Source organism: Chenopodium album, chromosome 5 (assembly GCF_948465745.1).
Source record: "Chenopodium album chromosome 5, dcCheAlbu1.1, whole genome shotgun sequence".
Taxonomy (NCBI): Eukaryota; Viridiplantae; Streptophyta; class Magnoliopsida; order Caryophyllales; family Amaranthaceae; genus Chenopodium; species Chenopodium album.
This window is the reverse complement of record NC_137838.1, coordinates 11,745,983-11,814,860: the sequence shown is the minus strand read 5'-3', so window position 1 is coordinate 11,814,860 and position 68,878 is coordinate 11,745,983. Positions and strand designations below refer to the sequence as shown.

The following is a 68,878-nucleotide window of genomic DNA, read 5'->3' as shown; positions in this document are numbered from 1 at the left end:
AGTATAAGGACCTGCTTGATTCTTCTTTGCTTTCACGTACTCTAACATGAGTATCAGCTCCACAAGATCTGTCTAACTTTGTCACTACATCTGTAGTTCCTGACAACATACATAGACACTTGTGAAAAATAATGTAGAGAACATGAGGATCAACTTACCCCCACAATGGACAAACTTCCAGAGATTAATTTTTGCAACAATCACCTTCTTGACCATGTCATCCAATCTAATGAACCTTTGCTTCATAATGGATAGTGTACAACAATTTGTTTTGCAGTGCACTCGAAATAGGGCATCACCCTTCATCATGTAAAAACCATACACTGAAGAGGTTCAACTAACCATCGTTGTTCATTCAATCATTGTCTCTTAGAATTTACTGGATAGGTACTTGAGAAACTTTCTCACTTTAACCTCCATCCCTGTACTATTTGAAACTCAAACAATAATCGAGTAATATTCTCTTGACAAACAGAATGAACAATATAGTTTACAACAAAACCACTACACGTCAAGAATAGTTTGTTCATCATTTAGATTGCAAAACATTAGCACATTTGAATCAAACATCAAGGCCAAATCATGAAAAATAACTCTGGCTTAGAGATGATAAATATAATTTACCAAGCCACTTTCTCTACATCACAATAATGAGATTGATGTGTACCTTTATTAGTTCATTGGCATACTGCCTAGAACCATTCTGCTTATCACATTATCTTGTACTTGTCTCTTGGCTTAGAGACACACATACATCTTTATCTCAATTAACAACATGCATGTGAAGTTAACAACTTATGATCATTCTAGCAAATGAATTCTATCAATGCAAACCATAGTAACATCACACATGCATCAAGAAGTTCAACTCACATGCCAAGAAAAACTTAACATAACAAGTTCGAGTACTCAAATCTAACCCCCACTCATCATACATATCACAAAGGATATAACATCGTGAGCAAAAAATACCTCATCTTCTAAGTTGTCACATGTGCATGCATTTTAAAATACACACCCTTGATTTACAATCAATCATGCTAGAAAGCTTAAGCAACCTTACTGCAAATCAGACAAGCTTAGAACAAACCAGGTCAGTCATAAGAGTTGGTCAGCACCAAACTTATAGAGTAAATCCTAACAGCATAGTATCTTACCTTTAGCCCATTTCCAATCAACCACCTTTCAAATCCATTTGAAAGATACTTACAACAGATGGATTTCTAATAGCAAGGCAAGATATACTCTTCTCAAACATATCAGACTCAAAGAGAGTGCACAACTCGCGTTAACATGCTTCTTTTCACAACTAGTCAATCAGGTTTATCCATATGGTTCAGGAATTTTCCATTCACCACTACATGAATATATAAACCACACAACAAACATCTACATACAACTTTCGATCAAGAAAGTAAAACCAAGATGATACACAACTAGTTTAAGCTTTAATCCAATACACCTTAGATGATGAACTCATCAACTTTACTAGCAGAATAAAGCTTAGAAAGCAAGAACAAATCCTATGAACGAGCAAAACTAACATGTCATGTCATAGGAAAACATATACTTGAGACATTTCAAGGATTTAACATATCAAGCTCGTACATGATAAATGTAGCAGATATTAAGCATACATTTGATAAGTGTTTTATTTGTCCACTTATCATGGTATTTTTAGCACAATTTTGTTGTCATTTTCCCCTCTTTATCCCCCTTTCCGACTCCTTTTTGTGTATGATTACAACTTTTGGCTTCCCCGTTCCTTTTTATGTGTGTGTTCGTGTTTGTAGATGCAAGGAGAAATTGGTCACATAGCATGAACATGAAGAACTATATTGGAAGCAAAGCACAAGAGGAGAGGGCGTGCAGCCTGTTAGGAGCGGGCGCTCCTGCCTGAACTGCCACATTCTGCCTCCCCTGCACTTTTAGGAGCGGGCGTGCACCTATATAGGAGCGGGCGCTCCTCCCTGTTTTCCTACAAACTGCCTCAAATTGCTGCAGGAGGAGAGGGCGCGCAAGATCCAGGAGAGGGCGCTCCAGCCTGAGGAGCGGGCGCTCCTCTATGTAGGAGCGGGCGCTCCTACATGCAGACCCGACTTTTTGGGCGGATTTTACAATGTTATTTCGGGGTGTATAAATACGACCCTTGGCTTCAGTTTTCTGCATCTTCTTCCTTGGAGAAGATCACCTTCTTCCCTTTAGTCTTCTTAGGCCCTTAACTCTCTAAACTCTTATTAATTAGCTTAGTTTCTCTCAAACTCTATCATTGAAGTAGATTAATTGAAGTTTGTATTCTTCCTTTCAACATTTTCTCAACCTTGAAGCTTCATTAGTAATCTCTTTCCTCTATCCCTTACTCTTTAATTTCAGTTTTTATTTACTTTGAATTGTTAATTTCTCTCTTAATCTTGGTTAATTGTTGTTGCATGTTCAATCTACTTTGTTCTTACTACTCTCTTCAATTTGTTAGATTAATTTTGAATTTAGATATTGTTGTTAGAATGTTCTTCACCATGTTTAGTGAGTAGTTAATTAGCTAGGGGTTGGGTGAAGACCCAACCAAGCCATGGGTTGACATTTTGGTAGAGGGATATTCGGTCGTTGGACGATCACCCTCAAGCCAAACACTATTTCTACCTAAACTAACCTAAGACAAGTCTAGGGCAAGTAGAGGATCGTATCCACAGGGAATGGGTATGAGTACACCGAGAGTATGAAACGGTTGCAATCTAGTTCGGTCACAAATTGGAGGTTTGATTAAATAACTACTATATGGAGACAAACACTAGGGGGGAAATGGGAATAGACACCAACCAAACCAATGGATCAAAACAATAGGCAAGCATGTACACAAATTGGATGATAGAGAGGGCACTCAACATTGTCTTCTTTTGAAGTCACCACACTAAGCATTCTTAAACCAAACTCAACTAGCAAGATAGGCCAACCAAGTCTTAACAATAGGAAGTAGACTACTAACTCGGGTTTGTCTTTCGATCGGTTCGAGATAGTACTAAGGCACAAATAATTGGGATTTCTCACCTAATTACCGCAACTAAGACTACTACATCATCCAAACGAGGTACCGTAATCAAGATAGAAATTCGGTCTAATCATACAAGAAAAGGGTCACTTCTCTCGAAACTACAACACTAAGCATTCCTAAACTAAACTCGACTAACAAGATAGGCCAACCAAGTTTTAACGATGGGAAGTAGACTACTAACTCGGGTTTGTCTTTCGATCGGTTCGAGATAGCTTAGTACTAAGGCACAAATAATTGGGATTTCTCTCCTAATTACCGCAACTAAGACTATTACATCATCCAAACGAGGTACCGTAATCAAGAGGAATTTAGCATAATCATACAAGAAATGACTCACAACTAGACCTCATCTTTCAATGCAAGCATAGAAGTGAATACATGAGCAATAAGTGGCCATCCAATTACACATGCAATTAACCAATTCTTTAACAATCAATCATCAACCCAAAATGAACATGCAAACACAAACATCAATTAACCCATGGCTTGGTTGGGTCTTCACCCAACCCCTAGTTAAGAAACTAGTCACTAAACATGGTGAAGAACATTCTAACAACAATATCTAAGTTCAAAATTAATCTAACAAATTGAAGAGAGTAGTAAGAACAAAGTAGATTGAACATGCAACAACAATTAACCAAGATTAAGAGAGAAATTAACAATTCAAAGTAAATAAAAACTGAAATTAAAGAGTAAGGGATAGAGGAAAGAGATTACTAATGAAGCTTCAAGGTTGAGAAAATGTTGAAAGGAAGAATACAAACTTCAATTAATCTACTTCAATGATAGAGTTTGAGAGAAACTAAGCTAATTAATAAGAGTTTAGAGAGTTAAGGGCCTAAGAAGACTAAAGGGAAGAAGGTGATCTTCTCCAAGGAAGAAGATGCAGAAAACTGAAGCCAAGGGTCGTATTTATACACCCCGAAATAACATTGTAAAATCCGCCCAAAAAGTCGGGTCTGCATGTAGGAGCGCCCTCTCCTACATAGAGGAGCGCCCGCTCCTCAGGCTGGAGCGCCCTCTCCTGGATCTTGCGCGCCCTCTCCTCCTGCAGCAATTTGAGGCAGTTTGTAGGAAAACAGGGAGGAGCGCCCGCTCCTATATAGGTGCACGCCCGCTCCTAAAAGTGCAGGGGAGGCAGAATGTGGCAGTTCAGGCAGGAGCGCCCGCTCCTAACAGGCTGCACGCCCTCTCCTCTTGTGCTTTGCTTCCAATATAGTTCTTCATGTTCATGCTATGTGACCAATTTCTCCTTGCATCTACAAACACGAACACACACATAAAAAGGAACGGGGAAGCCAAAAGTTGTAATCATACACAAAAAGGAGTCGGAAAGGGGGATAAAGAGGGGAAAATGACAACAAAATTGTGCTAAAAATACCATGATAAGTGGACAAATAAAACACTTATCAAATTCCCCCAAACTAGCCAATTGCTTGTCCCTAAGCAATTCACTTGGCGCAAAAGAAACCAATAGATTAATCCGCTCAAAGAAAAGCACATGTAAAGATAAAAGAATCCTTAAGCAATAAAACTCGAGCATGAGGTATATGCCTAAGATCAACCACGGTCATGACTAGCCAAGGCCTAGCTAACCTTCCCGAATGTACTCAACTTTGGTCCATTCAACCAATCTTACCGCGTCCCCAACACAAAGTTCAAATTCCCCCTAATGGTAGTGTCTCATGACTCCTCGAAGGAGCCGGAAGAAAAATAGACAAAAGAAGGTTTAGAACACTCGACATCTCAATGATAAGTACCCTCTCCATATGCTTGTGAACCAACTCCCTCCACCGACTATGGCTTCAACTACTCTACTAACATTACAAAACTCAAGGATTACGACACAAGTTAAGGCATAGAGAAAACTAGAAGTGCTTTGCAATTAAAGTCAAGCTAAGGTATATAGCACTAAGAGAAAACCTAAAGAGGTTTCTAACTTTGACCCAAATTACAAAATATGAATAAACTTGAAATAAAAACGCACCCCCAAGCTTGTTTAATTGCTAGGGTGATGGCTATTCATCACTTCTTTTCTTTCCCTTCTTTTTTTTTTTTTTTTTTTTTTTTCTTTCTTTCTTTCTTTCTTTTTTTTTTTTTTTTTTTTTTTTTTTTTTTTCAAACTTGAACATTTACATCACTAACTACTAATTACAATAAATTAAAAATTGAACTAAGAAAACAAGAATGATATGCCTTAATTTTTTTGTGAATAAACAATACATAACAACCTTCATCAATCACTAAGAGTAGTTTAGGCTGCGATCTTGGGAGTTGGGACTCAAGTTGTCGATCTAGGTACTAAATCAAAGAGGATCCTTGCCACTCATTCAAAATGTAGTAGGCTTGAAAATATTACAACCTCACTTTTGGGAACAATATGGGATCAATTACTACCTTTCGGGGTTCAAATTCCTTCGATATGGGCGACACCTTCTTACCACAATCCTAGACTTTTGGTTTCGTACATTCGGTAAGGTTATTCTCACACTAGCCTAAACTAGCCAATTCTATGTTCAACCAAGGGCATCTAAACCATACTCGAAATTTTATTACCAAAAGAAAGCAAATATCCATCACATGCAATCCAATATCCTCATTGAGGACTATTCTAAAAGCAATTTTTTTTTTTTTTTTTTTTTTTTTAGAGGAAAAGCAAAAATACTCGGGTTGCCTCCCGGGAGCGCTTCTTTAACGTCACTAGCTTGACGAAAATTCGAAGATTGGTTTCTTCACTAACACCTACAACAAGAAGTTAGTCAAAGAAATCAAAGAAAAACAAATCTATACAAATGAACTAGTCTCACATGTTTCACAAGTAACTCAATGCTCAACGCCATTCCCCGGCAACGGCGCCATTTTGGTAGAGGGATAATCGGTCGTTGGACAATCACCCTCAAGCCAAACACTATTTCTACCTAAACCAACCTAAGACAAGTCTAGGGTAAGTAGAGGATCGTATCCACAGGGAATGGGTAAGTACACCGAGAGTATGAAACGGTTGCAATCTAGTTCGGTCACAAATTGGGGGTTTTGATTAGATAACTACTATGGAGACAAACACTAGGGGGGAATAGGGATCGACTCCAACCAAACCAACGGATCAAATCAATAGGCAAGCACGAACACAAATTGGGTGATAGAGGGGGCACTCAATGTTACCTTCTTTCGAAGCCACAACACTAAGCATTCCTAAGCCAAACTCAACTAACAAGATAGGCCAACCAAGTCTTAACAATGAGAAGTAGACTACTAACTCGGGTTTGTCTTTCGATCGGTCCAAGAAAGCATTAAAGCACAAGCAATTGAGATTTCTCACCTAATTGTTGCAACTAAGACTACTACATCATTCAAACAAGGAACCATAATCAAGAGGAGATTAGCATAACCATAATAAGAAAAGGCTCACAACTAGACTTCATCTCTCAATGCAAGCATAGAAGTGAATACATGAGCAATAAGTGGCCATCCAATTACACATGCAATTAACCATCTCTTTAACAATCAATCATCAATCCAAAATGAACATGCAAGCACAAACATCAATCAACCCATGGCTTGGTTGGGTCTTCACCCAACCCCTAGCTAATTAACTACTCACTAAACATGGTGAAGAACATTCTAACAACAATATCTAAATTCAAAATTAATCTAACAAATTGAAGAGAGTAGTAAGAACAAAGTAGATTGAACATGCAACAACAATTAACCAAGATTAAGAGAGAAATTAACAATTCAAAGTAAATAAAAACTGAAATTAAAGAGTAAGGGATAGAGGAAAGAGATTACTAATGAAGCTTCAAGGTTGAGAAAATGTTGAAAGGAAGAATACAAACTTCAATTAATCTACTTCAATGATAGAGTTTGAGAGAAACTAAGCTAATTAATAAGAGTTTAGAGAGTTAAGGGCCTAAGAAGACTAAAGGGAAGAAGGTGATCTTCTCCAAGGAAGAAGATGCAGAAAACTGAAGCCAAGGGTCGTATTTATACACCCCGAAATAACATTGTAAAATCCGCCCAAAAAGTCGGGTCTGCATGTAGGAGCGCCCGCTCCTACATAGAGGAGCGCCCGCTCCTCAGGCTGGAGCGCCCTCTCCTGGATCTTGCGCGCCCTCTCCTCCTGCAGCAATTTGAGGCAGTTTGTAGGAAAACAGGGAGGAGCGCCCGCTCCTATATAGGTGCACGCCCGCTCCTAAAAGTGCAGGGGAGGCAGAATGTGGCAGTTCAGGCAGGAGCGCCCGCTCCTAACAGGCTGCACGCCCTCTCCTCTTGTGCTTTGCTTCCAATATAGTTCTTCATGTTCATGCTATGTGACCAATTTCTCCTTGCATCTACAAACACGAACACACACATAAAAAGGAACGGGGAAGCCAAAAGTTGTAATCATACACAAAAAGGAGTCGGAAAGGGGGATAAAGAGGGGAAAATGACAACAAAATTGTGCTAAAAATACCATGATAAGTGGACAAATAAAACACTTATCAAATTCCCCCAAACTAGCCAATTGCTTGTCCCTAAGCAATTCACTTGGCGCAAAAGAAACCAATAGATTAATCCGCTCAAAGAAAAGCACATGTAAAGATAAAAGAATCCTTAAGCAATAAAACTCGAGCATGAGGTATATGCCTAAGATCAACCAAGGTCATGACTAGCCAAGGCCTAGCTAACCTTCCCGAATGTACTCAACTTTGGTCCATTCAACCAATCTTACCGCGTCCCCAACACAAAGTTCAAATTCCCCCTAATGGTAGTGTCTCATGACTCCTCGAAGGAGCCGGAAGAAAAATAGACAAAAGAAGGTTTAGAACACTCGACATCTCAATGATAAGTACCCTCTCCATATGCTTGTGAACCAACTCCCTCCACCGACTATGGCTTCAACTACTCTACTAACATTACAAGACTCAAGGATTACGGCACAAGTTAAGGCATAGAGAAAACTAGAAGTGCTTTGCAATTAAAGTCAAGCTAAGATATATAACACTAAGAGCAAACCTAAAGAGGTTTCTGACTTTGACCCGTTACAAACTATGAATAAACTTGAAACAAAAATGCACCCCCAAGCTTGTTTAATTGCTAGGGTGGTAGCTATTCATCACTTCTTTTTCTTTCTTTCTTTCTCTATATTTTTTTTTTCTTTTTCTTTTTTTTTTTTTTTTTTTTTTTTTTTTTTTTTTTTTTCAAACTTGGCATTTACATCACAAACTATTATTTATAACAACTTAAAGATTGAACTAATGAAACAAGAATGACATGCCTTAACTTTGTGCGAATGAACAATACATAACAATCTTCATGATCACTAAGAGTAGTTTAGGCCGCGATCTTGGGAGTTAAGACTCAAGTTCTCGATCTAGGTACTAAATCAAAGAGGATCCGTGCCACTCATTCAAAATGTAGTAGGCTTGAAAATATTACAACCTCACTTTTGGGAACAATGTGGGATCAATTACTACCTTTCGGGGTTCAAATTCCTTCGATATGGGCGACACCTTCTTACCACAATCCTAGACTTTTGGTTTCGTACATTCGGTAAGGTTATTCTCACACTAGCCTAAACTAGCCAATTCTATGTTCAACCAAGGGCATCTAAACCATACTCGAAATTTTATTACCAAAAGAAAGCAAATATCCATCACATGCAATCCAATATCATCATTGAGGATTATTCTAAAAGCAAAAATGTTTTTTTTTTTTTTTTTTTTTTTTTTTTATATAAAAAAAAAGGGTAAAGGGACTAAAAGGAAAATATAAACAAGAAAAGAAGGGAAGGAGTTACCATTGATCTTGATGTAGTAGTGTCTCTTATATACAAGGTGATAAAAGAGTAGTGATTAGTAGCAAAGCAAACAAGGACTATTATGAGTGGATCATACACATACGAGTTAAACAATCATTCCACAATTCATAAATAAACCGTCATTTGCAAAACTAGGACAATTATATCACAAGCTCACTCGAATTCATTTTACCATCAAAGACACTAGTCGAATCATCAAGCCAAATGACTACAAGCAAAGATAATATATACAAAGTCTAAACTAATTAAAGGAAACACAATTTTTTTTTTTTTTTTTTTTTTTTTTTTTTTTTTTTTTTTTTTTTTTTTAGAGGAGGGGAAAGAGGTACTAGCTAAAGAATTTGGATTAAGGGAGGAGGAACTAGCTAAAGAAGATTAGGAGAGGGAAGGAGAAGAGGAAGGAAGGAGAAACTAACTAAAGAATTTGGATTAAGGGCTTTGGATTTTTGGGTTTTGAATTTTAGGAGGCTCATCAACAAATATCATCATCGAAAATGAAGCACATAAACCAAACCAAGCTCATCAAAATGCAAAGATTCAACCATTAACTAACCTATCAAGACAAACGGAGCATAATCAAATTAAGCACAAAACTAGCAACATCAAATCCCAACTCTTTGCAAGGCCTAAATACTCCCCCAAGCTAGACATTTAGTCACCGTTTCAATGAAACAAAATAGGCAATGAAGTAACCTCCCCCAAGCTTGGGATTGGCACCGTCCTCGGTGTCCCAAGAAGTGAAAAGGGGCAATGAAACGGTGACTAGAATGCCTAGACCATCTAACTATGTCGGCGTCCCGGCGAATAGTGATAATTGTAGTTAATATCTACATCACTAGAAGTGGCCGAGGCGTCTACATAAGGAGGTAGATCATAGTTGGGGCAAGTGCGGTAATGGCCAAAGTCCGGCATACCTTGCTCACCCCAACCACCATCATAGCCGGGTGGAAACCCGTAATGCCCCCTTAGGGGGGGATCGAGCACCTCCGAAGATGAACTATCTCCACTAACCTCGGGGACATAGTAATAGCTAGGGTCGCCCCTATAATCACTTCCCCCGGGTTGTGTGTAGTCATAAGGGGGAAAGGAGCGAAGCTCCTCAATTGAACTACGCGGGCCTTGCCAAAAGGGGTAGGTGGGTTGGCCATTGTTCCAACCCGCTACCGGCCCTTCTTGAACGGGACGGTTGGGATAGTTGAGGTAAGGGAGAAAGTCTCCCCTCTCAACTTGATGTTGGTAGCTTCTCTCCGCTACAAAACTTTGGTACTCATTTTGTTCAAGAAGTCTTTGATTGGTTAGATTTAATTGGTTAAAAGCAATTTCCACATCAAAGAGAGAAGAGGAGGAAGAGGAACCATCTACCCTAGATTGGGGAATGGAGGATGTACTCATACGACGGGGTACGGGTACATTCTCGCCACCACCGGCCATACCTCGTGGGAGTTGATCTCTTGGCACTTGCCATGTGTCCCCCACCGAGTTATTAACCGCCGGATTTGGGAGAGTGCAATAATGCACCCCATTGACCTTCCAACTAAAGCGAAGATTTCGGCCCGGAATTTCACTAAGGAACTTCATATCACTAAGTGCCTTAAGATCAAGCATGTTAGAACTTTGGACCGGGGTCATTTGGTCTAGAAAAGACCCAAACCCTAACTTCCTCGCATTAATTGAAATCATTCCCCCGCATCTAATCTCTCCGCTCATCTCTCCACTTTCTCTTATTTCAATACATCTCTTGATGAACAAGTATCCCATGTTCACATTCCCTTCCACATTTCCTTCGAATCTTGAAGCTAGAAAGAGGCATTTGATCTCCTCTTTAGTTAGCTTCCCTAAGTCTTGTTTAGAAAAACAAGCATAGCTCATGATTCGCATGAAGATTCGAAGGACGGGGTGGATAATGTGGCTAGCATGGCTAGACCGGGTTGTGAAATTGGGATACCCCGCAATGGTATTCCACCACACTTGCTCCTCATAACTTGAGAAGTAAGTACCATTGGGGTCATAGACTTGGTTGAGGGCGGGCCATTCAAAAATTTCGTTCAATCTCGTCAAAGTTAAGGTTTTTTCGACATTGAACATTCTAAATTTTATTTCGCATTCCAATGGCTCATCCTCAAGGTTTATGCGCTTCATAGAAACCGATGAGAGGAATTCAAGAGTTAGGGAAGAAAAGGTTTCTTCCGCAAGGTCCAAGAAGTCTAGCCAACCGAAGTTTTCGGCTACTCTTCTAATTCCCTCATCGACCCCTAGAAGTCGCATTGAATGTTGATGATAGAATCGGGTTGGAATAATTTTTCGTTTGGAAAGGTCATCGAAAGGCTTTTTAAATCGTTTATCGATTTTTAAAGTTGGTGGTGGGTTAGGGTTTTCTCGTTGTGAAGGGGATGAGGATGTTTGAGGTTCACTTGTTTTTCTTTTCTTAATCCCTCCAATGAATTTCTTCATTTTTTTTTTCTTTTAGTTCGGAAAAAGGTAATTAGGAATAACACTCAACAACAAACAACTCCACACACACCCTTAACTTCAAACCCCCTTTAAAAATCCAAATGTACCTGTTCCACGACACAACCAACAATATATTCCAACACACAAATTCCCAACAACAATGTACTTCACTAATTTCACACAAATCACATTCACAAGATCACAATGTTTAAGCAATTTTCAATCACAATTTCAACTATTCTAAAAATCATTCACAATTTTCTCCAACAATTCTCCATAAACAACAATAATTGTTCAATTCCAACCAATCATGCAATCAACTACACAATTTATATGAAATAAACAATAATTATGAAAATTTGAAAAAGAAAGTTAAGTAGAGAAGTGGATTATACCAAATAGAGTATGAAAATACTCTAAAATCCTCCAAGGCTACCCAAATTTGCTCCTCCTTCTTCAAGCTTTCACCTTTTTGCTCTTGTTCTTCAATGGAGATTTTGTGGGTTTTCGAATTTTTGACCAAATTTGTGAATTTTTGTGATTTTTAGAAAGAGAATTGGAAGGAGAGTAAGAATTTGTAAATTTTGAGTGAAAAAAAATGAAGGATTGATGATGATTTTGATGAGAGAAGGTAGAGAAGATGGGGTTTTTAGAGTGAGAAAGAGGTGGGTAAAGAGGAGAGAGAAGATGAATGTGGTGAATGAGAGGTGGGAGATGAAAGTGGGTAAAAAGGGATAAGAGGGAAATCCCCTTTTTTTTTTTACACGGCAGGGGTGGAGCGCCCGCTCCGAAGAAGAGGAGCGCCCGCTCCTGCCTCTGGAGGAACTTAGTACCTCCTTTTCGTCAGTAGGAGCGGGCGTGCAGGGTGTTAGGAGCGCCCGCTCCTACAAATTCTGTAGTTCCTGCCCAATCCTTGATATAGAGGAGCGGGCGTGCACTCCTTCAGGAGCGCCCGCTCCTAAACTTGCTGGAGTTCCTGCCTTAATTGCTGCTACTAGGAGCGGGCGTGCACTCGGGTAGGAGCGCCCGCTCCTATCTGGAGTTTCCAAATCTGCCTCTTTTTCTTTTCTCCAAGCAAATTACCTATATCAAAACAAAACACTAAACAAAGCATTTAAAATGTTAAGTGTTAGTTTAAGCTCTTTCATCTCTCTCTCTCGTTTTTTTTTTTTTTTTTTTTTTTTTTTTTTTTTTTTTTTTGAGAAAAGCAAAAATACTCGGGTTGCCTCCCGGGAGCGCTTCTTTAACGTCACTAGCTTGACGCAAATTCGAAAAGTATCCTCAAGGTGGGATAAAGTTCGAAACCAAATTGTCACCATTGTTTTCATTGTTACAACTTGCCATCTTGGGCAAAACCAAATTGTTTCCTTGACTAACACCTACAACAAATTCATTTTCATCATCTTTCTTTGAATCCTTCTTCCTTTTTCTCTTTGACTTTCCTTTCCTCTTCTTCTTGGAAGCCTTGATGTCACCCTCTTCATCCTTGTGAGCGTCGGACTCACCATCTTCAAGCATAGTCTTGAGGCAAGCAAGCATGGAAATCACCTCATCAAACCTATCCAAACCTTGCTTTGACTCATGGACATTGAAAAGAGGGTTAGTATCACAAAGCATTCTCAACATATGCAAATCATTATCATTAATAGCATCTAAGGTCATGCAATCTTTCATGGGGGAAGGACATCCTCTCTTAGGGTCAATGGTAAGGCAAAATTCATCATCACCCACATTTAATGTGAGTTTTCCTTCCCTAACATCAATGATTGCACCACCCGTTGCTAAGAAAGGCCGACCTAGGATAATAGGGGTGAGGGCATCTTCCGTCATTCCTAGCACAATAAAATCAACGGGAATGGTGAAATTACCTACCTTGAGAGGGACATCCTCAACCTTACCCTTAGGGAATTTGGTGGATCCATCGGCAAGTTGAAGAGTGACATTAGTGGGTACCAAACCACCTATACCAAGCTTCTCATAAACCGAAAAAGGCATCAAACTCACACTAGCTCCTAGATCACATAGGGCATTCTCAAAGGAAATGTTCTTAATTGAGCAAGGAATAGAGAAACTTCCGGGGTCTTTTAGTTTAGTGGGAGAGTGGTTTTTGATAATTGCACTACAATTTTCGGTTAAGCTCACCGTGGTGGACTCACTCATGACAACCATCTCATCCTCACTTGACTTAGACACCTCACATTGTTTTTCTTCTCTAGCCTCCTCATTTTCACTCTCTTTTTGCAAGCTCATGGGTGGAGTTTCATCTATGCTAGTCCCACATCTAGTCATGATTGCCTTACAATGTTCTTCTTGACTAGGTGAAGAGATGCTAGGATTGTTGCTTTTAAGTGCATTAACTAGTTGAGTTAATTGAGTTTCTAGCATCTTATTGTGAACTTGCACTTGCTTGATGGACTCCTCTAAGTCATTGGTTTTCTTGGTTTGAGCATTAACAAATTTTTCCATTGTTGCTTCTAGACTTGACTTAGGAGGGGGAGCTTGAAGTTGGAGAGGAGGTTGAGGGATAGGAGCAAGGGTAGGTCTATTTCCTCCATTAAAACCGGGTGGGTTATGATTAGACGAATATTGACCTCTTTGGTGATACCTATTGTCATTTTGTTGATTAACTTGGTTGTTTGACACATAGTTACCATTACCTTGGTTCCTATAGTTTCCTTGATTATTTTGGACATTTCTTTGGCCACTATATTGACCTTGACCATTTCCTTGGGTTTGGCCCCCTTTCCAACCAAAGTTTGGGTGATGTTTCCATCCCTCATTATAGGTGTTGGAATAAGGGTCATACCTAGGATTGGTTTGACCATTGTTGATTGCATTTACTTGTTCCATGGAAGGGGAAGGGGAACATGCATCATTTAGCAAATAGCATTCCGAAGTCACATGATCATCACTTCCACAAGCATCACAAGACATCATTTGTATTGACATGTTTTCATTCAATGAACTAGACGCATGTGAATTATGACGTGGGGAAGGGGATAGAGAAGAGGATTGCAATTGATCAAACTTAGAAGATAAAGCATCTAATTTTGAATTAATCATGTTTATAGCATTTACCTCATACTTTCCTCCTTTCTTGGAAGTGCTTCTCTCATCGGGGCTCCAATCGGTGTAGTTTTGAACTACATCCTCAATGATCTTTAGTGCCTCCGTGGGTGGCTTGTTCATGATAGGTCCTCCCGATGCTCCATCCAAGAGTATGCGGTCCGATCTCAAGAGTCCTCTATAAAACCCATGGAGCAAGAGCCAATCTTCCATGCCATGGTGGGGGCATTGTTGTTGGTAGCTCTTGAATCTCTCCCAAGCATCATAGAGGGATTCGTCGGGCTCTTGTTGAAAGTTCGAAATCTTGGACCTTAACTCCGCCGTTTTCCCAAGAGGAATGAACCTCCCAAGGAATGCCGAAGTCACCTCATTCCAAGTATTCAATGAGTTTGGAGGCAATCTATCAAGCCAATCACTTGCCTTGCCCGTTAAAGAGAATTTGAACATGCTTAAGAGAATGTACTCCGGAGTCACCCCATTTGCCTTCACGGTGCTACAATACCGTGTGAATTGCTTGAGATGTGCAATGGGATCTTCATGCTTTGCCCCGGAGAATTGATGACCCTCAATCAAGGTGATAAGGGCGGGCCTTATCTCAAAGTTGTTTGCTTCAATAGCGGGAGTAGCAATCCCACTTGCTTCTTGATATGGAGGAGGAACACCAAACTCTCTTAAAGTCTTGTTCGGAGCGGCCATTTCAAATTGGTGAAGAGGTGGAGAAGTTGGAGAATTTGTCCTTGGTGACTCTAATGGAATGGTGTCTCCACTAGACTCACTAGAACTGGAATGATCGGACTCAACTACCACTTGTGCCTCACTTGATGTGGCACCCCTAGCTATCGCCCTCTTTTCTCTTCGATTTGCCCTTACTACTTTTTCAAGCTCAAGATTCAACGGCACAAGAGGAAGTGTCCTATTGCTGCGTTTGGGCATAAACAAAGAAGACTAGAAGGGAGATTAGTAGGTTAGTCAAAGAAAACAGAGAAAAATAAGCTATACAAGTGATTGATGAAGGTTGTTATGTATTGTTTATTCACAAAAAAATTAAGGCATATCATTCTTGTTTTCTTAGTTCAATTTTTAATTTATTGTAATTAATAGTTTGTGATGTAAATGTTCAAGTTTGAAAAAAAAAGAAAAAAAAAAGAAAAAAATAGAGAAAGAAAGAAAGAAAGAGAAGTGATGAATAGCCACCACCCTAGCAATTAAACAAGCTTGGGGGTGCATTTTTGTTTCAAGTTTATTCATAGTTTGTAATTTGGGTCAAAGTTAAAAAAACCTCTTTAGGTTTGCTCTTAGTGTTATATATCTTAGCTTGACTTTAATTGCAAAGCACTTCTAGTTTTCTCTATGCCTTAACTTTGTGTCGTAATCCTTGAGTCTTGTAATGTTAGTAGAGTAGTTGAAGCCATAGTCGGTGGAGGGAGTTGGTTCGCAAGCATATGGAGAGGGTACTTATCATTGAGATGTCGAGTGTTCTAAACCTTCTTTTGTTTATTTTTCTTCCGACTCCTTCGAGGAGTCATGAGACACTACCATTAGGAGGAATTTGAACTTTGTGTTGGGGACGCGGTAAGATTGGTTGAATGGACCAAAGTTGAGTACATTCGGGAAGGTTAGCTAGGCCTTGGCTAGTCATGACCGTGGTTGATCTTAGGCATATACCTCATACTCGAGTTTTTATTGCTTAAGGATTCTTTTATCTTTACATGTGCTTTTCTTTGAGCGGACTAATCTATTGGTTTCTTTTGCGCCAAGTGAATTGCTTAGGGACAAGCAATTGGCTAGTTTGGGGGAATTTGATAAGTGTTTTATTTGTCCACTTATCATGGTATTTTTAGCACAATTTTGTTGTCATTTTCCCCTCTTTATCCCCCTTTCCGACTCCTTTTTGTGTATGATTACAACTTTTGGCTTCCCCGTTCCTTTTTATGTGTGTGTTCGTGTTTGTAGATGCAAGGAGAAATTGGTCACATAGCATGAACATGAAGAACTATATTGGAAGCAAAGCACAAGAGGAGAGGGCGTGCAGCCTGTTAGGAGCGGGCGCTCCTGCCTGAACTGCCACATTCTGCCTCCCCTGCACTTTTAGGAGCGGGCGTGCACCTATATAGGAGCGGGCGCTCCTCCCTGTTTTCCTACAAACTGCCTCAAATTGCTGCAGGAGGAGAGGGCGCGCAAGATCCAGGAGAGGGCGCTCCAGCCTGAGGAGCGGGCGCTCCTCTATGTAGGAGCGGGCGCTCCTACATGCAGACCCGACTTTTTGGGCGGATTTTACAATGTTATTTCGGGGTGTATAAATACGACCCTTGGCTTCAGTTTTCTGCATCTTCTTCCTTGGAGAAGATCATCTTCTTCCCCTTTAGTTTTCTTAGGCTCTTAGTTCTTCTCAACCCTCATTAATTAGCTTAGATCTTCTCAAACTCAATCATTGTAGTAGATTAATTGAAGATTGTTCTCTTGAATTCAACAATTTCTCAACTTTGAAGCATTTTAAGTAATCTCTTTCCTCTATCTCTTACTCTTTAATTTCAGTTTTTATTTACTTTTAATTGTTAATTTCTCTCTTGATCTTGCTTAATTGTTGTTGCATGTCCAATCTACCTTATTCCTACTACTCCTCTTAACTTATTAACTTAATGCTTGGATTAGAACTTGTTGTTTTGATGTCCCTCACCATGTTTAGTGAGTAGTTAATTAGCTAGGGGTTGGGTGAAGACCCAACCAAGCCATGGGTTGATTGATGTTTGTGCTTGCATGTTCATTTTGGATTGATGATTGATTGTTAAAGAGATGGTTAATTGCATGTGTAATTGGATGGCCACTTATTGCTCATGTATTCACTTCTATGCTTGCATTGAGAGATGAAGTCTAGTTGTGAGCCTTTTCTTATTATGGTTATGCTAATCTCCTCTTGATTATGGTTCCTTGTTTGAATGATGTAGTAGTCTTAGTTGCAACAATTAGGTGAGAAATCTCAATTGCTTGTGCTTTAATGCTTTCTTGGACCGATCGAAAGACAAACCCGAGTTAGTAGTCTACTTCTCATTGTTAAGACTTGGTTGGCCTATCTTGTTAGTTGAGTTTGGCTTAGGAATGCTTAGTGTTGTGGCTTCGAAAGAAGGTAACATTGAGTGCCCCCTCTATCACCCAATTTGTGTTCGTGCTTGCCTATTGATTTGATCCGTTGGTTTGGTTGGAGTCGATCCCTATTCCCCCCTAGTGTTTGTCTCCATAGTAGTTATCTAATCAAAACCCCCAATTTGTGACCGAACTAGATTGCAACCGTTTCATACTCTCGGTGTACTTACCCATTCCCTGTGGATACGATCCTCTACTTACCCTAGACTTGTCTTAGGATGATGTAGTAGTCTTAGTTGCGGTAATTAGGTGAGAAATCCCAATTATTTGTGCCTTAGTACTATCTCGAACCGATCGAAAGACAAACCCGAGTTAGTAGTCTACTTCCTATTGTTAAGACTTGGTTGGCCTATCTTGCTAGTTGAGTTTGGTTTAAGAATGCTTAGTGTGGTGACTTCAAAAGAAGACAATGTTGAGTGCCCCCTCTATCATCCAATTTGTGTACATGCTTGCCTATTGTTTTGATCCATTGGTTTGGTTGGTGTCTATTCCCATTTCCCCCCTAGTGTTTGTCTCCATATAGTAGTTATTTAATCAAACCTCCAATTTGTGACCGAACTAGATTGCAACCGTTTCATACTCTCGGTGTACTCATACCCATTCCCTGTGGATACAATCCTCTACTTGCCCTAGACTTGTCTTAGGTTAGTTTAGGTAGAAATAGTGTTTGGCTTGAGGGTGATCGTCCAACGACCGAATATCCCTCTACCAAAATGGTTTCGTTGGACAATCACCCTCAAGCCAAACACTATTTCTACCTAAACCAACCTAAGACAAGTCTAGGGTAAGTAGAGGATCGTATCCACAGGGAATGGGTAAGTACACCGAGAGTATGAAACGGTTGCAATCTAGTTCGGTCACAAATTGGAGGTTTGATTAGATAACTACTATGGAGACAAACACTAGGGGGGAATAGGGATCGACTCCAACCAAACCAATGGATCAAAACAATAGGCAAGCATGTACACAAATTGGATGATAGAGAGGGCACTCAACATTGTCTTCTTTTGAAGTCACCACACTAAGCATTCTTAAACCAAACTCAACTAGCAAGATAGGCCAACCAAGTCTTAGGAAGTAGACTACTAACTCGGGTTTGTCTTTCGATCGGTTCGAGATAGTACTAAGGCACAAATAATTGGGATTTCTCACCTAATTACCGCAACTAAGACTACTACATCATCCAAACGAGGTACCGTAATCAAGATAGAAATTCGGTCTAATCATACAAGAAAAGGGTCACTTCTCTCGAAACTACAACACTAACCATTCCTAAACTAAACTCGACTAACAAGATAGGCCAACCAAGTTTTAACGATGGGAAGTAGACTACTAACTCGGGTTTGTCTTTCGATCGGTCAATTAATCTACTTCAATGATTGAGTTGAGAAGTTCTAAGCTAATAAATAAGGGTTGAGAAGAACTAAGGGCCTAAGAAAACTAGAAGGGGAAAGAAGATGATCTTCTCCAAGGAAGAAGATGCAGAAAACTGAAGCCAAGGGTCGTATTTATACACCCCGAAATAACATTGTAAAATCCGCCCAAAAAGTCGGGTCTGCATGTAGGAGCGCCCGCTCCTACATAGAGGAGCGCCCGCTCCTCAGGCTGGAGCGCCCTCTCCTGGATCTTGCGCGCCCTCTCCTCCTGCAGCAATTTGAGGCAGTTTGTAGGAAAACAGGGAGGAGCGCCTGCTCCTATATAGGTGCACGCCCGCTCCTAAAAGTGCAGGGGAGGCAGAATGTGGCAGTTCAGGCAGGAGCGCCCGCTCCTAACAGGCTGCACGCCCTCTCCTCTTGTGCTTTGCTTCCAATATAGTTCTTCATGTTCATGCTATGTGACCAATTTCTCCTTGCATCTACAAACACGAACACACACATAAAAAGGAACGGGGAAGCCAAAAGTTGTAATCATACACAAAAAGGAGTCGGAAAGGGGGATAAAGAGGGGAAAATGACAACAAAATTGTGCTAAAAATACCATGATAAGTGGACAAATAAAACACTTATCAACATTGCATATCACCCACAGTCCCACAAGCCTTCATGTTTTATGTGAAACATATATAGAAGTCAATTCTTCATTATTGGAAAACCCCACATCACATATACCACATGAAAATAATCATGAATCAGGTAACAAATTAGGGAGTATCAACCAAATTCTTGGGTGAAATACTTACTAAACAAATAAACAGCTGATACATATCTGCAACCCCCACAATACTAACATTCACAGAATATTAATAGTTTTTAAAGACATATAGAATGTTAATTCCCATCCTTACCTCATGTGGGGCACTTACACTTCAAACTTGCACGGCCATTCTAGCTTTGCTAAGTCAAGCCTTTTTAATTATGCTATTAAGCACGGAAAACAACCCGGTCTCATCTAGACCATCAACAAGAAAAATAATTGCTACACCTCTAGCCAATTACATACATTTCAAGTTCGTGAACAAAGCTGATTAAGATCACAAGAATTAAAAGACATAATAATTCTAAATCCCTTTTTAATCTAAAAAAAAAAAAGAGACACTTATAAGCTTATCACATACTCCGTGCTCAACAAAATATTGTCCATGATTAGGAAAAATAACAATAAAAACACTATCATAAGATAGAACATATTTATATATCATCCCTAATCTAATAGGACAAATCACATTAAAGTCCATGAACATAATAAATTACCATTGGACGAAACATACATTAGCAGAAATAAATTACTTGCAAACAACAAGCCAAAAGCTATAGATAAATGTCACTTTCGGAGACCTTATCTTCCTCCACAATACTACTCATCAACAAGAGTACAGACTAACTTACTAGTTAGTCACAAAAATCTAACTCATAACACCCCCACATTGCTAAACAATAGCTCATAATAATTAAATTATGCATATATAACAGGGGCACATAATACTAGACACAAATATTATGTAGAGTTAGAAATTACTTAAATAAATTAAGAAGGATAACTTATCTGATTACGAGCAATGGTCTGACCAACTATTGTTGCATATCTTGGCTCACTCGCTAGATAGATTTTATTGAGTTATAACTCGACAGTCGACACCATTGCTGTCCATCGATCCTCGCACTCCATAACCGATTGCATTACTTGCAAATCCTGTTGGAGTCTTCGCTAGAGAAGGAGCGACCTTTTGATAATCTACCACTTTAATTAATATTCCAAATTAAAGACTTCTCAATTGCACTGCTTCCACCGACATACTTCAATGGAGATTTCAGGATTTTCTTTTCTCTAAATTCGAGTTCATCCTTCCAACAATGTACACAGATATTGCACAATGACGGATAAAATAAATTTCCCCAAAAATTAGGGTTCTTGAACATTGAATAATAATGGACGTTGACTTAACGATCCCAAATCAATTTCGAAAAATATATATTGATCATCCGAATCGTAATTCTCATCCCGATCATACTAGTTATAATTGAATAATCCAGGAATCAACAGTATAATAAATTAATACTATTTCGCTTCTAAATTGTTGGTAAAATACCTGTTGATTCCAATACAAAATAGAGAAGATGAAAGGGAAAATACTTGATTGAAGATCTCAAACTCACAGACGCGCCGTGGAACAAAATCCACCGCCTTAGAAGCGAAATACGCCACCACCGGTACAAGTTTCCTAGTGACGCACGCCCCCCAAGTTTAACGCAACTCTCTCTGTAATCCGTGCACCCGAACTCGAAGAGTGGAATTGCTCAAGAACTGTTCAGATCTCAAAAGGTAGGTTTGTATTTTCGACTAGAAAAGTGAATAATGTCATGAAAAAGTAAAACTCGTATTTATATGAGTCCTGGAAAAAAGAAACACGTAAGCAAACCGACCTAGGAAAAAGGCGGGCCGGTGGTTGTATTTATACGAGTTAGGGGTTGGTGGTTGTGGCGGTGTCTGATGTTGGGTTTTTTGGTGGTTGGAGGTGGTGATACGCCGTGCCGGTGGTGGCGCGACGTATTTTTTTTTAAATTCAGAAAAGCAATTTTCGACGGAATTGAATCCGTCGGAATTTTCCGACGGATTGTTGCTGTACCTGAACAGAATTTTCCGGCTGAAAATTCCGTCGGAAATTCCGTCGAAATAGTGTTTCCGACGGAATTTTCGTCGGAAAAGTTCATTTTTCCTACAAATGCTTTTCCGACAACCGCTTCCGACGGAATTCCATCGGAAACCCTATTTCCGACGGATTTCAGGGTGTTTCCGACGGAATTTTTCCGTCGGAATTTAGCCTATTTCTAGTGGTGATTTACACACAATACCCTAATATATTACTAGGCTAATGTGTACAAATAATATATACATATTATTATGTCTGACAAATTCAATTGAGCAAACAACATTGTCACGCTTGTAATTTTTTATTATAAGGTAAGCAAAATAGTCATTAAGAAGCCCTCTTTACGAAGGGAATGAAATTAAAAGAGATAAAGTATTATAAAGTGATAACGTTGAATTGATTCCCACTTATATAATGGGTAATGAAGTGATCTCAACAATATTCTTCCAAAAAAAAAAAAAATCTCAACAATAGAAAAAACTAAGTATATAATAAATATATATATATATATATATATATATATATATATATATATATGTGTGTGTGTGTGTGTGTGTGTGTGTGTGTGTGTGTGTGTGTGAAACTTAGACTCCAATAAGGAATATGTTGTATGCATTACTAGCTTGTATTAAGGGCATGTTCACATTTACTGAACTAAACTGAACTGATTGGAGCTGAATTGAACTGAACTGAGCTGAAATGAATATTTTATGAGAGAGAGAAATTAGGAGCTGAAGTGAACTGAACTGAACTGAACTAATTGAAGTTGAACTGAACTAATTGAAGTTGAACTGAACTGAAATTAAGTAAATATGAACAGGCCTAAGACATGTGAGATCGTTTCCCACCTCATATTTATCATGTCTACACGTCTAGAATTAAACCTTATGAAAATTATTTGAGTTATTTGAGGAATTTCTCTTATCTGAGTTACCGTACATTGTACATGCTAGAGTTACTTTGACATATGTACCGCTTTATCCACTACTTTTTAATTAAGTTATTGTGCACTACTTAAATTCAATAAAAGCTAACCTAAACAATAAGCTTTAATTTAGTCAGTTGGATTTTATGTCCTTAATTAGACCTTTAAATTACTCCCTTTTGTTTTAGAATAATTGCTTTGTTTTAACTAGGGTACTAACCATTAGCCCATTACACAAATTTAGGCTATGTTTAATTCATCAGATTTTTTTTTCTAAAATTATGTTATCAAAACTTATACGAAGTACTTCATAGTGTTTTATCTGAATTTAGGCCATATTCTCTTCACCTTATGAGTGTTATTCATTAAAATTAATTAATCAAAGTTCAGTTTATTAATTTTAATTTAGTGAAAACAACTAAGTTAAGTGAAAATTAATATTAATAAGTTTTAATCAATAAATATCAAGAATAACATTAAATACAAATCTAACAAAGAATCGGTAAAAATAATATAATTTCAGTATAAATAGTTTTAGTTCTGCAAAGATACTTTAAAAAAAATCCATCAATTCCGTGAAAAGACGCAAATATAAGTGGAAGAGATAGAATGGACATAGCCTTATATTTTCAAATATGAACTTGTGTGAACCTATAATGTTTTGTTAGGTTTGTTTGAACTTATCTAAAATTATCTAAAATAATACGAAGTATACATTGTCTGAAATTTTCTGAAAGTTTTGCTTGAACTTCTTTTATTTAAACTTATTTTGTCATAGCTTATTTTTTTCTATTTATTTTGTTTGAACTTATCTTGTGTAAACTTATTTTGTTTGGAATAAGATACAATAAGATAAAATTAACATACCCTTAATCATTGATATATTTAACTAAAATATTAATTAACTTATATAAAGTCGATATTTATTATATGAAAATATATAAGCAATAATATTAATTAAAAATACTTTACATGATAAAATTTGACATTATACACTACCTCCGTTTCAAATTATTTGCAACGGTTTGACATAAAGTAGAGAGAAAAAAATGTCTAATCGTTGCAAATAATATGAAACAGAGGTAGTATTAGTAATAAACTACACATACAACAAAAGTCAAATTATTGCAATTAAACTAAAATCGTGGAAGTAGTCATCTATCGATACTAATATATTAAAAGGCGCTCCTAAAAACGTCTCTAATCCACGTGGACCCCCTCAGTATGCCATGTCGTCTTTCACTCAACTCCTTATTATGCCACGTCATTTACTCAATTCTTCAATATTCCACATCATTCGCACTAAGCTACCAACAATACTTAATGTTGTCTCAACTATATTAAAAAAATATATATGGACGAAATGGTTTGAACGCTTGACCTCTTTAAAGTAATGTTATTGTTTAACCATCTAGGCAAATAGTCGATTATGGTTTAATGTTGCTATCTAAATAATATTAAACTATAAAAGTATATATTAATATACATACTACATACACACTATTAAATGCTCTTAAAAATTAGCACTTGCAAAACTATAGAAGTAGTATCGAGGAACAGCGTCTGGGCAACTCATTAGTATATATATTAGAATTCAATGAAAAGATATGAGCCCGCCACATGTCATTATCACTAGGCAGATGATGGGGCACTATGTCATACAAATACTATAATTCATTAAAAAATGAATTATAAGCATTAATAATGTTCAAACCTATGACCTTATGTTTATTATACTTTAACTTCAACCACTACTCCAATGACATATCTCATATCTACAACGTTTTGTTAAAAAGAGATTATTAGATTCATAAACTTGCAGTCGAACAAAGCACATTAATAATTTTAAAAACTAGATATTGAATAATATATTTGGATGTTCAGTAATGATTGGAATAATATATTTAAATAGTACGAGTATTGAAGTAAATGTTGTTGGAGTTAAGTAAAGGAATTCAAGGCATCAAGTCCAGCCGCTCAATCAGACGTGTGTTAGCCCGTTGGACTCCAACGGTTTGATCTTTGGATTCCCTCACTCAATTTCTTGAGTTATTCTTATAACCCTTAATTTTAAGAACATGTTTAAGGTGATTAATCAACACCATTATTTTCTTAATAGGTAACTCTCATAACCCCCCATTTAAGAGATTTTTTAAGGTGATTATTCATTAGGATTCTTCTTCTATGCTCTTTAATTTCATGTTTCTCTATAAATAGAAGGGTTTTTTTTTTTCCCTTGATCTTTAGTAAAAGTAAATAAAATCAGTCTTAAAGCAAATGAAATTGCCTTAAAAGTTTAAAAAAACAAGGAAAAAAATTTAAAAACAACGAAATTACGAAAATGTCATTAATGAGAGCTGGCGCAATGTGAGCCTTTAGATGGAGTGCAATGTGAGCCATTAAGAAAAAAAAGTATTGTCAATTTTGAGCTTAATTTAGACCTATGGGCCAAAATGAGTCAAATGACTCCCTATACCGTAATTTGAACCTTTAAAAACAAATTAACCGAAAATTTTCAAAAAATTTGGCAGTTTAAAGATAGTAAAATAAAAATAAATAAATTTTTAAAAAAGTTTGTAAAGGTAATTAAAATCAAAATTGTGTTTTATAAAGGTATAGTAATTGAAAAATAAAAAGAAGTCTACTTTCAGAATTTGCACAAGTATCAAGTATGTACGTCACAAAATCTAAATTTACACTATTGCTCGTATTTAACTTGAATTACGATCTTTATAAATAAAATTCCAAAAAAAAAAAAAAAAAAAAAAAAGAATTACGATCTTGTTAATTTTGAGTCGAGTTCCATGAAACCTACTCGCTCAGAAATACGTAGCAAAGTGTAAAACCATGCCACAAGATTACTGAATACACATCCTCAATTTGAATACTCTAGAATGACTAAAGTCTACAAAGCCAGCCCTTCTCGACTCCTTGACTTTATCTTTAGCTATTCCTTAATCAGTTTCTTGTTTAACTTTTATTAGTATCAAATGGACAAATGCAATTATCATAGTAATACTCCGTCTGTTACATAACAGTTAACATAGTCAAATTTGATACACTTTGTCAATACAATAGTTTGACCCTCATTATAAATATCAAATACTCCCTCCGTTTCATTATATTAGTCCCATATACTATTTTAGGCGTTTCAAAATGATGTACCCCATATTGAATATTTCCTAACATTATTATAAGGTGAATAATTTTCATAATCCATGAACAATTAATCTGATTATGTGTTTACAGAATCAAATAATTTTGATTGGTTAATGTATGTGCTAATGGATTGCTGACTTGACAAATTTTCCAATCAAAATTTATAATAGGCGATTAATTATAGCCAATAACCATAAATAAAACAATAAAAGACAAAACATCAATTACAAAGTTGCAATCAAATTCCAAATTACTAAGATTCCTCCTTTTCTTATTTTAAGTGATTGATTCTAAAGGGGACTAACAAAGTAAAACGGAGGGAGTATATTAATAAGTGAGTTTGTTTCAAATAAAAAATTGTATTTATTTAAGAAAAGTCCTATCGCTTGAAGATACTGGCTAAGGTGGACATGTGATTTTTTTTTTTTTTTTTTTTTATATATATATCTATTTACATGGTAATTGTAAGTACTTATTTGAGACGAATTGAATAAAATAAACACATCATATAATTATATACCTTGTAATTTTTTACTTCATATATATCCCTACCTTATAAAAAGTGGGAAGTTGTTCTTATGAATAGTGCACGAACCTTTTTGCCCTTTAAAATGTTTATTTACCTTCTTACCCCTTTATAATCCCTACCCATTAATGAGTTTTGCACTTTAATTTCTATCTCCTCAATCTTTATTCACCATCCCTGAGTAGAAGAAAACCCAGAGAAGATGAAGCACAATAGTTCAATGGAGGCTATATTTTTAATTTATTGCACAACATTTTATGTTATCAATCTGTCATAGGAAGATTAAAATAGTACTCTGTACTTAAAAATAATTTGCAATAACTATTCCCATAAACAATAATTGTAACTCAAGAATTGCTAGAGTTTGTAACTTTTTTTTATTTTAGGAAACTGATAGTTCTTTTATAATTCCAACAATTTATATACTTGGCTTTCCTATTTCTCCTTCATTTTAATGTCTCCTTCACTTTTAAAAAAAAGGTTAGTATTGTTCAATGCATTATTTCACAGGGCGACTAGCAAGAATTTGAAGTAATAGCTACCACCTTGGCAACCAAGCTAATGTACGTTTAGATTGCATTAACAACATCCCTAAGACCCTAACTAGACTTCGGGTTCTAAAGTGGGCTATCAAAGTCATTTCCTTTTCCTAGACTCTATTAGAACAACTTAGCAACAACATGAATAAGTACATAGTGTTTCTTCATACAAGAACACTGCCACATACAACATATTATGCTCAATGTTTGGTTGTAATTGTTGCTTTTGAACCTTTTGTTTGTAACATTTTCAAGGTTATGGTTTAAGAATATTATGTGTTAGGTTAGATGCTTTAGTTGTTTCAATAAACCTTAAAACTATGACCTAAATTCGTAAGGCTTTATTTAAAAAAATCACTTATTTTAAACACATAATGTAAAATAGTAATCGTCCACAACTAAAGTAATCGTTGTTCCACCCAAACACTGCCAAGTTTTAGCTACACTTGTGATAATTACGTACACATGTGATAAATGGATATTGTCATTCCTAAACACAAGCTGAAAAAAAGCTAACTCGAAATGGCTTGCCATTCCGCGCGCAGCGCGCGCGTTGGCTGCCCTAGTATATATTAAAATTAATTTAAAATACTTTAGACTCCCCCGACCCTTAACTAGTGCTTATTTCTCTTTAATATGTGAGTAATAATGTTATAAATATTTATTATATAGTGTTTATATTTCAAATTGAATAAACAAAAAAAGAAAAAAAAAAGGAGAGATTAAAAGATGCTTTAATTATTAAAATAAGTACAAATAATTAATCAATTTTGGTGATTCAAGAGACACTTTTAAGGCTTTTGAATTCGACGGGGGTAAATATGTAAACAAATATTTTTAGGGATATAAATGTTCATGCATTATTCATAAGAGCTTTTTAAAACTTTTTATAAGGTAAAAAATATTTTTAGAGATATAAATGTCCATGCACTATCCATAACAGATTACTTAAACTTTTGATAAGGTAGGGATTTGCGTATGATTGAAAAATTGAATTTTTCACATAAAAAGAAAACAAAAGTAATATCATAATCACATTGCGGGTCAGACATTTTGAGAGTAAGGGGAAAAGGGTAAGGGTTCCTTCCCCTTAAAGTTTCTTAATTGGAATTGAAACCTCAAGCTCAACAACCTCAAGGTTGAAAGGTGTAATATTTTCCACTAGACCAAACTTAGTTTGGTAAGAAATCCTCTTACTGCTAACCCAATTCCATACTACAGAGTACAAAGTACTCCGGAGTATTTGACACCTAGATTTTTTTTCAGTAGGCCTTTCTTGTCTACCATATGGTCCATGTATCTCTAGTGCACGGAGTTTGTATTAAAATCCGAAACATTGTACGATAACAAGTTAACAACTATTGAAAAATAGGCAAAATAATGAGTGACTAGAAGTTTGCAAGGTACATACAATTGCAAAATTGATAACGATTTCAATGTGTAATGTGAACATTAAACAGTCCAAATTCAAAAATAGCAAAAAAAATGTGTCTACACACACAAGTGACACAACACACTACACCTCATAATCTCATTCATTCACAAATCGCTGCAAAAATCTGCAATTTTCACACTTTTTCTCTCTTATAAAAACCCAACCCTTCACCATCTTCAACCCAGAAAAAACTCTTCATTTCTACCCACATTCAGAAACTTCCAGAAAAAAAAAACCAGAGCAACAATGGCGGGACAAGAAGTGAGCAACAAACAAGTAATCTTAAGGGATTACGTTGTTGGGTTTCCCAAAGAATCAGACATGGAGTTCAAAACTTCAAAGATTAACCTGAAACTTCCAGAAGATTCTAATGGGATTCTTCTTAAGAATCTCTACTTGTCTTGTGATCCTTATATGAGGAGTCGTATGACCAAGCATGATCGCCCTACTTATGTCGAATCTTTCGTACCTGGATCGGTATTTTTTAATTTTAATTGATACCCATTTAAATTTTTTATTGACTGTTTGATTAATTAATTGTTTGATTTTCAACCTCTTGTGATTATTTTATTATTTGTTGATTGACTAATTAATTAATTAATTCGTTTTGGGGTTAAATAATTTGTAAATGTGCTACCTTTCTTTTCATCATTTCATGTTTAGGGTGATGTTATAAACTCTATATAAAGGAATGGGACAGTTAAAATGAAATATATTTGTATTCAATTATTTGGGTTTATATGCAATTTTAATTTATTATATGCTAAAGTGTATTAATAAGGTTCGTTTTATAATCTAGAAATTTTTGTTGCATGTGTTATTTGGGAAATTTAGAAGTGTTAAAATAGGCTTTTGCAATGTTAAAATCAAAGCTGATGGTGGTTTAATAAATTTTGTTACATTAATTTTTGGCAAAATGGGTGCTATTTGTGGAGATGTTTAGCATAAGAGGTTTTGGGGAGGCATTTTTGAATGATATGAGATAATTTGTTATGACTTTATGCATATGAAATCACTGATTTCATAGTCTATTACCCGGTTTTACGAGTGTGTTTGGATAGTGGAATTTTGGAGAGAAAGGGAGAGAAGAAAAGGTGAAGGATTCATCTTCATTTGTTTTTGAACATGACATGGGAGAAGGGAATGGAAGAGAATAGGAAGAATTCATTTTCTTCATCTTCCTTTTCCCTCAACTTATATCCCCTTACAAATATGGTTTATGTAGGGCATTTTAGAGTTAGAGGGAGGGTATAGAAAGTGAGGGATCAATCTTCCCTCGTTTGGATATGATGTGGGGGTTGAGAGAAAGGAAGGGGACTAGAGGAATCCCTTTTCATTTTCTTCTTATAAGTTAAATCCTTCAAATGTTTGAAAGTTTGGAAGGAAATGCAAGCTCATTTCTTCCCTTACAACCTCTCCCTTTCCTTCCAAAATAGTTGACTGAACATAGTGTTGAAGGGGACGGGAACTGGATCCCTCTAATTCTCTTCCCTTCACTGAGTGAAGTCGTATCTGAATAATAAAATGAATGCTACGCATTCTTTTCCCTCCAAACACACTGTAAATTCAATAAAAAGGGGTAGAAGATTATAGAATTGTACTTGATAATCTCTGGTTAAAATGTTTTGTGTGCTAATTGCAGCTTGTTTTAAAGTAGTTAGTGGCAATACTATGGATCTGATCCCTCATAATGGATGTAATTGCCAATCATACACTTGCACAGAACGTTTACAAGTTGATTTTCCACCTATTACGGATATGATCACTATTCTACATCTTTCATTCAAGGTTTTATGTTCAATATGTTTGTCGATTCTTCTATTTCATGAGATCTTTAGGTGATAATTTCTGACTGCCGATGTGCACGTGTATGAATTATGAAAGATGATTAAACGTATTAAGTCAGTAACCCATAATTGGCCTGCTTCCTTGTTAACTTGTTACCTATCGAGTAAAATAGAAAATTTTCAGACTACAAGAATTAAGGAGATTTGCTAAAGCTAGAGTTAGGGAGGTGAGCTTTGTTTTGTGGCTTTGCCTCAACTAGTTACCTTGTCCTGCCAACGTTCTCCTTGACCCATTATATAGAATTTGGTTGGCCTTTGAATTAATAAGAATTATGGCATGCTAAACATGCAAAATTGTAAATGTATCGACAGTCCTACAGAAATTAAGAGCAAAGTTTGATACTTTTTTTGTTTTTTTCCTTAAAAACAAGTAGTGATAGAGGTTTTTTGGTGTGCGTGAAACTTCTGTTAACTAAAATGCTGATTTTTTTGCAGCCCATTATGGGGTATGGAGTGTCCAAAGTGCTGGATTCTCGGCATCCAGACTACAAGGTGGGTGACGTTGTATGGGGAATAACTGGATGGGAAGAATATAGTCTTATTTCATCCCCACAGTTCTTCTTTAAAATTGAGCATACTGATGTGCCTCTTTCCTACTATACTGGGATTCTTGGTAAGTTTTTGTGTTTTCCTTTAATTTTAATTTTTAGGAACTCTGAAAAATGTGGTACTAGTTGAATTATAGTATCTTTTCATATTTTCCGACTATTTCATTTCAGTTTTTGTTCTATTTGCTTGGAAAAACCATTGAATGTTCTCTGGAAATACTATTTGTGGGTAGAGCTGCAAGAACTTGACAAGCATTGAATTAAGCAATAGCTTCAGTTTTAATTATCAGCATTCAGCAGAAGAATAAGATATTATAAATGGATAAAATATGCTGTAGTCTGGAGCGTTTATTGAAGATATTATAAATGGATAAAATTCTACAGGGTTAGGCATCTGAATTGGATGTAAAAACTATTGCATGTGAATAGATTCTATGAAATTTAAGGTTTTGATTGTGAGGAGGGAGAAATACGTTTGTAAATCAGTGCTGATTGCTGATGAGGGCAATAAAGAAGGCAGACTCATCACTCCAATCCAGGATAACTGAGGGATCAGGACTGGGACTCACAACCCCGCTGCCTATAGGGACAAAGAGACGGGAAAGAAATAATACATAATCCAGGATGACTTACCTGTATGCTTTCACGTATCAATATATAAACTGTATTCAGAATTTGGGCTTTAAGAAGTAAATGAAAAGATGTTTTACTGAGACCTTGAGGATTACCATAAGAAATTTTTTTCCAACAGGAGGTGGTTCCTGCTAGGAATTTTGCAGCCTTCTAATCTCTTCTCAGCTATTTCAATAATTCAGATCATTTGACATGTTTGGCTTCTATCAATTTGTAGGTATGCCTGGCATGACAGCCTATGCTGGTTTCTATGAGGTTGGATCTCCTAAGAAGGGAGATCGTGTCTTTGTCTCCGCAGCGTCTGGTGCTGTTGGTCAACTAGTTGGACAACTTGCAAAATTGAATGGTTGCTATGTTGTTGGAAGTGCTGGTAGTAAAGAGAAGGTGATTTTTTTGATTCTACATGTTTGATTGTTACTTGTGGATGACATCCTTTTATGATTTTTAATCTTAGCATTTAAAATTATGATTGACAAATATAAGTTCTTGATGTAAGTTGCACTTGGTGGAGAGTTCTTGAATGCTAGTTGGATACCATTAAATATCACTTGGTAGAGAGTTTATACAACTTTTCAATTAAAACCTTTTTGCCATTTTGAAATATATTTCTGGTTCTCACTTGCTCTCACAACTTCCTGCATGTTAGGTTGATTTATTGAAAAACAAATTTGGATTTGATGAAGCCTTCAATTACAAGGAAGAGAAAGACTTAGATGCGGCCTTGAGGAGGTGAGTATTTACATGTACTGACTGCCAATATGTACTTCATATAACGTATTATGTCAAATCCTTATCTTTGTGCAAGAAGGTATGTCTAAGTGACCATTGCTAGAGTGAAACATTCATAACACAAGGGGAAATTTTATTATATGCCCATTTAAATTTTAAACTAAGACTGCGGTCCTCAAATCCTGATATCTTGCTTTGTTTAGATATTTTCCGGAGGGAATTGATATTTATTTTGAGAATGTTGGAGGTAAGATGCTTGAGGCTGTTCTATCGAACATGAGACTTCATGGCCGAATCCCAACCTGCGGAATGATCTCACAATATAATCTCGAACAGCCGGAGGGAGTCCACAATTTGTTTGAAATTATAGCCAAACGTATTCGTATGGAAGGATTTATAGTTTTCGATTACTATCATCTCTACCCTAAATATCTGGAAATGATCCTACCACACATCAGGGAGGGCAAAGTTTCATATGTTGAAGATGTTGCTGAAGGCTTAGAGAGCGCTCCTGCAGCCTTGATTGGGATCTACTCTGGCCGTAATGTTGGGAAGCAGCTCGTTGTGGTGTCTCGTGACTAAATTCTATCAAATGAAATTTGAACATGCTGTGTTGAGCTTTTAAGTGATGATGTTTGTAGTGAGTAGAATTGAGTGGTTTCTATTTTTGAAAGATTATGTTATAATAGTAATTAAAATAAATATGTATGGTACTTATGCATTTTGCATATCTTGTTATACTCTTGCAGTCTTACTTGATAATGCTAATTGGGATCTATTAGTTAATTCAACAATATAGGGCATACATTTGTGCATTTTTTGTTTGAAGAAAATCTGCATATGACGTCTAATATGTCTTGGCCTTTTGGGTTAACGGATTTGCCTTTGCATTTACGGGATCGGTTTTCTTATCTGTCCCCGGCCCTTGCCTTGTAAAATACTTTCCCCGGTTTTCTTATCTGTTTCCCGGCCCTCGCCTTGTAAAATACTTTCTTTGTTTCTTTTTAGTTGACAAGAATCTTTAGTCACATTTGTCAATGTACAAATTCAATCATTAATATCTTTAATTATCGATAAACAAAAATTATAAAAAGTTGATATTTTGAATATATACATTCGTAACAAAATCTCATTTGACTATATTTTTCTTCAAATATAAATTACAAATTGGTGTGTAAATAGTACTAAAGTCAAAACGTGTCAACTAATAAAAAACGGAGGTAGTCAATAGTATTAATAAGTTTCATAATATCAACTTTTTTATATTTTTTTAATTACTGTTTAATGATATATATCTAAAGTTGTATTGGCATGTGTGTCCATTTTTATTGTGTCAATTATTTAGGATTGGAGGAAGTATATATTAAGGGGCCGTTTAGTTCACTCGGGGTAAACGGAATGGAATGAACAAAGGGAATGGAAAAGAATGGAATGAAAATACCCAATTTTCTCTATGTTGTTTGTTTTCAAAACCAAGGGAAACAAACCCATCATCCCACCACCACACAACCACCCCACAACCACCTAATTCATTCACTTTCCACCTTTTCTAGCCACCATTCGTCCACCAAACCACCGGCCGCACCTACACCGCCGGGTGCCTCACCTTATTCACCGCCCTTCGCAGCACCTTCGCCGCCCTTCTCCGGCCTCGCGCTGCGATCTCTTCCCCAAAAACCAACCCAGAAAAGCCCTAGTAACATCCCACCCCCTAGAAATCCCTCCCTCTCCCCGAAAAACCACCGTCTGACCCTCCCCCACCCTCGAAACCCTAGCTGTTAGGCTTTCGAGGGTGAGGCAGGGTCGGACGGTGGTTTTTCGGGGGGAGGGAGGGATTTATAGGGGTTGGGGATGTTTTTGCGTGAGGAGAAGAGAGTTTTACGGGGAGGGGGAGAATCGTCGGAGGTCGTCAGAGAGGCGGCGAATCGTGGGTAGTGCGGTGGTTGGGTTTTCTCGGTGGTGTGTGGAGGTAAGAAGGTGGTGATGTGGTGGTGGCTAGGGAATGGAATGGAAAAGTCTAGGGGGTGGGGAATGAACTTAGAGGGATTTGGGGTAATGAAGAGGGGAAAGGGAATGAAAAAAAGTGCAAAACAAACATCAACAAAGGGAATCGGGTCAGTTGATTTCCATTCCCTTTCTTGATTATCCCCAACCAAACGGCCCCTAAGATTAATAGTGGAAGTCCGCGGTCCGTTTTAAGTATTCAGTAGTCTATGTCAACTAATTTGTTAATTATGGGCAAGTATGTCATCTATTTGGTTAATCACACAATGTGGCACAATAATAGATATGAATAATAATAATTTTATTCTAATCAACCATATTAATCACATATTATAATGATCCCTATAAGGCCAAGTATGTCATCTATTTGGTTAATCACACTAATAGATATGAATAATAATTTTATTCTAATCAACCATAATATATTAACATTAACCACATATTATAATGATTCCTAAATCATCATTACTACTTAAATAATCACAACTTCAACGTGAACATGAACAGTCAACAACAGCAATGAAAAGTATGAATACACCTCAAAATCTCAATCATACACACCCACATTCAACTTTCACACTTTTCGCTCTCCTATATATTCAATCTCCATTTTCAACCCAAATCAAGCCTTTTCATTATTACCCACTTTCAGAAACTTCTAGAAAGAAAAACAGAGCAAAACAGAGCAACAATGGCGGAAGAAGTGAGCAACAAACAAGTAGGGTTAAAGGATTACGTTGTTGGGTTTCCCAAAGAATCAGACATGGAGGTCAGAACTTCCAAGATTAACCTTAAACTTCCAGAAGATTCTAATGGGATTCTTCTTAAGAATCTCTACTTGTCTTGTGATCCTTATATGAGGAGTCGTATGACCAACCGTGATCGTGCTTCTTATGTCGAATCTTTCTTACCTGGATCGGTATGATTTATTTTGAATAATACCCTTTTCGATTTTTTTTATTCATTAATGTTTTGATTGTGATTAGTTTAATAATTGTTGATTAATTATCTGTTTATTTAGTTACTCCCTCCGTCCTTTTATTACATGCCTGTATTCTTTTTTGGGGTGACCAAAATTAAGTGTTGTTTCTAATTATAGGTGGTACTTTTTGCCAATATTATTCTTGTTTTGATGAGTTGTCATCATTTTTCTTTTTCTTTTTTGTACTTTACATCAATTCCCAATACTTTCTCTCTCCTAATTCTCAACCACCTTTTTCTTTCTCTCTATCTCTCTCTAACCCCACATGTATATTTTTACTCCCAATTTTTAGTTTTAAGGAATCTTTAGCTTTCTTAATTCCCGTGCAAAATGAGAAACATGCATGTAATAAGGGACGGAGGGAGTATTGTTTAATGTCTTCAAAAAAAAAAAGTTATTGTTTAGTGATGTTCTTTTGGAGTTTATGAATTGATTTTATATGTAACTAGGTTAATAATAAATACTCGTGATAAATAATGGTGTTAATTTAACAATAATTTATCCAAAAAAAAAATTTATTTGTAACAAAATAACTTGAATTTTAATTAGTTTATACGAATACTAAATACGTAAAGGTTATTGAATTGGATTATATTATAAATAAATAAATAAATAAATAAACATAATAATAGAAACTTAGAATCTATAAGGTTTTATATAAGAAAATTAAAATATTAGCTTAGGTTAGTACCCATATACGAACTCATATACATTTGTCCTTAAATTGTTGACACACTTTGATCGACATAATATGAAAATTTAGTTGAGATAATTTTACTTTCGGATAATTTGTATTCAATAATCAACTTTTTAAATATATCTTTAGTAATAGTCACATAAATGTTTAGAATAATTAAATAATTTTTCAATATATGTTTATTTTGTTCTTTTAAATGTTACGTATAATTTTAAGATTAATATAAACTATGCTACAAAAATTATTTTTCTTTTTTTTTGAAATAAATTTTATTATCAAATGATAAAAGTTAGAGAAAAAAAATGATATTGATTATTATAATAATTTTGGTAAAGAATATATTCCAGTATATTATTTTTAATCAATGTTAGTATTTTTGTAACTAAAAGTTTCCTATTATATAGAATATATGTAAAAAATTTAGTTGAATATAATTTGATTAAATATGTTGTCAAAAAACTAAAAAGGAAAGGAAAAAAAGGAGGGAAAATTTTTAACCAGGAAATGACAAGTGTCATTCCTGGTTTCGCCTTTAGTATAGGTTTATTGATTGATTGATTGATTATTTGTGGTAGGATAGTCACTACAAGAAAAATTACTTTTCGTAGCGATTATTTCGTAGCGATTGTACATTCGCTACAATATGCAAGTATGTTTGTGAAATAACTAAGGATGTCGTATCATTTTTACAATCGCCATGGTTATTCCATATAAAATCGATACGGAAAACATAATAATACATATCCACACTATTTTTACACATTTATATTATTTTGAGAAATCGTATCATTTACAATCGCCACTAAATCCTAAAAATCGATACGAAAATCCTTTTCAACACTAGATATATAAATATTTTTGACAAATAGTACATAAAATATGTCATAGCTTATTGGTGAAACATTTAATATAAGAGTTTGAGGTTGCATGTTCGAATCTTGTAAAGATCATACGCAAGTTTTTTTTTTTGAAGAAAATGAGTTAAACATTTATAGCGATTGTCATCGCTACAATAATCACCACGATTGGATATAGTTTTTCGTATCGATTGTTGAGGCCAACCCCAGCGATATTGAAAACCACTACTAAAGGCTAAGGCAACGGGGGATATTGTATCGAATGACCATTCGTTGGGAAAGATTTTTGTTGCAATTACAATCGATACTAAAGGTTAAAATAATCGCTACGAAAAGGTTATTTTCTTGTAATGAATGTATTACTAAACTCTAATTTAAGGAACAAGACAAGAGTGGAAATATAAATGTTAATATTTCTAGTTAATTATTTGAGTGCTTATGCAATTTGATTGCATTGTACTATGCTAAAGTATTAATTAGTGTTTCTAAAAAAAAAGTATTAATTAGTGTTGGTTTATGGCCTAGAATATTTTGTTGGAATAAGTGGCATGTGTTAGAGGACCAACTCAATGGTTGAGGCCCAACCCATACCTCGTGTAAATTAATTCCAATTTGAAGGAGGGAAGGATGAGATCCGAACCCGTGACTTTTGAATCACGCTGACATCGATACCATGTTAGAGGACCATTCAACCAAAAGCTTAAACTGATGGTGAAGACCCAGGAATATATTTTATACTTTATCAGCATGTGCTATTTTGTTGGTAAATTGCATTCATTGGATTCATAATTGAAGTGCTAAATAGGCATTTGGAGGATTGGAGTGTTATATCATAAAATTATACGAAGTACATGATGTGAGAAAGATTGTTACTCCCATCGTCCCATAATATAATGTCTATTTTCATTTTGCATGTTCAAGACACCCTTTTGACCATCAATTTTGTAAGTACACATTAACAAATATTGTTCAAAGATATCATTAAATTACATATTGAGACTGTGTTGACTCGAATGAACAATACAAGAGGGGGGGGGGGTGAATTGAATTGTAGAGGAACTAGGGTAATTTTTGCGGAATTAATAAAGAAACTCGAACAAAAACTAAAAGTGCAAAGAGAGATTTTACGTGGAAAACTCTTTGGCCCTAATCAAGAAGAAAAACCACGACCACGAAAGATTTTAAGCTCAACTCTTAATAATAATAGGGCAAACAACCTATTACAAATTAAGACTCTAAACTCAAGTTCCTCAATGAACTCAAGCACCCTTCAACTGATCCCTCAATCAATTGATCACTCTAACTCTCTCTTTCTCCTTGCTTCACTCAAAGCAATAAACACTCTTAGAGTTTCCCCAAACACTATCCCAATACAACTCAAGATTAAACTCTTAATACAAAGTACTAAGACACTCAAGGATTTAAGCGGATTATGACTTTTTTGAAAGCTAAAAGATTGTAATGCTCAAGTATATTTTTCTCAACAGAAAACCAAGTTTATTTATAAGAAGAGAAGGAAGTTAAAAACTACCGTTTTCCTTAACCTCCACTTATCCACAACTTCCACAAAATTAGGAAGTGCAGTTCGTGGGAGGTTGGGCAGCAAGCTAAAACGTTTTATTAGGAAGTGGTTTTACTGCTTCCTGATTTTTCTCAACCTCCTAGACTAAGTAAAACACACGTTTGAAAGAATATTTTCCCAAGTCAGATTTTCCTAAATGATAGACTTAGATAAAAACAGAAAATCTTTTTAACAAAAAGATATTTTAACTTTAAAGATATTTTTCGAAAATAAGCAAGTTAAAATATGGAAAATAAAATCTTTACTAAATTAAATCCACTTAAAGCTTTGATTCTGGAGCTTCAGTTCCTCACTTAAGGAACTTGCCTTTGAAGCTTCAACTCTGGAGCTTCAGTTTGTTCCTCACTAAAGGAACTTGACTTCTGATTGTCTTCTTTATCCTTCCAAGCATATCTTTGGACCTTGTTCTATGCTCCATCCTTACTCCAGAATTTCGTAGCATAAACCTGACATCAATCATAGCTCAAAACGAAAGTTAAACTTATATGGGTTTGCTTAGGTTCCTTGAGTCATCATCAAAACTTAAGGTCAACAGACTGTTTTTGGTTTAAAGAGAATTTGGATAGCTTCATAATTTCATAAGAAGGGGTGAAAAGGAAGACGAGGGGAGGGGAAGTAATAAGCTTGCATGTTTATTCCAAACCTTTTTAAATGTAAGAATTTGTAACTATATTAGTATTCCTAAGGGCACCTTAGCTACATAAACCGAATTTGATACTTTCGATGTTCTAGGTTGAGAAAGTAGTGATAAAGATTTGTTAGTTTGACATGAATGTTGGTCTGTTAACTAAGATGCTGAATATCTGCAGCCCATCATCGGATATGGAGTGTCAAAAGTACTGGATTCTCGGCATCCTAACTTCAAGGCAGGCGACCTTGTATGGGGATTTATTGGTTGGGAAGAATATAGTGTTGTTTCATCACCTCAGCTTTCCTTTAAAATCGAGCATACAGATGTTCCGCTTTCCTACTATACTGGGATTCTTGGTAAGCTTCGTTATTGATTCATCAATGTTGCAGCGTTCCAATCTCTTTATCATTTGATATGTTTGTCTTCTATCAATATGTAGGAATGCCTGGCATTACAGCCTATGCAGGCTTGTATGAGATTGGATCTGCTAAGAAGGGAGATCATGTCTTTGTCTCCGCGACATCTGGTACTGTTGGGCAATTAGTTGGACAACTCGCAAAGTTAACTGGTTGCTATGTTGTGGGAAGTGCTGGTAGCAAAGAGAAGGTGATTTTCTTATTGACAAACACATCTAAATGCTATTTTGATACCATTATATATCACTTGATTTTTGAAGGATAATTAATGGAATTAAGTTGCTCTATCTTTATTGAGGAAATACAAGTTAATCTTTATGATTGACACAATATGTTAATCATAAGGGTAGAATTGACACTTCAATGAATTAATTGGGATATGTTTGTAAATTTGCTAGGATGTCTGTTAGTTTAGCTTTTTCCTTCCCTTTTCCTCTTTGCTAGTACTTTCTCTCTCCTCACTCCTCTAACTTACATCAACAATGGCACTTCAACTCCAAAATTTTCAACCTCATTTCTTCACCACAAACACCACCATCACAACCACTGACATTTGCTATCTTATCTCCTTTCGCTGCGGACATCACTTTATTCTACATTTTCAAAAATCAAGCTCAATTGATGGAGCTTCAATGGAGGACATAGTCACCCCTACTCTTTGGGGTTGACCATGCCCTTAATTTCACCTTTCATTCATAGGGTTTTTGTTTGAAATCGGGGAAGGTGGGTGGAGATTGGGGAAGCTTCAATGGTGGTCGAGGTCGGGAAGCTTTAATTTAATGGTGGTTAAGGCCGGGAAGCTTCAATGGTGGTCGAGGTCGGGAAAGCTTTAATGGAGGAAAAAGCAGGAAGCTTTTCAATGGAGGAAATTTTAATGGTGGTGTTGGTAAAGTGACGAAAAACTATCGTTAAATTGGCGTTATCTTCACTCATGAGGTGGCATGAAAACTTCTCTTCAATATTTCAATTATGCCATTAGATTGACGAATTTCGTCAATCATAAAGATCAACTGGGGCTGGCTCATCTTTATTCGGGTTTATATAAAAAGGCGATGTTCATATAACTTTGCAATAAAAGCTCTGTTTCTGATTTTGAAATCATCTGGTTCTTACTTGTTCTCATAACTTCCTGCTATGTTAGGTTGATTATTGAAAAACAAATTTGGATTTGATGAAGCCTTCAATTACAAAGAAGAGGAAGACTTGGATGCAACCTTGAAACGGTGAGTATGTATGATGCTTTAGGCCAAATATTTAACATTGTGCAAAACTGAATATCTAAATGACTATTGCCAGTAATGCTAGTGGAACATCCACAATACTACCTCCGTTAAATGTTATGTACAACTTTGGAATATTTTATCTCTTACAAATAATAATGGGAATTTCCTGTTTCTCATGGTGAGAAACAAATTTGTTTCTCATAATGGCGTTTTCGTGAATAAATTAACAACTTTTTCATTATTGTGGGCTCCACAATTGAATAAAGTTGTTGGTTTATTTGCAAAAATGCCATGTGAGAAACAAAATTTGTTTCTCACCATGAGAAACTGGGGCATCCTCAAATAATAATACCCCAAATTAAAGTTACACATAACATTTAACGGAGGGCGTATGTTAGATTATGGAAATAATCTTTTGTAATTATCTTTGCATATATTTAGTGTATATTTTTCCTAGTTTAGCGTAGCTTAACCTAGACGCCTAATCTTGTATATATACTAATCTTTGATGAATGAGAAGGTTACGGCAAATATTCACATATTCTCTCATGGTATCAGAGCCAACGTATAACTGATATTTTGGAGATCTTGCTTTGTTTAGGTACTTTCCGGAAGACATTGACATTTATTTCGAGAATGTTGGAGGGAAGATGCTTGACGCGGTTCTGTTAAACATGAGACCTCATGGCCGAATCCCAGTCTGTGGGCTGATCTCACTGTACAATCTCCAACAGCCTGAGGGAGTCTACAATTTATCTAATATTATAGCTAAACGTGTTGAGCCTATGAACAATCCACATGTGAGCATTCTCTTGTCCCACACTAAAAAACACTAAACACTAAAGGGGGAGTGTAGTGGTAATGAAATCCCACATTGAAAGAATTCAAGAGTTACCACCACTATATAAGGCTAAGGGGCTACTCCCTCATTGTCATATGGTTTTGAGGTGGAACCTCCTTGGTCTTGTAAAAGTGGTGGACTTGCACTCTCCCGTGACGGGTGCGGCCCAGACCCGTATTTAACAAAACACATTCGTATGGAAGGATTTATAGCTTTCGATCATTATCATCTCTACCCTAAATACTTGGAAATGATCCTGCCATACATCAGGGAAGGCAAGGTTTCATATGTTGAAGATGTTGCTGAAGGACTAGAGAATGCTCCTTCTGCCTTGATTGGGATCTTCTCTGGCCGTAATGTTGGGAAGCAACTCGTCGTTGTGGCTCGTGAGTAACGCTAAATGAGCCATGAGTATGTCGTGTTGAAGGACTAGAGAATGCTCCTTCTACTCTTGAAAGACGGTTGTTTTATAGGTATTTAGATGTGTACTGAGCTTATTTATGTACTTTTCCATTTTGCATTTCTATTTTTACTTGAATAATTTTGTGTTTGTTTTTTTTGGTTTTACTGTGTATGCATATGTCATTGTACGTCCTTATTACCTTAATTACCTATGTCATTGTACGTCCTTATTACCCTAATTGTAAACATATATAAAATTCTTGGAATATTTTTAGTGAGAAAATTAATAATACCTTAATTACTTACATGTTTTTTTTTTTTTTTTCTCATAGAGATGCACCTATTTACTTTACATACACACTTACCTTGATAAAAATTGTCAACTGAATACAGACGGGATAAATATATATATTTTGAATACGATGATAATTTTACAAGTCTCAAATTGTGACATGTTACAAAATTCCAACATAAAACATCAAAATGAAACAGAAGTAGATACTTAAAACTTTCTTTACTAATCCGGCCTACTTAATACACATTAATTAAGAATGAAGTAACCTATTTTTTTAACGAAGTAGGCTGGACCATTTTGAAGGATAAACCAGTACCCTCAAGTTTTTCATGCATGAGATTATTCATCCTTTCTACCATTAAAGGTGTTAAATGATGAGTCCAATCCCCAACTTCCCCCTTCCTAAAATAGCTATTTTTCTCAAAGTACTTGTTAATCACCCCACTTTTGTTACCCTCTAATTCTCTTAGATTATTTATACTACACATCTCTACTGTATCTTCTATTACACCTTCACTTTCTTCTTTTAAACAAAATGGTACACCTACTAACTCAGCTAACCTCTTCACATGAAATATCGGATCCTCCTTCAAATCCTCGTACTTGAAAAATAACACCTTATTAGGCCGCTCTAAACTCTGCTTCCAGTATCCAACCACGTGTTCAAAAAACGGTCCATGTGGCATCCTCCCAGCATAAAAATCCTCAAAATAGTCCTCCATACTAAAACAAAAATCTTCACCTTCCATCTTTTTCATCATTTTTATAGAGAAGTAATACAACGAAACGAGCGTGTCCAAGGGATTCCGACCAACGTACAAAACCCGACACCTCGAAGTCGTTATACTCTCAGGAAGAGAAGTATAGGGCAAGTGGGTGTGGAAAAGCCTCGGCGAAGGAAGTGTTATACTACTAAGCAATAAAACAGAAATTACTTATCTCTTGATGCGTGAACCAAAGTGACAATAGCCGCGTCGTGGAAAACCACTGACCCAAAAGACGATTCCGAACTACCTCCCGGTGCTGTAGACTAGAAGCGGTCGCCCTCCAAAAGAAAGAATATTCTGTTTAACAAGGAAAAAGAAATAAAATTCCTCCAAAAAGATAACAAGGACCCACGCCCGCCCAAGACCCGAGCCCGGCCCAACGCGCGCGCGCGTGTGGAGTAACACTTAACTCCCACTCACTCAACTAAGTAGTGTTAAGACACTACAATATAAAAACAAGGAAAAACCTTTCCCCCCAACCAATGTGGGATTTTCCCCTTTCATTTGTTTTTCTCTCTCTCTTGTTTTCCCCATCCCTCTTATTTTATATCAAGAACTTCCAACAGGAAGCTCATCAAGGTGTTGAGGCTGAGGATACTCGAAAGCATTGCCATAAACATCAACCTCTAACCGATACACAAGCTCATGTGGATGATATTTGAGCAAAGGGGTTTGATCTTTAGGGTAACGAAAACGATTAACAACCGAAAAGAGGAACGATTTTAACCAAGTGGTATCGGTTTTAGGGAAGCTAGCTATGATAATATCGGTGTTTCGAGGTTGAAAGTGTCGTTGAAACATAAGGGTGCTCTTAAGGTAGTTTTTTATATTAGGATGCCAAAACATAAGGGTTTCAATGTTTCATTATAAAATGTAAATTATTTCATCTATGATCTAAAAAAAAAAATAAAAAAAAAAAAAAAAACTTTAATATTTATTAGGGCCCAATTTCTAAGTTTAGAACAGGCCCCTAAAATGATTGGGACGGCCCTGGTGAACAACTATTTCTCTAACGATATTTATATATTTTCCCTTATTATATACTCCGTAGTCATGAAAGAATTCTCCAAACATGACTAGTTATATGACGCATGCATGCATTAGCGACCCTAATAATATCAAATGCAAGTTTTAGCGACGCAGAGGCGTAGACTATGAAAATCTCAGCTAGTGGAGTTGGCGTTATCAATTCATTTGTAGCCTACAAAAGTTACAAAGGTGAAGAAAGTTTCAACGGATTATAAAATCAAAGCATGCAATGACAATTTGGCCTAATCAAGAAATCATAATAAAGTTGCACCGTAATACCTCATTTAGTCATATTTCAATATCCTAAATAAATTTATTACATAGGTAGTACGTTTTGTGTGTGGTTGGCCACATCATGCGGCCACTTGAAAAAAACAAAGTAACCCCTATAACATTGATCGAGTAACCCCTATAATATTGACCGAGTAACTCTTAAGTAACCCCTATAACACTGACGAAGTAACCCCTGTAAACTGAACGAGTAACCCCTATAACACTAACGAAGTAACTCTCATGATGGATGGCCACACCGTGTGACCAGCCACATATTGAGAAATGAAATTTGTTTCTCATAGGAACATTTTCGTGAATAAATAAACAACCTTTTCATTATTGTAGGCTCCACAATTGAATAAAGTTGTTGGTTTACTTACGAAAATGCCATGTGAGAAAAAAAAAATGAGAAATTGGGTCATCCCCAAGAGGCAAAATTAAAGGAGCGGTCATTGTCATTTTTTGTTTACAAAGAGAATTAGTTTGAACACCCTTTTTTTTAAGTGAAAAATTATGGGAATTAGTTTGAAGTCATGATCAAATGAAATTCAAAATAAGGATACAATTGGCCTATATATATAAATCAAAGGTGGAAAGACCAATTCTTGCTCAAAACACAAATTAAATTATGGATGAAGAAAATCATGAAGCAGGAAATAAGCAAGTAATATTGAAGAATTATGTAATCAAACGTTTTCCAAAAGAATCAGACATGGAAGTAAAAACTACTAAGATTGAGCTTAAACTTACAGAATCTTGTTCTACCAATGATATTCTTGTGAAGAATCTCTACATCTCTTGTGATCCTTAGATTCGAAATCTTATTAACGATGACAACAACATGCCTGCTGCCCATAGGACTCTTGTTGGATCGGTAACCTTTCGAGTTTTTCTATTTTCTCGAATTTTAATAGTATTGCTAGATGATCGATGTATGGTATCAGGGATAGATCAACTAAGAGTTTCTCGTTATAGCGTGACATATTTACTTTAATTTGTATTGATCTCGTGACATATTTTTTGTAACTCGTAAAAATATTTCGAGTAATAATTTGTTTTTAAAACACGTGTTTTAGCCATTGACTAGATATGGAGTGGCCAAAGTATTGGAATCCAAGCACAACAACTACAAGAAAGGAGATCTAGTATGGGGAATTACAAGGTGGGAAGAATACAGTCTTCTTATATCACCTAACAACCTCTTTAAAATCCACCATGTTGATGTTCCTTTGTCCTACTACACTGGAATTCTTTGAAAATTCTATAGTGGTCATTTGAAATATGACTATCATAATATTTTAATGATTATATAGTTCATAATTTACGTATTTTTATCCAACTAATTAATTATATTATTGTATTTTTGCTATGAAATATTATAATCACCATTTTTTCAATTTATCAAATTTTAAGTTTGATTTATGTAATTTTTACTCTTATTTTTATAGTTTCTCGAAAAATATCCATTTTATGTTGGATTAAAATTTTCAAAAATTATATTTACACTGTAGAACTTAGAATACTAATTGTGTCCAATTTATAGTGTGAAAAAATGAATCGCTCATATTGTTTATCAATAAAATCTTAACATAGTCATATTTTAAACGACCGCTGTAGAAACATCCGGAATTCTTGGTAAGATTCTATCCTCTTAGTCCTATACTAAATATAGATGTGACAAAAATACTCAATAAGTTGTTGTGTCATGTTCGGAAAGTATTAAGGGGTGGGATGGGGGATAGAAAATCATATAAATTGAAAATTTTATATTAGTCGTTTGAAATATAACTACCATAATATTTAATAATTATGTAGTTCATAATTGACATCTATTTTGCCAAATAATTAATTATATTACTTTACTTTTGGTATAAAGTAGAATCATCAATATTTTTTTATTTATTAATTTTTTAGTTTTATTTATTTGCGGAGTAACTTTTATTCCTATTGTATAGTTTCTCGAAAAATATTTATTTTATGTTGGAATTTTTTTTAAAAAAAATCATATTTACATTATATAGCCTCCGTTTTATGTCCGGAAAGGATTAAGGAGTGGGATGGGGATAGAAAAGCGTACTTGGTAACATTAGCAAATTTAATTTTTACAAACTAATGAATAAAACTCACATCAAATAGATAAAGCTTTGATGTCGCTTAAGGAAGGTCTCGGGTTCGAGCCTCACCGTATGCAGAAACTCTTGTTGGGAGACTCACCCACCATAAGTCAGGTGTGCTACCCGAGTCGGATTCGGATGTAGTCGGAGTTAAGTTCTGGTGAACCGGGTGGGCATCCTAAAAAAAAAAAAAGCTTTTGCAAACTTATGAATAAAACTCCCATTTTCTCCTTCATTTCAAACACAAACCAAGCTTACCATGTTACTAATGGTTGGTCATTTGATCAATATAGGGATGCCTGGTATGACAGCTTATGCAGGGTTTTATGAAGTGGGATCTCCAAACAAGGGAGATCGCGTATTCATCTCAGCAGCATCCGCCATCCGGTGCTGTTGGTCAACTTGTTGGCCAATTTGCTAAGTTAGCTGGTTGCTATGTTGTTGGTACTGCTAGCACCAATCAAAAGGTTCATCTTCTAAAGAATGACTTAGGCTTTGATGAGGCTTTCAATTACAAGGAAGAATAAGATTTGGATGTTGCCTTGAAGAGGTTAGCGTACATAAATATCATGCAATTCAATTCATCATCTTAGAATTTAGATGTCTTTTCTTGTTGATTCAGTTTTTTACTAAAAAAATAAAAAGTTTAATACAAAGAGTAATGCTAAATGTAAGGACTTTTTATGAGAAACTATCTAATAAAGCATATATTTTGTGAGAAACAACCTAATAAAAAAAATGTTGTAAGAAACAATCTAATACAAGATAATATGTTGTAAAATGCTACCTATGGTCAGATTTCCTACGTTGACCAAACTTTTCGGCGTTGACCCACCATTAATCACCCTTAAAACCATCGCGAGAGTTGGCTTTCAAGGTGGTAATGTTGTTTCCGAGGTGGTTTAGGGATATTCCGAGTTATTGATGGTGGTTTCGGGTTATGAGATGATAATTCCGGTAGTGTTTTGAGGTGAGTCAATGTCGGAAAATTAGGTAAACGGTGAAAATCCGGTCATAGGTAGTATTTTACAACATTTTACCTTTTATTAGATAGTTTCTTACAACATTTTTTTTATTAGGTAGCTTCTCACAAAATATTTGCTTTATTAGGTAGTTTCTCAAAAAAAAAAAAAACCTCTAAATATAATGTTACATTTCCTCTTTCCATTATGATTGATAAAGTTACAATTTGTCACCTGTCTAAAAAAAATGGAATACCAATGCAATTTGGATAAAGTTATAAGTTAAACAAAGAATAAACTAAGAATTTGTATTCCCTTCGATTGTAATTATTAATTTATCAGTCACACATAAAGGTTGAGGTGATCGAGTAGTAATATCGCTTTCCATATAATCTAGATCAATCTGATGGTGTTCACAACTTGAGTGTGATCGTGAGTAAACGAATTCGAATGCAAGGATTTGTAGTATCTGATTTCTATCACCTTTACCCCAAGTACCTTGAGATGATCCTTCATCTAATCAAGGCATGCAAGATTTCATATGTGGAAGACATTGCTGAAGGTCTAGAAGCTGCTCCTGGAGCTTTAATTGGTCTTTTCACTGGTCGTAATGTTGGGAAACAAGTTATTGCAGTTGCTCGTGAGAGACTATTAATTTCGGATGAAGGGAGTATGAAGTACGAACCATGTTTCCATGTCCTCATATTTGGACGTGAATAAAACTTACTCCGTACTATCTTAGAAAATACTACCTCCATTTCTTATTACGTGCAACAAAGGAATTTTTTTTTTTTTTTTTTTTTTTTTTTTTTTTTTTTTTTTTTACAATAGCAAAAGGAAAACAAAGTGCTACAGAAAACTAGACAAGTTAGTCCGACAATTCCTAGCTATGTCGTCCGCCTTTTGAACCTGGTCCCTCCGAACTTTTAAGATTGTGCACCTTCGAAAACCCGATCCAACCTCCCTTAGTTCTTTTAGAATCCAGGTTATTAGAATATCTCTACCTAGATTATCTTGTAAATTGTCCAGAAGAGAGGTTGAATCGAATAAGATAAGAATCCCTTGCTTACCTTTGGCATGGGCCCATTTCATTGCTTCAAGGCAAGCCCAAGCCTCGCAATGGAGCACCGATGATGCTGCTCCATGTTTCCCACCTTCCTCCAAGTCATGGCCTTGAGAATTGTTTTTCACCGCCCAACCAATGTCCGCCCTTGTAGTCTTCTTATCCCAGGACCCATCCCCTTCTACTATGAAATCATCAAATATTTTATGTCTCACAAATAATATCCCTTTATTGCACATAATAAAAAACGGAGGTAGTATATTCTTTATTATGTCTTCTTAGCTTGCAATTGGTGCCACTTAGGTTGGTAAAAAATCATGTATCAATAAAACAAGCCTTTGAACGTGACTACGTAAGGGATGTTGAAGGAAAAATTTAAAACAATGTCCATTTTTTTTAGTATTGTAACATGGGAGGAATTCCGTCCCAAATCACGATTAATGAACCTTACATATCCTTAAGGAAAATTTGTCAATTATTACCGCAAGTTAATACCACTTTGTAAATTACTACCGGAAATTTAAAAAGTTGTGAATTACTACCTCAAAAAATTTTAAGATGTTGCTATTACTACCAAACTCCCATTAAACTCAGCTATGACGTCATTATATCACTTTAACCCATGATTAAAGCTCTTAACCATGGTCAAACATGGGTTAAAGCCCTTAACCATGACGTCATTATATCCCTAACCCATTTTCTTTTTTTTAAGGGGCTGGTTAAAGCCCTAAACCATGGTCAAACATGGGTTAAAGGGATATAATGACGTCATAGTTGGGTTTAATGGGGGTTTGGTAGTAATCGCAACATCTTAAAATTTTTTGCGGTAGTAATTCACAACTTTTTTTAATTTGCGGTAGTAATTTACAAAGTGGTATTAACTTACGGTAGTAATTGGCAAATTATCCAATCTTTAATTATGCTTCGTATAACAGTAACTATGGAGAAAATATTTGAGATTATTAAAGTATACTTTTGTTTCATAAAAATTTCAACACTTTGACCAAATCTCTCATACTTTTAGGCCTTGTTCTATTGAGCTTATGGGCGGAGCAGAGCAGGGATCAGCAGAGCGGAGCAGATTTCAGGATAACAGAGCAGAGCCGAGCAGATTAGATTTCAACATTATTAATACCATTATTAATACTATTACTAATATGCAGCAGCATTGATAACAATCTTAAATGTTCGGATTCATGGGAGTAGCGAAGTATAACAATAGAAGAATCAAGGGAAACCAACTAAAAATTCAAGAGACCTCCAACCCCTGTGTTTTCAATTGCCTCTTAGAGATCCTTTGTTCTTCTCCTGCAAACTCTTGATTAGCTGTATGAACTGTACAGGAGTGATACTCAAATTCGGTTGTATTTCCTTATCATCAACCTCCTTATCTTTCATGTCGTTATCAGAGTCGGGATCTACGATTGTACATCGTATTCCTTTCCTCTATTGTTTTATTTGTTTATTATGTTTGCTCTATAATTTCTATTGTACTGTCAAGGCTAATTTTTGCAGCTGTTAGCTGCGGCTACGGCGGCGGCTGCTGCTGTTGTTGTTATTATTATTGGGTTGCGCTTCCGGCCTGGTTTCTTTACCAGCATCCAATCCCCATAGTTATCTACTTCTTCTGGCTTATGAGCTGTTACTTGATTATGTAACTCAACCAAGTTAAGTTGCTCATTGACATTATCAATTATCATATTGTCATTAGGTTGACCAAGAGCACATTGATCATCTATGTGACCCAATTTCCCACACTTGTAACAAACATCTTGATTCCCTCATATTGTATCCTCTAGATTTTTCCTGCCAAAATTTGGCTAGCAATAGCTTAGATAAATCAATCTCGACACTCAGTCTAGTAAATTGACCCCATTCTGCATAAGTTGTTGCCCTATCAACCCATATAACTTTCCCAATTTTTGCACCTATTTTCTTGAGGAATTCTTTGTCAAAGTATTCGACTGATAAATTTGGGATTCTCACCCAGACTGTTAGAACACTGATGAAAGCTTCCTCCAAGATGAAATTTGGTGCCCATTTTCTGATAGTTAGATATTTATCATCGATAAGCCATGGCCCTTGAATAAGAACTTAGTTGTAATCATCGACATTGTTAAATCTTGCTATAAAATACTTACAACCAATGTCTGTCAGGCAGGATTAGATCACCCTGCCATTTGCGCTTAAGTCTTTTCATAAGCCTCATATACCCTAGGCTGCCATCAAACATCCTAATTATTAGGGTGTTCTTCCATGGTTTACGCATGGCTTTTTCTTCTCTTTGGTTAAGAGGATGATCGGACAATTTTCACTGTCCACCCTTCAGGCGCTTCATCATCAACCGATACATCATTATCATCCTCCACCACAAAGTAGTTAAACAGGCCACCCTGAGGAGCAAGCTGTGTATCCCTTAAAAGATCCCGGAATGACACCTGCACAGGTCCATTAATCAAAGGTGGAGGCTGGACTGGATTCCCAATAAGGGGACGACTTTGAACAGTTGTTTTCTTGAACCCTAGCATTGGGTTCAATCTCCATTTCAGAATCATTCAAACCATGGTTTGAATCCTCTTCCTTATTGAAAATCAAATGAGTAATCTTCCTTTTTGGTTTCTTATTGGATCTAGCAAGCTGATCAGTCAATTGAGGAGGGTTTGGGGGTTTCGAAGAATCGCCCATTTCAGAAAAAAAAAAAAATTTAATAATTTTTTTCGTTCGTTTCGTTTTCACTTTTGTCCCTTATTTTTTATTAAAATCATAAGTCATTTTTTTTTTTTTTTTTTGTATCATATTCCAAAGACAAATGAAAAATTAGATGAGGAAGTAGGGAACATTAAACTATACTCGTAAAAGATGAAAAATTAGACGAGGAAGTAGGGAACATTAAACTATACTCGTAAAAGATAAAGATACAGGGAGTATCGTATTAAGTCACAAGGAGAAAAGTGGCACTAATGGTTTCAGATTTAAAATACTACAACTATATGTTTACCTTTCACTAAACTATGTAGCTTGTCTAGCTACCTTACAAGGCTAAAGTAGGAAACTATTGCCTTCAAGATCAAGGGACGAATCTCATCAATCTCATTACTGGAGTGATTTTTCCAACCCCGACACCATGAATGGACCCTTCTTGCTAATACAGTTACCGATAATTTAACAATTCAAAAGTTTCACGAAAGATTGTTACTGTACTTAGGGTGAATTTATAGTTGTTTAGCAAATTAAGCACTATCCTCTACAGCTCTAACTAGAGACACAAAAGTTCGACTCTAACTAGAGAAACAAAAGTTCAAATGATGTGATTTAAATTTTAAAAAGAAAAGTACCGTACAAAATTTTTTGCAAGCAGAAACAAGACACTCTTTATCCCCCCGGCTTTCTATGATGTAGTCTTGACAGTTGACAGAAATCTTACAATGGAAAAGAGTATCCACGGAGATATTTTGAGTCCACACCAGACTCTCGAACCAAGGCCACCCGTCCTGTTCGTGCAACCTGTACCATTACAGAATAAGAAGTAGAAGTCACATATGATTAGTGACTGATCAGATGTGTAACAAGCCTAATGATGACAGTAGCTACAATCTAGAAGAAAATTTTTCCCAGGTTTGACAGGAAATCAGCAATGTAGCAGATGTTCAGACTTTTTTTTTAAAAAAGGAATAATATGTTAAAGGCAAGTATGGCAACAACATTTTGGCATGGTTGACATCCAGATATATACCAAACTCAGAATGAAAGGTGAATTGGAAAAAAAAAAAAAAAAAAAAGATTGTCCAATTCTAAGTTCTAACATAGCCAATAGATTCACTACTCTCAGGCTCTCAGCTAAAACATGACTTAAGTTTCTTGCACTTTGTGTTTTTCATGCAAGCAGCAGATGGTCATAGCATCTAGGATCAGGTAACAATGCACACTTTCAGTCCCTCTTATCCTACCTTTGGTGAGGGCCTCAATAGAGGCTTGATGTAATGGTATTGTTGTAACCAAAGTCAGGAAAACAAGCAAACAACTCAGTATTTAGTACTTGTATATATGGCATCGATACATAGTCCAACATATTTATAACATAACCTACCTCACAGATACCGAAGGGTTCCAGCAATCTCTGAAGTGCAACCATCTTGTTTATATCTCCAGTGAGCTAGGAGTCAGAAGCTTAACAGTTAGAATCAGACTTAGTAAAGTGAATAATACTATGTTGTACATGAAATATAATCACTGCAAGATTAATCAAAATGCAATTCATTTCAGTGCATAAGCTATCATGATATAAGAGGTCAAAAAGAATGCAGTGCATCTATCCCACAGATACAGAGTTACAGATGCCTCTGAGCTTACTTCTATCAGTTGTCTATATAAGCATGAATTATTTAGGAAAAAAGAATGAGATAAGCAGTAAGATATCTCCCCTAATAGTTACCTCAAGTGTTATGGTATGGCTCGATACATCAACAGCTTTGGCTCTAAAAATGCTGGCAATGTCAAGGACCTCACGACGTGCAGCAGTATTCACAGCTACCTTTATCAACATCAACTCCCGCTCAGCAAAAGGTAAATGGGTGAGATCTCTAACCTGAATCAGAAACCATACCCCAATTAATGACTCAAATTTAAAGCGATACACCTCAGGATTTCATTACCTTGTGACAGAATGAGACATTGAGACAAACAGTGGTAATAAACTCATACATGTAGGAATGATCTAAAATTCCAAATGCCAAATAACAGTTATAGTTTCCAGCTTTTGATTATAAGCAGTTAAAATAAGGTTTGCCCCATCTCCCTGCTACAATATGTTTTATTTTTTCCTTTAACCTTCCATTACATAAAGGGCCTTTAAGATGTAGAAGATATAAGAATGGTGTAGTGGACTAATTAATCATCTCCCTTGATTTTTTGTTCTCAACTTCTTATTAGAAGGGTGACACATGATGATCTTTCTCCAATCATAGATGATAGATCAAACAATCATGTATATAGCTTGAGATCAAAGGTTAACACAACAGCATACTATTGATATTAAACATTTCTCCACCAACTATTCTCATCATTAAAATTTTCTACACTAACTAATTGTATGAGTTATAGTTACAACAAGAATTAAACACCCATGATAAGAACAATTCACAATGATAACCCAACAAATTCTGTTCATGTTCTCAACTGCATATAATACCAAGACGCCAATAAAGTGAAGTTACAAATGTTACAACCACTAACCAAAAATCCAGGCCAAGTAAATAAGCACCCTCACCTCATGAATATCAACCAGCTTGTAAATTTGCTGCACCAGTTTGCTGATTGATTCATCTGTACCAGGTACAACAGTAGTAATGCGAGATAGGCCTTCACCTTCCGCACGACCCACAGCTAAACTCTGATAACAAGGACCAAAAGGCAATCAAATATGGTGGTAGCTTGATCATTGATTACAAAAGTTTTATCCTCATGATAGAGAGTAAGAATTGACTACAAACCTGAATGTTATAACCCCTTCGAGCAAAAACCCCTGTTACAACATTAAGGACCCCAGGTTTGTCATTGACAAGCATCGATAGAGTGTGTGACCGCATCCCACTTGTCTGAGTACATATAGCCAAACATAAGATGACTCCAAGCAGCATCATTCACATACTAATGAGAAGAATGTAGTAATAATTCACAACCCACTCAAAAAGATAACCAGCAGAACTTTTCCGCTTTCATAGTTTTCAGATGATTGTTCGTTTACTATTTCATAGCACTAAGCATAGAATGTCACATGAGATTGCATCATCCACCACAATCTGACAATCAGAAATGTAATATATAATTACTTCTGTACACTATAGAGCGCATGTACAAAACTACAAATATGGGTAGATTGCTAAAAGCCTAAAAGGTTTAAATGGAATCAAATCATGAGAAGAGTCACTGTCACTTACAGCATATTTGGATAGCTATCATGGAAGGAAGGGGAAATGGAGGGAGAGAAGGTGTGAGCTTACATCTTTTTTTAAATCTTTCCAATATTGGAAGAATTGATTTATTAAATATAGATCCCTCCAATTCCGTTCTTACTCCCCTCAAGTCATATCCAGACAATGGAAATGAATCCCCTAACTTTCTCTTCCCTCACTATGCCCCTATCCAAACACTGTTACATATTGTACTACTACACTTAATTATATTATGCTAACTGCAATTCCACCTTATTATTTACAATGGAGCAAAGAAACTATTACATAAATCCATTTCTTAGCATCTCTATAAATCCTATAGTTCTAACTAATTCTAACTTAGACCTTTCATAGAATTATTACAGAATTTACTCAACAAAAGGAGCTAAACCACATTTTCAAAATATATTCCTTTTCAAATATACCATTCAAGTCAAATGCTGGTGGTCCTTTACTTTTATAGACCCAACCTTCAGCTAATACAAAGTCCCTTTTTTGTTAGAAATCACCTTCACCTCCATAAAAATTTATTTAGTTACATATCCATTTTACTCAATTCATTATATCTAGTTCAGGATATCATTCACTTCCTGCAAGTTACAATAAATGCCATATTAGCTTAGAGTGAAGCAATTCCTTAAGGGGGAGATTGTTCTCAAGCTGTAAGTCATCATGACAACAACATAACTATGCAACGCAAGCGTCCAGAAATCCCTGAAATGGAGTAATATAAATGGCCAGTAATCTCTCTGGGAAATAAAAAGGAGGTTGCTTACATCTTCATCATTCAAAACACCCCAGTGAGCATCAAGGACTTGAGGAACTGCAAAGCCATCAAAAGGTTCTACAGGATAAACATCACCCTGTATAAAAAGAAGATAAAATACATCAAAACAACAGGACTTCATTAGTAGAATATTTTAAAAATCGATGAGAAAAGTGGACAGGAAATTTTGTAATTACAACGCAACCACAGCAACGCCACAAATAATTCTATCATCAGAAGAATTAGAGGTCAAGGCATGTAGTCTATAACATGACAGAGAGGCTTTTTTTTTTGGGAAGCCTGCGGTGAAACATATTCAACGGGAAAACAGTACAAGGAGAAGATCTAACCATAGTAATCCTAGCAGTCAAAAGACTCAAATCTCAAAGTGACGTAAGATTTTTGGACAAGAAGAGGAATGTGTACTGTAATACAATCATACAAAAACCATAACATTCATAGGATACACATCATCCAGCAGCAATGATGGTGCCTATAACTTTTGGAGTTACACATTACATCCAGCAAGGTTTAAGTCGAGAAGAGACGAAAAGGTGCGATGTGCAGCTGAATAATATGTTTCTTTGGCACAAAACAGATTTATCATGATCCTGGTGGCCATTTTATTTCAACATAATTCAATAAGTCAATCCCAACATGCACCACCACGCTAATCTGTCAGTTAATAAGATATCTTAAGATTTGCAACATGTGGATCCGTAATTAAGATTAAGGATTTGAATTTACACGCGTGCAAAGCAACAAGAGGACTATTCACCAGTTGCATCAGCACGCTCTACAATCTGATAATCCAACAAGACTCGATAATTCTCTACATAGTTTATTATTTTCTTCAGAAAATATTTCCTTTTAAAAATATTTTTAAAAAAATAATAAAAATTTAAATTCTAAAAAAAAAATGGCCCAGTATGAAAGAAGGATGGATTTATTAAGTTTGCAACATAATCCCTCATCTCAGATGAGATTTGTGCAATGTTCAAAGTTCATAAAAATGTATGACACTCCCTATAATTATAATCACATTAGCCAAATCATGCCATCATTTGGGCCAGTGTACCAAAAAGCTCACCCCATACACAAAAGTGCAAGGCTCAAAGGATGAACACTACTAGACATTAGAAGGAACGAATGGTCATCTCTAAGTCCCTTAAACATTAGAGGCATGCCTCTGGAATCTAGAAGCCTGCCTAAAATATTATCTTTTCAGATTTTCAAAAAATTATAATTTTGAATAGTATTTTTTTTTTAATACTACATATGATATGTTACTATAACTCCGCCGCCAATCCCAAGCTTGGATAAAGGGAGAGGGTTACGGTAGGCTAGTAGCCAGTGTAAAACTTTGTCACATCACTTAACATGAGCCACAATGATTGAGAGTAGAACCAGGATGGGTGACCTCCAAGGATATTCTCATGTTAGTTCAAGTAGCTAACCCCACCTATAGGATTAAGGCGTTCAAACAAAAGAAGAGTAAGATATGATATGTTACTATGATTCAATTGGTACTTGTTATGGAGTAATTAAGTTTCATAATGAATATATATTCTAAAAAGTCAATTGGTACTTGTTATGGAGTAATTAAGTTTCATAATGAATATATATTCTAAAAAGTCTATTATTTGCTTCGCATACATATTTATCTTCATTTTAACACGTTACGATTAGGTTCTAGGACTTCTGTTACTTAATGCACCCATGCCATTAAACAAATTGGTCTGATCTGTGATCTCAGATTAAGAGATATAAGGACAGATTCCCTTCAAATATCTAGAAAATTCAAATTTTCGGTTTTCCATCAGAGCGAGAAAGTTGAAGATATTGAAATTTCACCATGGTAAGAGGGCGATTATCTCCATAATATATGTTCCTTCAATCTTTCTTACTCACTCCATTCCAAAGTGTTTGTCGGTTTGTCCTCATTTTCTTTTTAGGGATGTTTCAAAATGATTGCCCTAGTTACTCACCCTTACTATCTTTTCAATAGTTGAATGCACACTTCTGCCAATATATATCTTTGTTAGTTCTTTTAGGGGGTGTTTGGTTCAAGCATATTAGGTATAAGGTATGGGTTTGTGATGACCAAAACCCATACCTTGTGTTTGTTTTTAGAAATTTCATTTTTCAAACCCATACCTCAAACCCCCAAGGTATGGGTTTTTGAAACCCAAGGGGAGAGGTGGGTATGGCTCATACCCATACCTTTAGGTTTAAAATTAAAAGGAAAACTGTCATTCCTAGATAACAACCAAACACATGAAATCAAATATCAAGTTCCAACCCCATACCACCCAAGTTTCATTCCTCATTCCAAACCCATACCATTGTTTGAACCAAATGCCCCCTTATTCTTTTGATTTATATGGGTGAAAGTCAAGTAGTCAACTAGGACAAACACTCTCATTTAGAAGGATTACTGTTTCCTCTTGGAATTTCATTCCTGGGATTGGATACTTTGTGCTATAACAACGTTAAAAAGTGAAATTAAATGAGGTCTTCAAAAGCAGCAGGCAACAGCTCATTGCAGGATTTAGACACATTATCTTGGCAGCATAGCACTAGTGACTTAATTAAAAGAGAGCACAGCTCCTGGGAATCTGGGATTACAACAGTAGATAGGCTGAAAACTAAAATTTGTGACTAAATATAAATGAATAGTACTCAGTTGCCTGATATGAGAAGTGAGAGCAGTGAACAGTCAAGAAACACACCTCCACAGTTGAATTTGACGATCCATCATCAGGTGTTTGTCTTGAAACTCCAGAAAGAGCATCCACAGACACAGTTTCTTCGAGATCAGGATAAGAAGCAGCAGAAAATCGCCAGAAAGGAGCAGACTCTCCCAATTTTTCCCTTCTAAGAGCAATCTATTTTAAAGGGTATTTACAACATATTATAAAATGTTTAAAGCATAATCCGAGGAAAAGATACAAATTTTTCTAGCTATGACAGTGACCTATGTTGTATAACGAGAAATTTGAAAGAATCAAAATAGACCTTTCCAGTACGAGCAATCTCTTTAATTCCGAACTTGGCAAGATTTCTTAGCACTGCAACCAACTTGCCTGGGTCTCCAGTGACCTGCATTTTCCACTTGCTTAGTAACTGATTTGTTGAACATATGAAAAAATACAGCTCAAAGGTCAGAATGTCAAGAGCTAGTGAAACGACGACAATGATTTCCATATAAAGAATTATTAAACAATTGTCAATGGATAACAGGATGCGCAAACAATACTAAGCATCAGGTATAATTTCTTATTCCTCCAAGCTATGACACCAAATTCAGTAAAAAAAAAAAAAAAAAAACCAACAGTGTATGCAGTCTTTGCACCACATATGGTCATCCACCTAATGCTGACTTTTGGTAATGAAGCCACAAAAGGCGCCACAATTCTAGGATAATCTTTTTATTTTTCCAGCATATTACCTCTCAGAGGCTCAGGCTGTTATTCACTAATTCAAACATACATAGTACATAAGAATAATTAAAGATACATTCCTTCAATCTAGAAATTAAGAGTAAAATATAAATGATTGGAAATAACAGAAATGATCAGAGCAAACAGAACTCTTAAAAAAAAAAAAAGGATCAGAACAAGTAGAGTAGTCGTGATTATTGATGCTCTTCTACCCCCACAGTTTATTTTTAAATAAATGCATAAGACGTCATCATTAGACAAATGAAGTAGCCAGCGAAAAATGCAAATAAAGCATTTAATCCATACAAAAATTTGGACACCTGTACAAGTACAATAACCATAATTTCAATCATCATAAAGTTAACATTGTTAGCACAATATTCCAAATTATCACCTCCATTGTCAGATTTTCTTCCGATATGTCCACAATTTTGGCACGGAAGATGTCCACCAACCACATCAGCTGCAGTAAAACAAGGAAACAACAAAATTTAATTAATAAGATAAATTAGTAAAAGTAACTACAGAATTATACAATACAGTTCACTGAGAAAAAAGTCGGACAGCAGATAAGCCTGTAGTAGAAAATTGTCCCATAAAATTTAGCAAGAACTAATCACAGTCACCTGGTAGTCTAACAAAATCCAATACTCTCCAAAGTTGGGTACTGAAACATATATAATGTGCCATTAAGTACCTCAGCTCGGTTATTTTCATTGGCTCTGACTTTTACAAGCATTAATTCACGTTCTACTTGTGGCTCTTTGGATATATCTTCAACCTACATGTAAAAGGACTTCAGAATAGATTCCAAAGAAAGTTGGTGACGTGAATCAATTCACAGTAGTCAGTCTAGTCACTACTCAAGTACTCATTATCTGAAAGGAAGACAACCTTCAAAACATTTACAAGTTTCTGAAGTTGTTCCATCACTTGCTGCAACACCTTGTCAGTTCCAGTGACAACAACAGTGAAAAGTGCTTTGTCTTTGTTTAACCCAACAGCAAGGGATTCAATATTATAACCCCTTCTAGCAAAGACCCCTGCTATTCGATTAATCATTCCACTTTCATCCCCAACAAATACTGATATTGTATGCCTCCTCGACCTTTAAAATACTCAGAAAAATCAATTATTGTTGTTCATCACTCTTGAAACAAGTCAGTCCAAATTCCAAATACAATTACTCATGTAACATACAAAAGTCACATACCAAAATCTGATAATACAGTATTTCTATATGCAAACATTAGACTTTAAAAACAGATAACAAAGCTTTTGAATCCTTGAGGGAACAGAAAAAAAGAATACCAATGATCAACTATATCAAGGTTGATCATGCACTCTAAATTACACTACATGTATCAAATCAGAATTAACCAGAAATCGCCTTTAAATTCATTTCAACACATTGAAATCAAGACTTTATATATTATTATAAAAAAAACATAATAATTGCAAGCAGATAACTTCAATTGGTTAGAGCTTCCCTCCCAAATTCACGATATCTTGGGATCCATTGAAAGCCTCAAAATCATAGAACTAAAGAATTCTGCTCAATAACTACAAGATTATGAAAGTAACACTCCCTTATTCATCATGTGACCAAAGCCCCAAATCTTAAACCAAGTTGCCCTTCATTGTTAGTCTATTATCCCTAGATTTCCTTGATGTTACTAATTAAGAAATTAACTTAACAGTATGCATGCAATGATCAGATTGAAATTGAGGGAATAGATTATCTAACAGAAATCTCAATTTGTGTTACCAATTTGACCTAGAAAGTTTAAAACACGGGTACATGTCCAAGGGTCAGAAGCCACCACCTTACAAAAATTTTGTAGGAATTCAGTCCAAATTAAGTATCTAAATGACATACCCATGTCCGAGTGTAGAGTATCCCACACGAGTACTTGATTGAAATGAAAAGTTGGATTAATGATTTAACATGGACTTCAACCATGTCAAACTTCTTATACCCAAATAAATTAAAAAAAATAAAAAATAAAAAATAAAAAATAAAATCCCAGATTAATGATCAACTAATTTTCCATTTACGATACAATTTTACAAGAATCATACGGCATTTTCAAATTCAAACATTGATTGATAAAACTCAAAGCAAAAGGGTAAGCTCATATCAGAAAGAAATGAAAACATATTAATGATTAAAAGAAATGGCATACTTTGATCGAGAGGAGGGAGAAGATCCATTGAAGGAAAAATTACTATCACTGCCCTTTTGATCAACATTGGTAGCACATACCATCATTTTATCAAACTCCAAGTTCTTCCATTTTCTTGGATAAAACCCCAATTCCAAATTCTGGGATTTGAAAGAGAAAGCATGGAAATCCTTAGTTTCCTGATTAAACCCATTTTTTAAAGAGCAAAATAAACTGGTTGAAGGGTTAGTTGACAAGGCCGCCATGATTGAAAGCTTGAAGCTCAGCTATATCGGTTTGAGGACAGTTTATACGCGACGTTTATGGTGGAAAGTTCAAAGTTTTTGAAGAAAAATGGTTTTTATTTTTTTTTTAAGGGGTTTTGGAAATTTTGTTTATTGTTTTGTAGGGGTTTTGCCATTTTGGACAATTGAAGTTGAATATTTTTGGATAGATTGTTTGTATTAAAGCCCAATTATCCATAAAAAGAAAATGGGGAAGGTGGAAAGCCCAAGTATGATTTTAGCAAAAATAAATAAATAAATAAATAAAATAAAATAAAATAACCCTTTTCCCAATTTATCTTAAGCAAAATGGTCAAAACTTTTATGTTTCAAAAAAAAAAAAAAAAAAAAAAAAAAAAAAAAAAAAAAATTGGTCAATACTTTTCTGGACCTATTTCACAATAATATTCAGGGTCGTCCCTGGGGCAGGGCATCAGGTGTCGTCGCCCTAGGCCCACGGGAGGAAACCCAATATTGTTAACTCTTCAGAATTTTTTTTATCCTACCAACATTTACTACAAATTCTTACATAGACCCTAGTCCACTTATCCTATGTGGACCAGGCATTAAACACACTCTTCTCTTAATTAAACACAACTTCAACTTCACCTTGTTCTTCAAATCCCGCTATCTTAACTTTTTTTTTCCTTCTTTATAAGATCACTCTTCCCTATTTAATCTGATTTTTTTACTTCTTTTTCGATCATAATTTAGATCCACAACATTGTCTAGATCAAAGAAATTATCAACATTATCTCTTCTTTTTCTTTTTTTTTCTCCTTAATTTCACTCTTCTGAACTTCCTCTCTCTTCTTCTTAACATTTTCTTGCTTCTTCTGAACTTTCTTCTTTTGAGACTCTTTCTTAGCCTTTTTTTTAGCTTTCTTTTTAGCTTGATTTTCAGTCTCCTTTTGACTTTCCTTTTTAACTTGATTCTCAGCCTCCTTTTAAGCTTGATTCTCAGCTTCTTGAATTGGTGTTGGGTGGTGGATTTGGGTTGAAGTTCAGATTGGTTGCTGTAATAAAACAAATGCTTCTTGGATTAAAAAATAACAATATCAAAATTTGAACAGGAATCACAAATTATATGAAATAAAACCATAAAACATTTGAACAGTAATAACAAATTATATGAACTAAAACCACAAAATATTTGAACATGGATAAAAAATTATATGAACTAGAACCACAATATATTTGAACAATAATCACGAATTATATGAACTAAAAACACAAAACATTTGAACTTATAAAATAAATGCTTCTTATTTTAAAAAATAACAACATCAATTTTTGAACAGTTGTCACAAAATATATGAACTAAAACCACAAAATATTTGAACGATAATCACATATTATATGTACTAAAACCACAAATCATTTGAACAGCAATTACGAATTATATGAACTAAAAACACGAAATATTTGAGCCTATGATTTACCCGGTTTCTCCATTTTCTGAATGTTGCTTGTCTATATCTCTTTTAAAATCTTTGGATCAACAATTGGACTTGTTATATCCAATTTCTTCTTCCTTTTGTTTCGGATTTGAGAAATTGTCCTGTTCAAATAACTCAGGGTTTAAATTCATCATTTAATTTCAAAATTCAACAATTATATAGGGTTTTAATTTACTTACAATTGATCTTCATCACTATCAGAAGAATTTGGGTCCCTAAAATGTGAAAATTGTTCAAAAATTATACCCAATTTACAAAAACTACGAATGAAATTTTAACAAATTATAACAACTACGAACGAAATTCAAAGAAATTTAAAGAAAGTATAAGTTCAGAAATTTTATTTACCTTTTTACATTGTTTTCTTGCTTTTCATCCATGGCTATGCTTGAATTTTCAGAGGAGAGAGAAACGAGAATTTTTCGTAGTGTTTGTGTTGATGGCTATAAGTTCAGAATTTATTATGTCAGAGTGTTGTTGGAGTGGAAAGAATGAAATGAGAGGTTGGGCCGCTTTATTTGTAATGTGTTGTGATGGATTGTAGTATTTGGGCTAGTGGTCCACCTATTTTAGATGGACCAGGGTCTACCATAGACCTATTGAACTTTTGCGGCCTATCTTCTCCTTAATTATATCCCTAAATTTCAACTTTGAACCAACATTTACTGTCTATATTCTCCCTAATTATCTTCCCAATTAATTTTTGCCTTGGTCATTCAACTTCCCTTCCAAAATTAAGATTAAAAATCCATCATAATTTTTTTTTTAAAACAATATCTTTTTATTCATAATGGAATTAATTGTTATGTTCTTCCCAGTAATTTTAATTTTTTGCAACTTTCCAACCTCATTAATCTTCTAATACTTCAAAGTTCAAACGGTGGAATTAGTTCATAATATTCACTAATAATTCTATAAATAGTAACAAGTTGTTATCTTACTCCTTGTTTTGATTTAAAAACTTGTAATTGGTATATCGATGATGAAAAATTAGAATGGTGGAGGTCAATTTTGGCTTAAAAAATCCGAATGGTGGAGTAATTTTCATTTTTTTTTGTTTTTTTTAAAAAAAAATTCAGTTTATGTATATAAACAATAACTTTTTTTTAGGGCTTAACTTGTATACAATAATTTATAGCTCCTTATTATTTTTTAATATTTATTTTTTTGTTTGGGTATAATGTAAATCAATATGAAGTATTATTCTATCTATTTTTAAGTATATTGTTTTTTTTCTTTGTTGTAATTTGGTTTTTTTTTTTCTTTCTATTTTTTTTTTCTTGTGAATGATTAACATTTGATGTGTAGATTCGATCATTTCAAAGCAAAATATATAAATGTAAATTTGTATATTTATATATATTGTAATTTTATTTTACGTAATACTACCTATTTTTTACTTGATTATTGGGGCCCCAATTTATCAATCCACCCATAGGCCACCAAAAAGCTAGGAACAGGCTTGATAATATTATTACGGGTTTTTAATTTATTTTTTTTTTGAGAAATTATTATGGGTCTATATGCGTGCAAAAAACGTTGTATTAATAAATACCCTAATTTTAACATAGTGATTTTTTATTTAAGTTATGTTACCTTTAATAATAATGTGAAGCTGAAGTACATATATATCAACCGATGCTATGTTAAATATAGTGACCTTAATTCTAAATAGTAACCGTTTTTTTTAATTAATATAGCAACCATAGTGCCTCTAATAATAGTGGTTCACAATAAATTAATGTTAATCAAGTATGTTTAAGAATTTGTATTAACACCCTGATATCTTATCAAAAATAAATTTGAATTGGATATCTGACATCTGAGTATTGTAAAATTCGATATCAAAACCCAACTCGAAAAGTATTGGATATTCGTTATCTGATAACCGAAGAATTATTTAGTGGGATACATCAAATGTTCAATATCCGAAATACTATATAATGGTTTTTTTAATTTTTAGATTTTTTTTACACTGCCTCTGTTTTAAATTACGTGCAACATTTAATATAAACGAATGATAATTGATGCTACATATTATGTGCGGCAACAAATGTTTTCTTTCCCTTTTAAGTCGTTATTTCCCTTTATCTATCTCCTCATCACATACATTTTTATCTTTCTTTATCCATTTAACACTCATAAACAAATTTTGCCTAATAGTTCATGTCAATGCATTTGTTGCACATAATATGAAACAGGGGTAGTATTTATTGTTTAAAAATGTAATAATACCCAAATTTTGGATATTTGGATTGGATATCCGAAATCTGACATATTTCTATGGAATAATATTTTTTCGAATATCGAATATCCCAAATCCAAAAACTAATATCCGAATGGGTACCTAATATTTGAAATGTTAGGATTGGATGTCTGATACGAAAATAATATCGAATCATATGCGAATCAGATCTACAAATATTCAGATCATCGGATAATTTTGCTCAACCCTACTTAAGTCAATACCACCCTTATCTTTGACTAATAGGTGGCACACCATCAAACTAATTAGGGTGCAATCTGCGTCATTAATGATGTTGTTGGCTACTTATTCCAACAGTGAAGAAGTTTCTTTCATACTTTCTCCGTCCCTATATAGTTGACATAGTTTAACTAGTGCATAATTCTAAGGTGTTTTTTTTTTTTTTACTTTGTATTGACTTTTTTTTAACACAACTAGAAGATAATTACTTTGTATTGACATTAATATTTAGTTATGTAAAAATGAGTAGCAGGGGTGATTTTTTATTCTAATAAATTGGATATGTGGGGACCTTTACTTTTGTTTATGGGAGCAAGGGCGAGGAGATAATTTTAATTGTTTTAATATAAGTTGGGAAAATAAGTGAGACCCATAACAAGTGAGAGATTTTTTTTTTTTTTTTTTTTTTTTTAAAAAAAAAGAAAGAAAGTAAGAAAGTGGGATCATTTTCTTGAAAGATTATTTATGTCTTTGTCAAGTGCAATTACTAGATATATAAATGGATCAAAGTTTGGAGATAATTAAGATTGTCCGTTTGGATCGCCGTTATATCATAGCTAGAGGTATTAACAATCTTTGAGCTAGTAAAATAGGCCAAAGCCCAATTGGACAGAGCATATAAGGTCACACAAAGGGCCTAGATCAAACATTAGAAGATGAGGCCCATCGGTGGCCAGCCATAGGAGTAGGTTTGGAGGGTTTTGAGCTTCCTAACCTAAGCTAGACTGATTATAATATGATTATAAGTAGATTAGGTGCCTAGGTTTTTCTACAGTACAGTTTTATTGTTAAGTTAAAACCCTAATTAGCAAACACAAAACCAAGCCTCTTATACTCTCTCTCTCTTTCTCAATCTCGTTTGTCTCTTTCCCCTTGCGCCGATGGTGTGTGTGGTGGTGGTGGTGGTCGTTTGTTCGCAAAGGTGGTGATCATGGTTTTACTCCTTCACTCGACCAATAATCTAGTATTGGTGGACGGTTCGTTCGAATCCCGTGGACTAAGCAGAGGAGTCACACTTGGGGCCCTATTCGATCTCTCCCTAATTTGCCGACCGAATAGCTATGTCGAGGTCACACTTCAAAGATATAATTAAGTGATTCTTGTGTGTTATGCCTATAATCTTGGTTTAGATGCTAATGAATATGATTCATGAAATTCCCCTTATAGTACCTATAAAGTCCTACATTTATTTGAAGGGAAAGCATTGAATTATGTCAAATAACAAGGATGACCTTATTATATAAAGAAAGTGTGTCTATCAAATAGGGACGGAGAGATTTTTATTTTTATTTTTTATTTTTTTATTTTTTTTACAACTTATTGACCCTTGATTAACCTATGTAACCCATACTTAAACCATGGCAACAAAACTGAGATTTTTTGAGGCATGTGCGTGCCCGAAATTTTTCTTTGCAGGTGTAACGAGAAATTGGATTTTAAGGGGGTCATTTTGATATTTATGACCAGTTGAGGTCAAAATTAACAAAAATTATTATATATGCCTCGATTAGGTGCTAAAAATGATTCTAACTGCGTAACCTGATGAAAAAAAATGATTAGTTAAGATTTTAAGGGGTCATTTTAATCCTCAGGGTCAAATAAAGCCAAAAGTTAGCAAAACTGCTTTAGTTTGCATGCTATTTGATGTCTCACTTTGAGTGTCTTTTATTTTCAAGTGTGGTAAATTCCATAATAAAGTTTTGTGGATCATTTTAGCCCTAAGGGTCAAACGTATTAGTTTGCGTTAAAGATGGCATTGGGCCGGCCGGGCCGACCAGAAGCTCAGCACGGCCCAACACGAAAAAAGTACGGCACGACACAAACACGAAAAAAGAACGACATGACATGGTACTGTGCGTGTGGGCCGTCTTTATTTGGGAGAAGCATGACTGAGTTTGGCACAACAAAGTATGCTAAAATCAATGCATTTTTGTTTAGGCACGCAAGCCCGACACGATGGTACGTAGGTTTGGGCCGTGCACGAGCCAACCTTTTAAAAACTTTAGCCCGGCGTGACAGGGCACGAAACTCTTGGGTTGAACCATGGGTCGGGCTTAACTAACCCCAAAGCACGTAGACTTGACACGAGGCACGATCCGGCATGGTCCAGAGACATCGTTTACGCCATAAGAAACACCTCTATTTTTATACCATGGGTTAACAATGAGGGGCCGTTTGGTTGGGGTTAATAATCAAAGGGAAAGGGAATGAATATGCCTCATTCCCTTTGTTGCTGTTTGTTTGTCATTTTTTTCATTCCCTTTACCCATTTTTATTTTTGACTTTACCCAAAATCTTTCTAGCTTGATTCCCCATCCCCCCTAGCCTTTTCCATTCCCTTTCCTAAGCCACCACTACACACACCAGCCACTACCTCACCCACTTACCCCCACCGCACAAACACCTCGCCGGAGCTCGCCTAGTCCTCGTCGGGTGTCGCCGGAGCTCGCCCAATCCTTGCCGGCAGGTGCCGCACCTTCCCATCTCCAAATCAAAACTCGCCGCACCTCCCTCTAAAGAATTCACCCTTCCCGGAAAAACTTAACTCACCCACGAAAACCCATCCTCGTCCCCTTAAAACCGCCGGCCGTCACCTCCCTTACCCTCGACGAGGGTAAGGGAGGTGACGACCGGCGGTTTTAAGGGGACGAGGATGGGTTTCTAGGGTTTTTCGTGGGCGGGGGGAAGGTTTTCGTGGGCAGGGGAAAGTGGTTTTCCGGGCGGCGAGAGATGGGGAAGGTGTGGCGACGGGCGACGATGGTGGAGGAGGTACGACAACGAGCGGTGAGGTGGTGGTTGGGCGGTTGAGTGGTTGGAGAAGTCACTACCACCAATGCACAACCCCTCATTCCCATGCCTTTGATTTTTAAAAACAAACAACATAATATAAAGAAAGGGTTTCATTCCATTCTCTTTGATTCCCTTTGTTCATTCCATTCCGTTTACCTCGTGTGAACCAAACGGCCCCTGAGTGAAATAAGATGAATCAAAAGTTAATAGATTAGTTAAAGGCTAACGAATGATCAATATGAGAAAGGTTGTAATACTACTTATTTCCAAAAAAATAACATAAGAATTAGATAAGATACCACTAGATTCTACTCTACCAACTACAGTTGGCAACTTAGCATCCTCATAATATAAAAATGATATACATACAAAGCCAATTAGCCAAATCAAGTCAACGATGAATATGGGGCCACTTGGTCAATAATATTGCATTATTTTGTCATAAAACTTATCATTAAAGTTATAAAAACTTTAATTTATGGGTCCCAAAAGTCAATTAAGTCACTAAATAGTCACGGGACGATGAACAAGACGTAAAGCTACCTGTTTAGATTATAAGCCATGAAACGAGTAATCAAAATTCAAAAGTGAGGCTATTATATATTAGGGCTAATAATACAAATCTCACGTTTTCAATCTTCCAATGTATACGTGCCACCAACTATGGCATGGGCCCATGGGGTGGTGTTGTGTGTAGACACTAGTGTGATCAAGACAATTTATGTTCAATCAAATATATGTAATTATTAATTAATAGTTATAATGTTTGGCTTTTTCTTCCTTTTTTTTAAAACCCAAATTATTTAAGGATCTTGTTGGCCATTACATAGATAATGGTAAGTGATACAAGTATATATTATGAAGTTATAGTAAACTATGTTTAGTTTTATTGCATTGTTATTTCATTCATAAGTTTGGTGTGGATTTAAACCTCAGTTGTGTATTTATAAGACGTTTTTTTGTTTTGTTTTTTTTTTTTTTTTTTTTTTTTTTTTTTTTTTTTTTTTTTTTAAATAAAAGCAATGTAAATTTAAATTTGTCTATGAAAAGAATTAGGAATGACTATGGGCTAGAACCCTACTTTATAATAAGGATATGAATCTTACTATGTTTTTCTAAAAACTCTTTAATAAGGATATGTGGTATTGAGTAGGTTAATTTAAGGGTCCAAGCTCAGAGTGTATTTGATAGAGTATAAAATATATTCATGCGCTTCAACCATCAGCTTAATATTTGGTTGAATTGGTCTACTAACATGGTATCAAGAGCCAGCGTGACACAAAGGTCACGGGTTAATATATTCATGTGCCTTAACTATCAGGTTAAGCTTTTGGTTGATCCTTCCTATTTAAGTGGATATTAATTGCTTATACGTATTTATTTATGTGAATGTTGAATTGTAATATGACTATGGACAAGGATGTACTGTGCAATTACTATTCTACTAGCCATCACTTTAAT

General features: G+C 35.5%; 4 protein-coding genes, 1 non-coding gene and 2 pseudogenes across 5 annotated transcripts; 4 read left to right on the top strand and 3 right to left on the bottom strand.

Moving 5' to 3' along the window:
- Nucleotides 1-12,581: 12,581 nt before the first annotated feature.
- On the bottom strand, nucleotides 12,582-15,299 carry LOC145632589 (uncharacterized). Its single transcript, XM_081684944.1, has 3 exons — nucleotides 14,015-15,299; nucleotides 12,776-13,849; nucleotides 12,582-12,679 (listed from the first exon to the last, which is right to left on the bottom strand). Exons 1-3 carry the CDS (start codon nucleotides 15,297-15,299, stop codon nucleotides 12,582-12,584), a joined length of 2,457 nt encoding a protein of 818 aa, XP_081541070.1.
- On the top strand, nucleotides 14,578-14,684 carry LOC145633290 (small nucleolar RNA R71). The gene has a single exon (XR_014112625.1). It is a non-coding gene; the product is annotated as a small nucleolar RNA R71 (small nucleolar RNA).
- Nucleotides 15,300-28,273: 12,974 nt separating the features above from the next.
- LOC145631907 (2-alkenal reductase (NADP(+)-dependent)-like) lies at nucleotides 28,274-32,711 on the top strand. The gene is made up of 5 exons (XM_081684134.1): nucleotides 28,274-28,655; nucleotides 30,461-30,638; nucleotides 31,424-31,590; nucleotides 31,853-31,935; nucleotides 32,139-32,711. Exons 1-5 carry the CDS (start codon nucleotides 28,425-28,427, stop codon nucleotides 32,515-32,517), a joined length of 1,038 nt encoding a protein of 345 aa, XP_081540260.1. The 5' UTR covers nucleotides 28,274-28,424; the 3' UTR covers nucleotides 32,518-32,711.
- Nucleotides 32,712-34,538: 1,827 nt separating this feature from the next.
- Nucleotides 34,539-42,172, top strand: LOC145630444 (2-alkenal reductase (NADP(+)-dependent)-like). Its single transcript, XM_081682699.1, has 6 exons — nucleotides 34,539-34,858; nucleotides 38,867-39,044; nucleotides 39,128-39,297; nucleotides 40,263-40,327; nucleotides 40,929-41,110; nucleotides 41,366-42,172. Exons 1-6 carry the CDS (start codon nucleotides 34,631-34,633, stop codon nucleotides 41,560-41,562), a joined length of 1,020 nt encoding a protein of 339 aa, XP_081538825.1. The 5' UTR covers nucleotides 34,539-34,630; the 3' UTR covers nucleotides 41,563-42,172.
- Nucleotides 42,132-43,705, bottom strand: LOC145632586 (cytosolic sulfotransferase 5 pseudogene; annotated as a pseudogene).
- Nucleotides 43,706-44,562: 857 nt separating this feature from the next.
- On the top strand, nucleotides 44,563-47,813 carry LOC145632585 (2-alkenal reductase (NADP(+)-dependent)-like; annotated as a pseudogene).
- Nucleotides 47,814-51,250: 3,437 nt separating this feature from the next.
- On the bottom strand, nucleotides 51,251-60,776 carry LOC145631906 (acetolactate synthase small subunit 1, chloroplastic-like). Its single transcript, XM_081684133.1, has 12 exons — nucleotides 60,420-60,776; nucleotides 59,128-59,341; nucleotides 58,931-59,014; nucleotides 58,628-58,696; nucleotides 57,809-57,892; nucleotides 57,523-57,678; nucleotides 54,801-54,887; nucleotides 53,563-53,667; nucleotides 53,340-53,462; nucleotides 52,506-52,658; nucleotides 52,161-52,226; nucleotides 51,251-51,577 (listed from the first exon to the last, which is right to left on the bottom strand). The coding sequence occupies exons 1-12, from the start codon at nucleotides 60,662-60,664 to the stop codon at nucleotides 51,494-51,496; spliced, it is 1,470 nt and encodes a 489-aa protein (XP_081540259.1). The 5' UTR covers nucleotides 60,665-60,776; the 3' UTR covers nucleotides 51,251-51,493.
- Nucleotides 60,777-68,878: the final 8,102 nt, after the last annotated feature.

Excerpts from the sequence above, each read along its gene's own strand:
- LOC145631906 (XM_081684133.1), bottom strand. The coding sequence starts at position 60,664 with ATGGCGGCCTTGTCAACTAACCCTTCAACCAGTTTATTTTGCTCTTTA. Across the intron at positions 59,342-60,419 it reads TCTCCCTCCTCTCGATCAAA|GTCGAGGAGGCATACAATAT; the intron begins GTATGCCATTTC and ends AGTATTTTAAAG. Across the intron at positions 53,668-54,800 it reads GTGTTTTGAATGATGAAGAT|ACAAGTGGGATGCGGTCACA; the intron begins GTAAGCAACCTC and ends ATATGTACTCAG.
- LOC145631907 (XM_081684134.1), top strand. The coding sequence starts at position 28,425 with ATGGCGGGACAAGAAGTGAGCAACAAACAAGTAATCTTAAGGGATTAC. Across the intron at positions 30,639-31,423 it reads CTACTATACTGGGATTCTTG|GTATGCCTGGCATGACAGCC; the intron begins GTAAGTTTTTGT and ends ATCAATTTGTAG. Across the intron at positions 31,591-31,852 it reads GTGCTGGTAGTAAAGAGAAG|GTTGATTTATTGAAAAACAA; the intron begins GTGATTTTTTTG and ends CCTGCATGTTAG.
- LOC145630444 (XM_081682699.1), top strand. The coding sequence starts at position 34,631 with ATGGCGGAAGAAGTGAGCAACAAACAAGTAGGGTTAAAGGATTACGTT. Across the intron at positions 39,045-39,127 it reads CTACTATACTGGGATTCTTG|GAATGCCTGGCATTACAGCC; the intron begins GTAAGCTTCGTT and ends ATCAATATGTAG. Across the intron at positions 41,111-41,365 it reads TATAGCTAAACGTGTTGAGC|TGGAAGGATTTATAGCTTTC; the intron begins CTATGAACAATC and ends AACACATTCGTA.
- LOC145632589 (XM_081684944.1), bottom strand. The coding sequence starts at position 15,299 with ATGCCCAAACGCAGCAATAGGACACTTCCTCTTGTGCCGTTGAATCTT. Across the intron at positions 13,850-14,014 it reads AACCCAAGGAAATGGTCAAG|GAAATAGACCTACCCTTGCT; the intron begins GTCAATATAGTG and ends GTTTTAATGGAG. Across the intron at positions 12,680-12,775 it reads CGCTCACAAGGATGAAGAGG|GTGTTAGTCAAGGAAACAAT; the intron begins GTGACATCAAGG and ends AATTTGTTGTAG.